General features: G+C 38.0%; 1 protein-coding gene and 2 long non-coding RNA genes across 4 annotated transcripts; all 3 read left to right on the top strand.

The window, feature by feature from the left end:
• Positions 1 to 4,879: 4,879 nt before the first annotated feature.
• Positions 4,880 to 8,750, top strand: LOC126627797 (uncharacterized). The gene is made up of 2 exons (XR_007625136.1): positions 4,880 to 5,810; positions 5,882 to 8,750. It is a non-coding gene; the product is annotated as an uncharacterized LOC126627797 (long non-coding RNA).
• Positions 8,751 to 23,044: 14,294 nt separating this feature from the next.
• Positions 23,045 to 26,743, top strand: LOC126630466 (uncharacterized). 2 transcript variants are annotated; one of them, XR_007626011.1, is made up of 7 exons: positions 23,045 to 23,500; positions 24,494 to 24,767; positions 25,070 to 25,308; positions 25,413 to 25,631; positions 25,764 to 25,862; positions 25,948 to 26,041; positions 26,141 to 26,743. It is a non-coding gene; the product is annotated as an uncharacterized LOC126630466 (long non-coding RNA). The 2 variants fall into 2 exon arrangements; XR_007626010.1 differs by lacking the exon at positions 23,045 to 23,500 and having other exon boundaries at positions 24,339 to 24,767.
• Positions 26,744 to 60,915: 34,172 nt separating this feature from the next.
• Positions 60,916 to 64,511, top strand: LOC126630465 (probable protein S-acyltransferase 15). Its single transcript, XM_050300589.1, has 7 exons — positions 60,916 to 61,322; positions 62,581 to 62,661; positions 62,766 to 62,867; positions 62,964 to 63,039; positions 63,692 to 63,789; positions 63,878 to 63,973; positions 64,090 to 64,511. The coding sequence occupies exons 1-7, from the start codon at positions 61,050 to 61,052 to the stop codon at positions 64,183 to 64,185; spliced, it is 822 nt and encodes a 273-aa protein (XP_050156546.1). The 5' UTR covers positions 60,916 to 61,049; the 3' UTR covers positions 64,186 to 64,511.
• Positions 64,512 to 70,585: the final 6,074 nt, after the last annotated feature.

Here is a 70,585-nt window from a genome sequence, read left to right on the forward strand (position 1 = left end):
TTAATTAAGTGAAAATCGCTGATAAACAATGTTGATGATGTCAGACATTGGTGGTGGTGACGGCATAGATAAGAATAGATGATCAGGAATCATGATTTTAATGGGTGGATTATCTATTTCCCAAATGTCAATCTTATCATTATCTTATATTTAAGTCATATCTAGTACAAAACTTTTACACAATAGAATCTCTCTACAGTCATAATCCTGAGACAAAATTAATTTTGTAACTATAGGAGATTATTACATAATAGAAGTGTAGTTAGAGAAGACAATATATTCTGACTTAGTTATTCTAAATGGAAGTTGCGTGCATACAAGTGATAAACTTTGTAGTTCTATGTAGGCCTACCATCAATATCATTGATATTTGTTTCTATTTAACCACTTATCATTAGGTTTGAGGTTTCATTATAAAAAGCTTCAGTGATATTAGAGGTGAAAACTCTCATATATTACTTGTATATTATTTAATCTTTTGACCTATGTGAGATCCTATTCTCCAGCACATTCCCTCACGAGTGGTCCCACATAGGGTTGGTTACAAGGGAAACTAATATGCACATCAAGAACTAGTCAAGTTACTATGTCGGAGCTAATACAACCGGTCATCATTCAGGGACTAGAACCTACACAACTTTTCGAAAGCCCAGTCATTGAATAGCCTTAAACTAGAGTTAGCACAACTTTTCAAAAACTCAACTTAAGGAGACAAAATTCGAGCACTGTAAATTGGGCCCAAAATGTGCCAAAAGAATAGCCTACTCTAATACCAAGATAAATATAGAATTTTATTTGTCGTGTATTCTTCTCTTAATCGGAGGCAATAGATGTGTAAAAGGCTACACATAACTTGTATTACAATAGACAATTAAGGAACCCTAATTAATACTAAAAACATTCAGTAGGTGTGGGCTCTGATACCATGTTAAACCTTGTAGGCTCATGCAGGTCCACCACCAACATCGCTGATGTTGTTTTCACTTAACTACCTATTACTTGGTGTGAGGTTTTACCATTAAAGGTCTCGGTGTTATATTAATTGTATATTATTTTGTTATATGACCCATGTAGGATCCTATTCTCCAACACAAGGAACCACATTGTAGTAGAGCATGTCAATTTTAAATTATAACATTAGAAAAAGAGACAAATATCTAATCTCTAAAAGTTATTGCATGTACATAACAATAAATCATCGTCTCATATAACTTTAAAGAAATATTTTATTTTCATTTTAATATTCTATTTGTAAATTGCATATTTTTGGACTTATTAACATATTATATGTGGGGGCAAGTTTCTTAAAAGAAACCTAGAAAAATATATTACAACATTGAGTTTATTTTTATATATAACTTGTCCAAGTTTGGACCGGAATTTTGTTTCACTTCATGGAAATTATCCTTTAGTATTATTACAAATAGTTTCTACTACACCTGTATTTTTTGATTCATATGCAAAGCGTACAAGAGAATTGCTTAAGCATTTCTCTGACCATAAAGCTTAGCGTGGCTACTTGGTAAAGCTTACTCTGAATTGCTGGAGACATTAGTTATGAAGATATTTTCAGCTGGTATTCACTTGAGGAATAATGCACATGACTGGACGAGGTTCGGGTCAACACTTCAACCAAACAAAATGAAATAACAAGGGAAAGAGGATCTTAATGCATTCAAATATCACTACATGTGCAAATGATGTGCTGCCCTTAATTTAGTGAGAAAATTAAAAACTAATTTGGAGGGAATAACTAATTAAAAGAAGCCATCCTTAGCTTAGTTGGTAGAGTGCGTGGCCTTTAATTAATCACGTGGTTCTAGGTTCACATATGATGGATTGTCCTAGTAATTAGGATATTTCTATTCAACATGCTAAGTTCAGACTCTCCCCTTCTCTTAATATAAATTCAAATAGCAATACGCTTGAATTTTAAAAAATGCGAGACGCGTAAAATATCCAGTCAAATCAGCAACAATTTTAATAACCATGCACCTTGAAAATGAAACTATCAATTGCTTTATTTTTTTCTTATGATCTGAAATTTAGAGAAAAGTTTCGAATAACCCACAGTAATTATAGAATTAAAACTTTTAGTCCTTGATTAGTGTGGTGAAATCAGCTGCATGATTATGATTATGTCCATGCACACTCTGTGAAAATGGTAACTGTCCTTCTATAGCTTTGATAACTCAAGTGTCACTGTAAAAATAAAAAAAACCACCATTTCCAGATGAAAGGATTTCGTCGTCAAAGGTTTTGGCCGACAGAACTTCGTTGAGCAAAATTAATCGGGCAAAGATCGTAGTTAAAACTTTGGTCCGACGAATTGTAGAACTCTGTCGGGCAAATACTGTTTTTTGGGTGTCTCAGAAGTTCAAAATTAACTCTGAGAATTTTTGGTTTCAGAAAAGAAAACGTTTTTTAATATTCTGTTGCTGCAGCAAACTAATTAGAAGGGAAATCCCCAGAACACGTCTTATATTTTTGGAGGTGGGTTTTCAACAAATCTATGCTCATTACGATTCGTGTGTACCCAACCAATTGAGTGAGGTGATAGTTGTTGCATATAAAGCTAGATTGGGATTCCACTACATTAGGATGGTGGGTTCCAAAATTTTAAGAGTATGAAAATCACTATCCATTCTTTGTCTTCTAGGTTCATAAAACGAAAAAGCTAACCCGTTCTCCCAAACGATTTCCAGCTTAATCTGCTCTGAGGCCAGTTGTCTTAATAGAAATATTCTCCTTAGTTTGATGAGATTCAATCTGACTTTGTAAACTCTCTTAAGAAAAGGAGTGATTTTGGATTGTTTGAAAAAAAGGGTCCAAAGAATAATTGAGTAAAAGAAGAATGCATATGCTACAAGCCCTCTGCTTTACTCATCCAAGAAGACTGTCACACGATTCACACATCGTTCACAAAACTTTATGGGTTTCAATTTTCTCGGATTATGCATCATACAACAATAGAGGGCTAATTATAATTTACAACTTTCAGGTTTGATGTGGTTTTCAAAAAATGTTATTGGTTTCAATTTTCTCATATTGTACTTTGAGGGTTTAAAACTTAATCAATTTATACATTTTATCTTTTTAAATGTCCAACTTTTTGAAATAATAACCACACGCTTTTTTTTTCTTCCAACACACCTTTGTTTATTTTGTCTGTTAAATATTATTCAATCTGATAACTAATAATAAACAGAGGTATGAGAGAAGCTAAAAAAAATGTGCGAAAATTGAAACTTTTTGTTTGTTTATAATTTATAGTTGAAATGAAGGGAGCAAGAAATTATGACTGCATTTTTCTCTGTCTGCAATATATAGTTGACACCGATGCAATGCGATATATTGAACATGATAACTAAGGTAGAATTCACTAGCAAATTAGACTCAATTAGAAATTCAGAAAACTTCAAAATTCAAATTTTTTCTTCTGAATAAACGATATTATCTATAACCATTTTCAACCCATAGGTCGAGCCGGGTGACCGCATGGGGGCCGCATTCTCGGGGGCACCAAAATTATCTTGTTGGTCAGTACATATGAGGTTATGTTTTTGCACGCATATTCATTTTCTTTAAATACCACGAAAGGTCAAATCTCCCTAGCAACAAATTAGGGCCCATTTTTCTTTTTGCTGGGAAGCCTTTTTCGTTTTTTACAATGGTGTTATGTTTAAAACTTTAAATATATTGTCTGGAACAAAAAATAGTAGTTTTTTTTTATATATAATTTCACAACTTCATGGTCTTAGAACAATATATATGTAGTATGTGTCCATTAAGATCCTTAAAAATTATTACTGTAATTTGGTATTCATTCATTGTTTATATATAAAAACAAAAAAACTCAAAACATTTTTCTAATGGGACCGATATTGCCAATTGGTAAAATGTTAGTAAAATAGAAATAAAAAACACCCAACAACTATAAGCTTAATACAAAAATAATTATGTGAAGTTATACTAAGACATCTTTTTTTAATAAGGAACTTTAACGAAAAGCTCACGGTACTGTTCACTTTAACGAAAAACCACATTTTACACTAAAAAGTCAATCATAGTACTATTCACTTTACTCTTTATTTTGTCCTTATTGTTAAAACTCAAAGTTTTCAAGCTATTTTCATTAATTTTCCTTGACCTCAAAATCTCAAGAATGACCTTACCACCAACCACCACCAGTGCTTGTTCGTGTTATTGTCCAAATTTTTTTGAACCTTTTACAGTAGGACTCCAAAAAGTTCGAGTTGTGAATCTGCCACTAAGAGAAAGTGAAGGAGTTGAGACAAGTAGCGTGAATTTTTTGGAGAAGGTAAATCTGCTCTTGAACGGGTTGTCTTTCTTTGGATTTCGTCAAGGTGAAGATTGTTGGTGTATTAATTTGAATTCGAACTCTATGATTGATTGAATAAAGGTTCAAATCTTCAACCAATAATACTCTAGATACAGTTTGAGACTCATGAACATTTACCTACTTAAAATTCTGAATATATGTCATGATCTCGAGTACTCAGATTTATTATGTGACATATATCTAAGTACTCGAGATCATGACATATATTTAGAATTTGAAGTAGGTAAATGTTCATGAGTCTCAAACTGTATCTAGAGTATTATTGGTTGAAGATATTATAACTTTAATGGGGTTCCCTATTTGTAGCCATTAGATAAAATTTCAAGGGTCCGGATTTGTGGGGCATGAGGCTTAGGTGGAAGGGATCCGGAGAGGATCCCTTTCCTATTACGTGGTGTATCACAACCGTAGGTACACAAGCTCCATGCATCTAGCAGTCACGGAAGTATTCCCCCAACGAAGTCGTGTATATATAAGCACCTCAAACAACAAACCCTTCCTCACCTACTCCTCTCTCTCTCTTTCTCTCTCTCTCTCTGACTCTGTCTTCTCTATGTCTTTCTTTCTTACAAAGAATAGATCTTAACCATTACTACACCCTTCTTCTTCTTCTTCTTCTTCTTCTTCTTCTTCTTCTTCTTCTTCTTCTTCTTCTTCTTCTTCTTCTTCTTCTTCTTCTTCTTCTTCTTCTTCTTCTTCTTCTTCTTCTTCTTCTATATTTTTATTGTTTAATTCTTCCAACTTAGCTTGGCTTTCCTTGCTTGATGCTGCTGCTGTTGTTCTTTCTTCTTCTTCTTCTTCTTAATGATTCACATCTAATCTCATCCACCGGATTTCTAAATAACTCACAGTGTATTCTGACCCACAAGTCCTTCACACCCATGGAATCTATGAATTACACAAGGAAAAGTAGTTGGCTCCGTGTTGTTACTTTGTGCTAATTCCTTTTTTTGTTTTTCATGAAATTATTTTAAAAAATTCAATTTTTTTAAGAATTTTTTTTAATTTCTCAGTCGTTGAGAACCGTATATTCTATTAGGGTTCCCCCAAGGCCTCAGGTCATTGGATCCACTTACCACATCAGCCAATGCTTGTGGCTGACATACACAATACACCAATTGTTCCTTTTTCTTTTTTTCCTTATATTTTCTTCATATATTTTTCTTCTTTTTTCCATTACTATTTCTTCCTATATATTATCTTTTTTCCTTTATGATCGTCCAAGTTCAATCCGTAACTTGAAAGATAAATTGATGATCCAGTCATTGTTTGCGGGTGCAGCATCATCAAGATTCACAAGTGAGTAGTGTGACATGATTTAATCGATTTAGTCATGTCGATTGAACTCGAGGAGTTGAGAATCTTGATGATGCTGCATCAGCAATAGCTGACTATACTCCCGCAGAGCTGCAAAAGGATCAAATTTTCAGCATCCAAAACCAGCAAGGTAATAAACTCTTTCCAATCATCAGCCCTTAATATTCCATCCATCGTTGCTTACTAAACATATAACCGCAGAGCTGCAAAAGGATCAAAATTTCAGCATCCAAAACCAACAAGGTAATAAACGCTTTCTAAACATCAGCCATTAATAGTCCATATCGTTGTTTATTAAACATATATAACTTGGTGGTTAATTTTTCTTGATCATGCTCTAACGTGTACCATCATTTAAGTTTAAAATATATATACTTTCCTTCATGTTCCCATTATATATAGGATTTTTGAATGTGTAGATCTAGTGGGTAGCTGTAGTTACTTTAGGGTTTTGTTGGCCATGGAAAGACGAATTTCTGGGTGATTCTGCTTTTGGAATTTAGTCATATATTCGGAATTTTTTTGGATCTAAAAATTTGGGAGTTCCTGTAATAAAACATTCAATTGAATCAAAATATATAGGTGGTAGCCGTCATGTGGTTCGGTAGTTCAGGTTACTCTTCAGTATGACATATCTCTATTCCCAATTGAAAACTTGATATCACCTTGAGGGCTCTGATTCAATCGTGAGTTCTCTTTCTCCCAAAGAATACAACCATCCTGTCATCATAGTAATCCCAAAAAAATTCTTGCAAATCATCCTGAGAAAATTCTGAGCTAAAGCATTTAGTATTGCGCCAGAAGTACTAAATATCCAAATAGTTTAAAAGAAAAAAGTAAAGACAAAAGACAGGTGTTGCCTCATCTTTCCAATATAGAGGAATATGTGTGTGTGTGTGTGTGTATTCTTTGCAGTAACATGGTGGATTTTCGGATTCATAAATATGTGCTAATACCTGAAGAGATGAGCTTCTAGGCCTAGTTCACAATTAGTTATCACCTTCGAGACTTATATCCGGATATTGCAGCATGCCACCAACAAATAACCTATTTGTATGTGAGTTATCAATTCTTCAATCACTGTTTTTTTTATTTACGTCACTTCTTTCTACATCACTTACTATAAGGTACTTATGCAGTGGAAAATCTCAAAACTGTACATGTCTAACTGATACCATATAATTAAGCAGCTAGCTATAGCTACAATTCATATTCTTTAATGCCTCATTCCTTCGCATTTTAGAGCTGGTCGATAGTACTCGAAATACCATGCATGCACATATACAGCCAGGCTATGCATGACAGAATACCCGACATGCAAAACAAGATAAGCGTAGAGGCGTAGAGGCTGGAACTTTTCTTTTGATAGAAAGCCTGTGCTGGAACTCAGAACTTAGAAGAGTAAAAGATAATTATGCTTCTATATATATATATATATATATATATATATATATATATATATATATATATATATATATCTGTTTCTTGTTTTCCATAGACAATTGTATGTCACAAAACCACACACACACACACACACACACACGTATAGTACATATTCAAAGAAGCATCTTCATGGAGGAATGAAAATTGATGATGTTTTAGAATTAATTATAATTACTATTGGATTGAATATTGTCCAGTATTAAGTAATGTAATAATTGGATGATGATTTGGCTTCAACGACGGAAGAATGGCATAGTTTGTAATTTCAGATTTATACTTTGTAATTTTACTAACACTGGCCAACTGCCTCTAATTTTTGGAGAGCATTTTTGTTAAGTATGATATTTAAGCAACCCATGGCTAATGTTGATTCGAAGACAGGCGCGCATACATGAAAAAGAAAAGAAAAGCATGCGTAAACATTTGGAAGACAGGTGCGCATACATGAAAAAGAAAAGAAAAGCATGCATAAACATTTGGAGCCATTGGATTGTCAAATACCATTGTTTTAATTTATTTATAATCTTAAGAATCTAATGATTGGCCTGGTCTATAGGAATTATAATGGATAAATCATTATTTCAAGGTATGCTGAATGAAGAAACGAAAATATTGTGTTCAACTTGAAAATAGAAGATGGATTACTTATAAAGAAATAAGAAGTCTATTGTCTAATCTAGTATTCGCCTCAACAGAAAAATCTATCTCCTCTACCATCAATATACCTTGAATTTAAGACCTCATTTGATACATATGGCTGGATTAGAATGAAGGACTCTTAAATATCAAGGTATATTGAAGGCAGAAATGATGGTTTTTCATTTAGAGAGGATTAGAAGAGTGGACTGCCTAGGGCGGTGCCGCTGGTTGGTCCTCTTTTTAAGAAAAAATAAAAATAAGAAGAGGATTAGTCTAGTCAATCTTCAATCCAATCTAGGTGTTTATTATTTTATAGTTTTTCTCTTAACATATCTTTAATATAGTAGTTTATCATTCTAATTCAATCATGTATAACAAACGAGTCTTAAAAGATTATCCATTATTACAATCCAATCATGAAAGACAAAACGAAGATTTTAGGGTATGCTTTCATTTTTTTTTAAGCTTATAACAGAACTTCTCATATAAAGAAATGTTACGAACATTAGACCCAAGTCTATACTAGCGTGGCTAATGTTGTTACTATAGAATTGAACCGGTGAATTTAGCATATACACAAGTGAAGTAGAAGAATCTTAAGCCATGTCATGTGGGACATTGATGACAAGAGCTGTTATATCAAGTGAAAAGAAGGGAGACGAATCGTTCATACATTTGAAGGTCCACAAGTTTGTAGAGTGACTGAAAAAGAGAAAAGAAAAACAACAGTAATGAGCTGAGGTCATAGGAGATCATCACCCCAACTGAAAACTGCTTTTATGCATATACAAATAATGCATGTAAGAATATAACGTCTCTAGTTTCTTGATTGATAACTATTCTTCAAACATGTATGTGGCGTGAACCTTTTTCTACAAGCATCTCACACGTTTTATGTTTTTATTTGAGTTTTATCAATCATTTTCCCTGTCAATCCAGCTACACAGTCTGACTGTTTAATATAAGTTTGGGATATTAAAATTTCAAATCAGTTACGTACGTATATAAGCTACATAGATATTTTTTTTGGGTAAATTACATAAAATTACTTCAACGGTCAAACCACAATCTTATATTTCATAGTTTAAACATTGTAATGTCATATCTCAACTTATGAATTCGTTACAATGTCAGACTTTCGTTAACTTTTTTATCAATTTGGCTATTAAATGATAACGTGGTAACAGCAGGGCCCACTCATTTGCTAATTGGAATAAAAAATTAATTAATTATTGATAATTAATTTTTTGTTAACAATTAAAATTAATTTTAAAAAAAATCTTTATTTAAAAGTTTGTATTTGGGGTTGATCTTGATTTTGATGAAATGACAAAAAATTAAAGTTTTTAATTGTTGGCAAGGGTGTTCTTAGAGTATCTTCAAAAGAGATGCCAAAATGTATACATCAGCTATAACAGTAAAAAAAGACCACACTAATATTCTCCAAACGAAATGTCAAATCGTATGAGGTGATGACATGGATTGGCAACAAAAGAGGTTGTTGTCAAATTTGACAGCAGCTTCAAATGTTTTTTTATTTATTATTAAATGTATTTTATTAATTTTTAATTAATTTAATCATTTATTATAATTAATATTGAGTTGAACGATGCAATTATCCTATTTTTGCCTTCTTTTAAATTAAAGAAGATGAATAAATTATACTGACTAAACTTTAAATGTGCTTTATTAAATTTTAATTAGTTTAATAATAAATAATAATTTAAATTGACATAAACAAACTTTAATAAACAAACTTTAAAAGATATTGAATTGTCACATAAGCTGTTAAAATTTAAATTTTATGTTCAAAATTTGATCTCTCCATCTTAAACGCCTTTGTTCGAATGCCCTGAAGGCTTCCAGACCCCATCCCGGCCGGCCGGCCGCCACCGTCTCGCGTTTGTCCCAAGTCCTCCAATTTGTCTTTAGAACCTCCTCGACTTCCCAAACGCTGTCGGCAAAAAAGTCTGTTCGTCGTCGTCCTCCTCCTCGCCCCCAACGGATCCGAATTCGAATTTTTTAATAAATAAATAAATAAAATCTAAACCCGATGGTGCGCCGAGGCTTTGAATTGTCGTCGATCTCCTAGTTGGGAACGACGATTCCGGTGGAGACGAAACTGACGTGCTTGGTGACGTCGACCTTTCGGTCATTCCTGCGTTTTTTGGAGCCGTCGTCGGAATCACCAGTGAACTCAGTCCATGACTCGGCCGAACCTGGTGGAAGAGCTGTCGTGAATTTCAAGGAGTCATTGACGATATGAATGGTGTTTGGGGGAGGTGATGATGGAGATTTGGAGCGGCGGAGGAGCTTTTTTTCTTCAAATTGGGGATTAGGGTTCTTGAGAGGGTGGTGGTGTTTTTGTATTTTTCCTTGAAATGAGGCTTAATTTTTTTTTTAATTTTTTTTTTTTGGATTTTAATTTTTATATATTTTTTTCAAATAATAAAGCCAGCGTGGAGTTTTAGTTGGGCAAAGAGTGGGTCTCATATCCACTATGTTAGCATTTAACAGAAATTTTAACATAAAAATAGATTGAGGTATGAAATTAAAACAAATTTGTAAGTTGATGTATGACATTATAATGTTTAAAAGATGAGGTACGAGTTGTTAGAAGACTTAAAGTTGAAGTGCTAAAATGTAATTTATCCTTTTTTTTTTAATAGTTCATTTTTTTTTCTTCTCTTTTGATAAATCAACAAATTAAAAATCACTAAATAAGAAAATGGCCCTCTACCACAGTGGTGGAAAGATGTTGTGTCATTGCATGATGATGGTGTGAGTTCGAACCCCGTCGGTGGCTAATCTAATATCTAACTTACTAATACAATTGCTTGACTCAAAAAAAATTTTGTAATGCAAAATTGCTCACCTTTGTGATTATTCACGATTCTTAGCTCCAAATTGAATTCAATTGCACTAATTTTACCAAAATTACATGTATTTGTCGCGCAAGAAAAAATAGGAAAAAAATTTTTGGCACCAAATGTTTGTGCGACGAATATTTCCACATATTTGTCGTGCAAAGTTTCGCTGAAAACGGTCAGCTGCCCATTAAACACTCTTATTTAGTGCGCATGTAAAACACACTATGCACGACCAAGGGTTCGTCGCACAGAGTGTTACAGGTTTTATATAAACACAGTTTCAGAACCCTAGTTTTCAAAGGTTTTGTTTCAAAGACAATGGCCTATTCGGTTCCTAATTCAACAAAAAGTTGCTAGGGTAAAGGCTCTCGTGGAGGGAAAGGTAAAAAAGAAATTTATTCTTGAATTAGTTGTCTTATATTTGATATGGTTGAAATTATTTTTTTAATAGTCTATTACTTTTAAAATTTTGTGGTAGAAAAAAAAATGAGGAAAGCTGTGTTGTGAATAGAGAGGTACCAGCGTAAGCGATTGCCTTCCATTGAAGACAAAAGTAGGGCTGATGCGTACGCCGAACTTATGTTTGATATTAGGGGATTGGTACAGAACCAATGTTCTACCGATTTTAAGTCTTGGAAAACGATGCCTGAAGAGTTGAAGAAGTCCATGGTGCAGGAGTTATCGGTAAGTTTGTATTAAAGAATGTGTAATTGTTTTTGTTAAAAAAATAGTATTTTTGTGATTATTAATTTATTTTTATTGGCATTACAGGTTTATTGGGAGGTTGATGAAACCGATGAGAAGCAACGAAAGTATTAGGACGACCTTTTCAAAATGCAATTCCAGCAATGGAAGTTCGATGTGCAACAGGCTGCAAAGGACACACGAGTTGCTGATATCCCTGTTGATGCCCCAGAGGAGGAGGAGTGAACTTTAATTTTTTTTTTTTTCGTTTATGAAATAAGATATATTTGAACGTTATGTTTGACTTTATTTTAAAAATTTATGTTATAGGGATGACTATTAATGTTTACATTAGTTATAATATATATTTGTGTTAATAAATTAGTTTTATTAATTATTTTGGTAATATATAATTTGGTTTGAGTTTTTTAATTGGATAAAAAAATTACATTAGTCATAAAGAAAACAAAAGAAAATTAAAAAAAATAATAATAATGCAACTTGCACGACGAATATAGTGTTCGTCATGCAAATAGTTTACATTAACCAATTATAAAGAAAACAAAAAGGAAAATTAAAAAGAAAATAAATTGAAACTTGTGCGACGAATATGATTTTCGTCGCGTGTCGCGCCAATTATTTAAAATTACAACTTGCGCGACGAACACTATATTCGTCGCGCAAAGTAATTTTTCCAAAAGTAATCTTTATAAGGTGACTTCCGCTGCAAAGGCAAAAACTACAAAAAAACTGCATAATCCGCCCTTGCACCTCCTCCCCCTTTGTTTTTTCTTCTATCTGGCATCCATCGTTCCCATTTTCTCTCAATTTATTCCTCTAATACTCCATCCATATAAATCTCTATCTTCTCTAGGTTGATCGAGCTATTTCGGTGTGTTTGGTAAGCGTTTTTTTTTTAAATTTTCATTTAAAAGTATCAATGTCAATTCCTATTAACGTTGTAAAATTCGTTGTGTATAGGGATATTGTGTGTGACTAGCGCTCGGTGGATAACGATTTGGAAGGTATTTTCTTCGTTTTATTTTTTTAAAATATAAATTATTTAAATTATATTGAAATTATGTTGTTAAATTTTGTATGTTATAATTATGTATAATGTTGAATTGTATATGTACTTTGTACGTGACATACAAATATGTGTTGTGATGTATGAAGTTAATTGTAATTAACTTCGTACGTGTTTTTTTTAGTAAAACTTAGTTTCCCATTCGAGGATTAGTTGGATTTTGTGCATGGATGCGAAAGCACGACTGCGGTCCACTTGATTCTTGACTTGTCCCATTATTTGGACAATTTGGGAATGCAAAGTTATGGCGCGTAGTTTACAGTTAAAGGATTAGGTTTTGGTCATGGGGATTTCGGGGTCATCTCTTTACGTTCTTCGAGTGGCATATAGGTATTTCATATCTATGTCGTGTGTTTATACCATACTTAGGGCCTCCGTATTTAGATCTCGTACAAATAATCGGAGGACTTCAATGTAATGATGTAATAAAGGAAGGGGCAAATATGTAATAAGTGAGGAGTTCTTATTCTATAAAAGGACTCCTCACCCTCACAATTAAGGGAGGCCAATTCCTAGGCCCTCTCACCCCCTCTCAAAGCCTCACTCTCATTACAGAGGTTCTCACATTCTCTCTTTCACCTCTCAAATAACTACATAATCAGTGTGGATGTAGCCCAAACCTTAGGGTGAACCATGATACATCTTATGTTATTTACATTTCTTGCAGATTCACGGTCGGATTTACGTTGTTCCAAGACTTCAGGTTTTGTGCATCAACATTTGGCGACGTCTATGGGAATCGACACGAAAAACTATATCGGTTCTCTTTCATTTTTTCACCTCCACCGTGAATCTGCAAAATCTGCAAAAACCCAGTAACCTAGAACCTCATTCCTTGGCTTTTCCAGAAAACCTTCGCGGACCCCAAAACTCTCTTTCTTTCTCTAAAAATCCAGTCTCTCTCAGTAATCCCACAACTTTTCTCTCTCATATCTCTCCCTTCCTCCCTAAAAATCGCCTGGTTCTTCAAGATCCCTGTACCCAAACACCAACTTTCCTTCTACATCCTCGAAATTCGCGTTGGGATTTTCTCGGGAAAGTAAAGGCTAAGGTTAAGGTTTGGGAGGGAAACAACAAGATGAGATTTTGGGATCTGGAAGCGGGTCAAGGCTTCAATTATTCCCGACGAGGAGACCTCGGCATTGGAAAGCAGGATCCCACTTAAGCTGTGGCCTCCGACATGTTCCAGATTAACACCGCCGTATCCACCTTCTAGAGGCTCATCATGGCGTCCTCCTCCATGCCTATCCATACAAATGAAACATCGTGAACAACCACCGCAGATCCGACTATGATCTAACTGGGTCACAGAGACAAAGAAAGCAAAATCAGATTCAGACGAAAATCAAAATTCCAGATTTCAACTTGTGTTGTTCGTCGGCCTGATTCGAAGTCAATCACTATATCTCTCTGAAAATCCCCAATCTCTCTCACGAAGGGTCGAAGATTATGGCTACGGATGGCGTGGCAGACCGATGGAGGCCACCGCCGCAAACGCTGAGCGCAGGTAACAATGGAAACTGTGTGATGAGGAGGAGACGCGCGAGGACCATGGCAATGGCAGAGCTGAAGCTAAAGCTCGACTGGGGTTTCGAGATGCTTTCGAAGTTGCTCGTGAGATTGAAGTTCAGTTTCAGAGAGCTTCAGAGTCGGGGAACGAAATTTCCAAGATGCTTAAGTGCCGAGCCATTGACTTCTACTGAAGTGGCTGCTCCTGCTCAATTGGGGTTCGATGAAGAATTGATGTTGAGATCCAAAAATCTCTCTTCCACCTTATAGAAGCTATATCTTTGGGATAAGAAACTTTACAATGAAGTAAAAGTCAAGGAAAAAATGCGGGTGGTCCATGACAGGAAGGTCAGTAAGCTAAAGCATTTAGATGAAAGGGGAACGCAGCTGATTTGGGTCAGATATACGAGTTGTCCAGTGAGTTGAGTCTCCACCTCCGAGTCAACTTGGTAGGGTATGATTATTCAGGTTACGGATAGTCTCTGGGAGCAATTAGCATCTGGCGCAACAGCTTTTGAATCAAGAGTGCAAGTGGATAACAAGTTGTGGACTCGTGGACCAAGAAGCCCTAAGAAAAGAAAAGAGAAAAGAGAAAAGAGAAAGAAATGGAAAAAACAAAAGCAAAGCAGAAAAGAAAAAACAAAAGCAAAGCAGATCATTTCGAGAAAAAGCAAAAAGCAAAAGGGAGGTTTTCCTCTGCGAGAGCACATGGCGACATTGCAAAAGCAAGGAATAAACACCCCACCAAAATGATCTGATTTACTTTCCTTATGTTTGAATGATGTAATTTATTTTTTGTATCTTTCGAAGACATCTGTATAAACCCCATTAGAGGGTAATAATAATAAATAAATAAAAAATGGCAAAGCCCAAATTAAAAGGGCTGGAATGTTGTGTAGATGGCGAAGGCCCATAAGCCCAAAATAGCTCCAACCAGGCGATCAAAAGTACACCCAGTACTCCACAATTATTCGGCAACCTGCCGCTATTATCACCAACCTGGTGATCAAAAGTATGCCCAGTACTCCAAAATTATTCGGCAACCTGCCGCTATTACGACCAACCAGGTGATCAAAAGTACCTCCAGTACTCCCAAATTATACATGAGCATTACTCATGTCAATCATACATAAACATTCATGAGCATTACTCATATCAATCATACATAAACATTCATGAGCATCACTCATGTCAACATCCATGAATATCACTCATGTCAACATCCATGAGCATCACTCATGTCAATCAGCTTCAAAAGCTTCATTTACAAAAACTCTAGCTTCAAAAGCTTCATTTACAGAGCTCTAGCTTCAAAAGCTTTATTTACAAAAGCTCTAGCTTCAAAAGCTTTATTTACAGAGCTCTAGATTCAAAAGCTTCATTTACAAAGCTCTAGCTTCAAAAGCTTTATTTACAGAGCTCCAGCTTCAAAGCTTCACTTGCAAAGCTTTACCTATAAAGCTTCAGTGCAGGGTATACAAATACCGCCTCCGAACAACAGCCACTTCGGCTCATACATGGTTTCAATTTGAAGTCTCCAGCCAACAGACGCTATTGACCGAAGACGTGGGGGACTACATTATGTACCGTATATTGGGCCTCAATTGGGCCTCATAAAAAATACTTGGGGGACTTAGCCCATCACTTATGTATTGAGGAACGAGCCCTTATTTTATAAAATGGACTCTCTCACTTTCCTTAGAGAGCACTCATGAAAAATACTTGAGGGACTCTAGCCCATTATTCATGTACTGAGGAGCGAGCCCTTATTTTATAAAAGGGACTCCCTCACTTTCATTAGAGAGCATCGCCGTCTGTTGAGCAACCGCCTCTCCGTGAGCATCAACTCTGACCCATCACTTATGTATTGAGGAGCGAGCCCTTATTCTATAAAAGGGACTCCCTCACCTTTATTAGAGAGCATCGTCGCCAGCTGAGTAACCGCCTCGTCGCGAGCATCAACTCTAGCCCATATTTATGTATTGAGGAGTGAGCCCTTATTCTACAAAAGGGACTCCCTCATCTTTAAACGCCATAAGCCGAGTCAACCAAGTCAACATAAGCCACAACCAGAGCAGCCTCGCAACATGTGCTACTTCTAGTTGAGCATCATTTCACTTTGAGCACCGCCGCATATCGAGTATCAGTTCTAGACGACATCTAGTTACTTCGGCCCACACATGACTGAATTTCAAGTTTCCAGCCAAAAGACTCTCTTGACTGAAGACTTGGGGGACTACTGTTTATACCATACTTAGGGCCTTTGTATTTAGATCTCGTACAAATACTCGGAGGACTTAAATGTAATTATGTAATAAAGGAAGGGGCAAATATGTAATAAATGAGGAGCCCTTATTCTATAAAAGGACTTCTCACCCTCATAATTGGGAGGGCCATTTCTTAAGCCTTCTCACCCCTCTCACATCCCTTCTCATATTCAGAGGTTTTCTCCCTCACCTCTCAGATAAATACAATATTAGTGTGGACGTAGCCCAAACCTTACGGTGAACCACGATACATCTTGTGTTATTTACATTTCTTGCAAATTCACGGTCTGATTTACGTTGTTCCAAGACCTCTGGTTTTATGCATAAACATCGTGCACTTGAAGAACTGTACAGAGATGTTGTCGAAATTTCTCCACATTGAAATCTAATTTGAAGTAGTCGTAAATTACATGACATAACTTTGCATTCCTAAATGGGATAGGGCATTTATCGGAGGCATAAGGTGATAAGATCATGTTGAAGTTGTTATGATTGTTGTGTTGTTATTGTGGTTGCAGGAATTATGGACAGAACCTGGATGTAGAATCCGAACAGATACGCAGATAAATACTTGGACATAATCAATGATTTTATTGACTTTGCATGTACACACAGCCCTGGTGCAACTAGAATCCAGTGTCCTTGTAGGAGGTTTAACAATACATTAAGGGACACTATTAAAAATGTTAGATTTCGTTTAGTAAGGAATGGAATGGTAAAGACCTATAATATTTGGAACCATCACGGGGAACAATTAGACAATGCTTCGTCTTCAAACGTGAAAAGTGTGGGCAATGTTGAACCTAATATGGATCATAATGAACAAGTCATGGAAATTTTAAATGACGCTTTTCCATTTGCGTTGACAAATACCAATTAAAAAGGGGAAGATGACGTGCCTACATCAATGATGTAGAATTTGAACAATATGAAAAATTATTAAAAAATGCTAACTAAGAGTTATACCTGGGGTGCAAGGGCTTTTTGGTTCTCACAGCTATTATGGATCTAATGCACAGCAAAATAAAGTATCGTATGTCGAACCAGTATGTTGATTACTTTTTGGGGGTTTTCAAGAGAATGTTGCCAAAAGACAATTGTTTGCCAAAAGACCATAGAAACGCTCCAATTGAATGGGAATATGAAGCGGTTTATGGATGAATAGGGACAATGATAAAGCCAGAAGGGATCTTGCGTTTTTTTCCATGAAACCGAATGACAAAAAAGAGTTTTTAAAGTTTTTATCGTCTGTAAAGTTTCTCGATGAGTATGCTTCTAATATTGCGCGTTGCGTGAATGTTGATGGGTGTAAATTAGCTAGGCTAAAGAGTCATAACTGCCATGTGGTTCTGTAACACCTACTTCCTGTTGGTATTCGACATCTCTTGCCAGACGACGTAGTGAAACCAATCATGTTGTTATCCAGATTTTTTTTCGCAATTGACATCAAGGTCATTACGAAAGACTGACGTTAATCAGTTGTGCCATGACATTGTCCAAGTTCTATGCAAGTTTGAGATTATATTTCCTCCAGTTTTCTTCACAAGTATGATTCACGTGATGATTCACTTATCGAATGAGGCATTGTTTGTTGGACTAGTTAACTTTATATAGATGTATCTAATAGAAAGGTATATAATCATCGTCATTTTTATAAAATCATTATCTGACGGCTAGTAAAATTTGTATCGTATCGTTTTATTTTGGCAGGCTTCTCGAGGAGTTGAAGAAAAGTGTACGAAACAAAGCGAAACCCGAATGATTAATTATACAGGCTTGGGTGGCATATGAGGCGCTTACATTTTGTGGAATGTATTAAAGGTTGCAATAATGACAGGGGTGTGAGAAAAGAGAAACTTTCAATTTTTGTCCAAATTGCTTGACCTTTCGGAGATCTAATACGAGGCGAGTCGTTTTTCAAAAAAGACATGGAGGTAGCACATTGGTTCGTACTCAACAGTTGTGACGAGACAATGTCATACCTAGACGAGCATGAAGATACGATGAAGCGGGCACATGCTTCACAATTGTATGCCAAGAAACACCATGGATTGTTTCCGCGATGGTTTCTCGAATATGTAAGTTTGAAGTGTTTTGTATTAGACATATATATTGTACCAATTAATTTGCTTGAACTAACAAATTTAAGTGTTTGTGTAATATTAGGTGAATCAACTGAAAGCATCAAATTTCCCAGCGTACAGTGAATAGCTATATAACTTGGCATGCGAACTGATCGCGCTGAATTGTTCTCGGGTTACCATGTTTATTTATACCATATTTAGGGCCTCGTATTTAGATCTTGTACAAATACTCAGGGGACTTAAATGTAATTATGTGATAAAGGAAGGGGAAAATATGTAATAAGTGAGGAGTCCTTATTCTATAAAAGGACCCATCACCCTCACAATTAGGAGAGGCCAACTCTTAGGCTTCAAACCCTCTCACATCCCCTCTCATATTACAGAGGTTCTCTCCCTCACCTCTCAGATAAATACATAATCAGTGTGGATGTAGCCCAAACCTTGGGGTGAACCACGATACATCTTATGTTATTTACTTTACTTGCAGATTCACGGTTGGATTTACGTTGTTCCAAGGCCTCCGGTTTTGTGCATCAACATTTGGCGCCGTCTGTGGGAATCGATACGAAAAGTTGTGTCGGTTCTTTTTCATTTTTTCACCTCTGCCGTGAATCTGCGAACCAAAGTCACTGCAAAACCCATATCTAAAAAATGCAGAAATGAAAACTCCGAAACTCAACCATAGTTTTCTTTCTTTCTTTCTCTCTTGTTTCTAAGGTTGTGTGCTTTTAGTCATTGAGATCTGCATCAAGATGGGTTGTCCTGTTTTCTCCCACCTCACAAAAAAAAAAAAAAAACAACCAGTCCAATAGTGAAAGCTCGATACGGACGACACAGACTTCTGCGACCACATACGAGATACTGAAGACAACCGAGGTGAGATCTGCACGCGCTGGATTGCAACCTCACAGCCCTCTGCGACCATATACAGGCGGAGGGCTTCAATGCCGGTGCCTTCTTTGATATGGTCGTCCATGCCATGGGCTCCACCTACGCCAAGGACTTCGGAGATTTCAAGTTCGTCACTGCCGTCGATCTCAAGAAATTGCTTTTGCTGCTGCTGCCTTTTCCTATTTTTTGGGGCGTTTTTCTGCTATCACCGCTGTCCAACACCTTCTCCTGTGCCGTTATCACCACTGTTGACCTCGAGAGACTCGAAGTCCTTGGCCATGGAAACGACGACATCATCTGCAAGGTCCGCCACAAGTGGACTTTAGCCAACTACATTTACAAACTCGTCCAAGGTCACCCCCACCATCAATATCTGTCATTTTGTGTTCTCTCTCTCAGCCTCTTACTTCGCAGCTGTAAATGCAGCTAGATTTTAGTTTTTACTGTATTATCTCATGGGGAAGAAAATAGGCACTTCCTGGTTGACTGCTGTCAAAAGAGCTTTCAGATCTCCCACTAAAGACTACGAAGATCAAAAGAAAAGAGAGAAGCGCAAGTGGATTTTCAGAAAACCCACAAATTTCAACCAACAAGAAACCGTGACCCAAGAAGCAGTTGCGGAGCAAAAGCATGTTTCAGCAGCTGTAGAGCAAAAACACGTGTTTGCTATGGCGGAGGCTACGGCGGAAGCGGCAATGGCTACTGCCCATGCAGCCGCTAAGGTAGCTTGGCTGACTAGGCCTTCTAATCATGCTAGAGAACACTACTACGCCATTGTTATCCAGACAGCTTTCAGAGGATACTTAGCAAGAAGGGCGCTTTGTGCGCTTAAAGGGCTTATGAAGTTGAAGGCCTTGGTGATATGCCACAATGTAAGGAAGCAAGCAAAGATGACGCTTAAGTGCATGCAGGCTATGGTTTGGGTGCAGGCTCGGGTGCTCGATCAGCTCACCAGGCTTTCTCACATAGGCAGCAGACAGTCTGCGTTTAGTGACACCACTAGTAGCGTTTGGGAATCACGTTATCTTCAAGACATTTCAGATAGGAAATCCATGTTATCGGATTTCGTGGCCCATCATCTCAAAAGCAAGAAAAGCAAGCACTGTCAGAAAAGGAATATAGAAAGCAAAAGCAATGAGTAGGGAGACCACCAGTAAAGCAACAAGAAAAGAAACAAAAGCAGAAAACAAAAGAGAAAACAAAAGCAGAAAAGAAAAGAGAAAGCAAAAGTGAGGAATAAACACCTCATGACATGATTTACTTTTCTTGTTTTTGAATGATGTAATTTATTTTTCAGATCTTTCAGAGACATCTGTATAAACCCCATCAGAGGGTAAAAAAGTAAAAAATAAAAAAATATAATAAAAAATAAAAAATAAAAAAAGGGCAAGCCCAAAATAATAGGCTGCAATGTCATATGGAGGATGAAGGCCCATAAGCCCAAAATAGCACCAACCAAGCGACCAAAAGTACGCCCAGTACTACCAAAATTATTCGGCAAACTATCGTTATTACCACCAACCAGGTGATCAAAAGTACGCCCAGTACTCCAAAATTATTCGGCAACCCGCTGTTATTACCACCAACCAGGTGATGAAATGTACAACCGATACTCTCCTTCATGCCACCAACCATTTGATACATAAACATTCATGACCATCATTCATGTTAACATTCATGAGCATCACTCAAGAAAACATCCATGAGCATCACTCATGTCAATCAACATAAACATTCATGAGCATCACTTATGTCAATCAACTTCAAAAGCTTCATTTACAGAGCTCTACCTTCAAAAGCTTCATTTATAAAAGCTCCAGCTTCGAAAGCTTCATTTACAGAGCTTTAGCTTCAAAGCTTCACTTGCAAAGCTTCACCTACAAAGTTTCAGTGCAGGGTATACAAATACCTCATTTGAACAACCGCCACTTCGGCTTATACATAGATTCAATTTGAAGTCTCCAGCCAACAAACTCTATTGACCGAAGACTTGGAGATTACATTATGTACCATATATTGGGCCTCAACTGGGCCTCATGAAAAATACTTGGGGGACTTAGCCTATTATTTATGTATTAAGGAGCGAGCCCTTATTCTATAAAAGGGATTCCCTCACTTTCATTAGAGAGCACCCATTATTCATGTACTGAGGAGCGAGCCCTTATTTTATAAAAGGGACTTCCTCACCTTCATTAGAAAGCAATGCCGCCAGCTGAGCAATCATCTCGCCGCGAGCATCACTCCTAACCCATCACTTATGTATTGAGGAGCAAGCCCTTATTCTATAAAAGGGACTCCCTCACCATCATTAGAGAGCATTGCCGCCTACTGAGCAACCGCCTGGCCGCAAGCATTAACTTTAGCCCATCATTTATGTATTGAGGAGCAAGCCCTTATTCTATAAAAGGGACCCCCTCACTTTCAAACGCCACAAGCCGAGCCAACCAATGCAACATAAGCCACGAGCCGAGCAGCCTCGCAACGTGTGCTACATCTAATTGATCATCATTTCAGATTGAGCACCACCTCATATCGAGCATCATTTCAAGACAACATCTAGTTACTTCGGCCCACACATGGCTTGAATTTCAAGTCTCCAGCTAAAAGACTATCTTGACTGAAAACTTGGGGGACTACTGTTTATACCATATTTAGGGCCTCGTATTTAGATCTCGTACAAATACTCAGGGGACTTAAATATAATTATGTGATAAAGGAAGGGCCAAATATGTAATAAGTGAGGAGTCCTTATTCTATAAAAGAAACCCTTACCCTCACAATTAGGAGAGGCCAACTCTTAGGCTTGAAACCCTCTCACATCCCCTCTCATATTACAGAGTCTCTCTCCCTTACCTCTCAGATAAATACATAATCAGTGTGGACGTAGCCCAAACTTTGGGGTGAACCACAATACATCTTGTGTTATTTACTTTACTTGCAGAGTCACGGTTGGATTTACGTTGTTCCAAGACCTTCGGTTTTGTGCATCAACAATGTTAATGGCGTCAAGTTCATAAGGGCTGCATGAGATGACAAGTTCTGTACAAAAAAACAACGGTGTTCATGTCCCAGATGGAGGTGAAAGTACAGACATTGAATTCTATGGCAAACTAATAAGTGTCGTGCAATTGCTTTACAAACATTGATGCTAAGTGATCCTGTTGAAGGGTCGATGGTTTGATACAAACCCAAATAGGCAGGGAAGTGTTAAAAGAGATCATGGATTACTATCGGTGAAGACTACCAAAACTTGGTACAATGATGACTCTTACATCTTAGTAAACATGGCAAAACAAATTTTGTATCTAGATAACCCTAAAGTCGGAAGGGGTTGGAAAGTTGTTCAGAAGATGGATCATAGGAACATGTATGCTATACTAGAACAAGACCCTACTAACGACAACATCAATAACATCGCTAACCAACGTCTAGAATCTTTTATGGAAATTGGTGCGGAAACACACCGAGATACTAATCTTATCCAAGAACCATTTCAGATATAAGGAGTATCTTCAATCGAAATACCGATTCAATCAATCACAATTGACCTTGGTAATCTTCTGCGATACGATGCTCCAGTGTGCACAAACAATAATGGTGACTTACCTATCGATGATGAGGAATGGGACATTGAAAATGATGATAGCGACGAAAGTGAAAGTTATTATAGTTTGGATGAAGATTAATACAATTTATTAGTAATTTTTTTTATAAAATAAATTAAGTGGTTAATGCATTTTGTATTTGAATTACTTTGTAAATAAATTTGTTTTATTAGTATTTTATCATAAATTTTAGTCAAAATTCTACCCAAAAAAGAAAAACCATTTTTAAACATAATTGTACGACGAACAAGCCTTTTTCGTCGCGCAAGTGTTTTAATTTTACATTGGTAATTTTAATTTTCAGGCACTTGTGCGATGAATACCTTGATGTTGTTGCTCAAAGAACATTTGCGCTACCAAATCACAACATTCGTTGTGCGAGTGTTTGAAAATTAAGGCGTCGTTTTTTTTTTCGTGATTTTTTTTTAAAAAAGCATGACGAATTTTTAAACCTTGCTCGACAATGCCTCCATTGCGAAAGATTCTATGTATTTATTCCCATGTGTCGTCTTCCTTCCCTCACTTCTTTCTTCTTCCTTTTTCTTCCCGATACCCTCTCTTTTTCCTCTTTCTCACAACACCATTGCAACCCCTCTCTCACCCTTACTTTGACTCCCCCGACACCCTCTCTCACCCTCTCATTGCCTCTCTCTGTCGCTCACCTCATTTCTCCGTCCCTCTCTATCGCTAACCTCATCTCTCCGTCCTTCTCTCTTGCCGTCGCATCTTCATCTCCAAGAGGTAATTTCCTCTTAATTTTTTTTTTCAATTTGCTTTATTTGCCATGTTAATTAAGGTTTATAGAGTAAGGATATTTAAAAAAAAAAAATTTAATTGGGGGTTAGAATTAGGGCAATGGGATTAGATTTAGGGTTCGTAAATTGGGGGTTACATTTAGGTTCTTAAATTAAGATTTTTACGGTTCTTAAATTGGGGTTAGATTTAGGTCTTAAATTAGGGGAATGATTTTGTGTAGCGAGGTTAGATTAGTGTTTTCTTAAATTGGGGGTTAGATTAGGTTCTTAAATTAAGGTTATTGATTTTAAATTAGGGGTTGGAATTAGGGTAGTGGGTTACATTAGAGTTCTTAAATTAGGGTTCTTAAATTAGGGGATTTTTTATTATTTTAAATTAAGGGTTACAATTAGGGCAGTGGGGTTAGATTTATGGTGCTTAATTTACGAGGTTAGATTTAGGGTTCTTAAGTTAGGGATTAGTTTATTTTAAATTAGGGGTTACAATTAGGGTTCTTAAATTAGGGGTTACAATTAGGGCAGTGGGTTACAATTAGGGTTCTTAAATTAGGGGTTAAAATTGGGGCAGTGTTGTTATATTTAGGGTGCTTAATTTATTGGGCTATATTTAGGGTTCTTAAGTTAGGGGTTAGTTGATTTTAAATTAGGGGTTACAATTAGGGTTCTTAAATTAGGGGTTAGAATTAGGGTAGTGGGTTACAATTAGGGTTCTTAAATTAGGGGTTAAAATTGGGGCAGTGGTGTTATATTTAGGGTGCTTAATTTATTAGGCTATATTTAGGGTTCTTAACTTAGGGGTTAGTTGATTTTAAATTAGGGGTTACAATTAGGGTTCTTAAATTTAGGGTTAGAATTAGGGCAGTGAATTTGATTTAGGGTTGTAATGGTTTATTTGTTTTAAATTTAAGTAGAAATTATTATGCATGTGTACGATAATTTTTATCTTTGTAATCTTACATATTTATTTCCAATTTTGTAGATGTCGCAGCTCATTAGAAGCCGGAAGGTGATGACGACTATACCTCGTCCAACGATTACACCTCCTACTGCTGTAGTCACTGCTTCGGCAGAGATGGACCATATGCCTGTGAATTCGGTTGACCTAGTTGGTCCCTGAGTCCCATAGACGCCGGCGTCTTCGACTTCTTCGATGGCACTACTTGTTAGTGCCCGACGTGATCAGTGGCGCTCCCGCACTCCGGAGCAGATGTCGCCATCGGGATCCACAACCAATGCCTCGGGTTCACAGCCAAGTATATTATCCTAATTAACTCCCTCATCCCCATGTTAACTTAGTTTTGTTATTTTAGGTTAATTTTGTTAAGTTATGTTATTCAAAGATTAAAAAGTTATATATATATATATATATATTGTTTATTGTTGTCATTGTTCCCAACCTATTATTAAACAGTTGTGATCATTGTGTTGGATACATATGTTGTTTATGTTATTTTCAGGGTTTGGAAAATGTTTTAATTATAAGGAGGTTCTGCTAAAATTTCGGTAGCATTTGCTATTAGTTTTGGTTTAACGTTAATTTTTAATTTGTTTGCAGCCCAGAAAAACACCCAGGGACCTTGTTAGTAGTTGAAGACGGCGAAGGTCACCCAGGTGACCAACAATCGTATCACAATCGGATACGATGAGCGACATCGGGCTGCACCAACGGCGGAGCAGCATAGCGCATTGGCCCACGACATTGGGCATGTCGTTCGGACGTTTTGTCCTATGCGGTGGAAGTCTTAGAAGGCTATGACGGACGAGGTGAAGAACACGGTGCACAATCATTTGTCAGTAAGTATCCTCACCTTTTTAATGGTTTTCATATAAAATTAGTATACTTATATTTATTAATGTATTTAATTACTAATACTTTTGTAATATTTGTTACATTGCAGACAAACTACAATTTTGATAACATCAACAAGGACATGTTGGCGTACCTCAATCAGCTTTTCTCCGAACAGTACAAGCAGTGGAAGAGCGACCTGCACTAGTATTTCGAGATGTTTGATGATCTGCAGGTCGCTCTCAAGGAGGGTTGTCCGAATGAGTTTGAGGAATGGGAAGATAGCTGGGTTTGGCACTACGGTCATTTTCAAGAGCTGGGCTATGTGGTCCGTTTTTAAATAAGATTTATTTCATTTTACTTTTTGAAATTTGTACTAATGTTTATTAATTTTTTTTTATATTTTTTTTTATATTTTCTTTAAATATTACAACTAATACATTTATTTTGTGTATAACAGAAGAAGGCGAAGGCAAACAAGATCAATCAGGAGAAAAAGACTCTTCTCCACCATTCGGGTTCGAGGCCCTTCTCATATAGGATGGGGGCGCGACGGAAGGTATATATTAAAGCTTTCACTTCCAATTTTAAAATGGCGCTAATAATTTTGTTTGTTTGTTTTCGTACTAACATTTTCCTTATAGTTTTCTATTCCAGGGGGGTTCAAAATTCCCGAAGATCGACGTCTTTGCTGACGTTTATGTTCGGCCCGGGGATGAGTTGGGCGAGTAACTTCATGTAAGTATTATTCAATTTTAATTAATGTCTTATGCATTAAAGTATTATAATAATTAATTCAAATTGCTTATTATTAATATTCCATGTTTTATTTCACAGGAGACTATGGTGGAGAAGAGCAAGTCGGTCATTCAGGAGTCTGCCTCCCAGCTTCCCTCAGCCATGTCGATCAAGTCTGTGGATCCCTTCGAGGATGCAAGGTTTCACATCCTTACAGAGACCTTGGACCAGACCTTTGGTCAGAGGCCAGGGATGTATTGCGGGGGGATAGGGAATGCCAGGCAACGGGAGAGTGGAGCCACTTTATCCTTGCAGTCGAAGGGCGAGGTTACAGCTTTGACGCAGGAAGTCGCTGGCCTAAGGAGTGAGCTTGCATCGTACAAGACTTAGATGTCATTGATTGTATAGGCCCTAAGTTCCTCTTGGATCTGTCCCCTCGATTTTTTTGCATTGCCGACGTTAGAGCCCCTCCACTCCAAACATACCCAGCAATTAAACCCGTTGACCTCCGACCCCGTCCCCAACCTCGATCCCCAACTCTGTCCCCTTCTAGTAGCAAGATTACCAAGCACCTCCGAATGACTTGCCCATAGATTACGCCACATTTTTTTCTTAGCTTTTTTTCCTACTTTCTGTTTAAACTTTGTAGTTGTATGTACATTTTTATTTATTTAAATTATAAATAAATTATTTTTCTATTCATTAATTTGTTTTTTTTTTTCCAATTGTATTAAATATTTTTTTATGAAATTCTATTTATTCTATTGTGCAATGAAAGCCTTCGTCCGTACACATTTCTTGCGATGAACAATAAAACGTCGCGCAATCGTTTTGCCGCACTTTGTTGCGCAAGGTCTTTCTTCGCGACCCTTGTGCGATAAATCTATGCGACGATTTCTGCATCGCCATAAGTTTTGTGCGACCTGGAAATGGTTTGCGCCAGAAATACTCCCTGATCGCACAAAGTGTTTATTGTAGTAGTGAACCTAGTTACATGTAAGATAAATTTAAGGAAGAACAATTTTTTAAGGTAACCTTATTAGCACGAAAGATAATTATAGAAGACAATACCAAACAGGTAAATCTAGCATTCTACTTATATTGTTATTAATTGATACATTTCTTAACCTTTTATCGCTGATCAGCTGATTGCAAGTCTTTAATGGCCATACCTGCATGTTTCTAGCTCGTTAATCAACTATATATTGTTATTAATTGATACATTTCTTACCCTTTTATCTCTGATCAGCTGATTGCAAGTCTTTAATGGCCATACCTGCATGTTTCTAGCTCGTTAATTAAGTATATAACATCTAAAGTTACTTTTTATCAGTTCACTTATATTACAGTTTAGTGGTATTCTTCCTCATCACGTATAAATAATCTTAAATTCGGTAATAACAAATTCAATACAAATTTCTCTCTATTTCTTAGCATAGATTTATCGTTATATATATAAAAAAAATAATAATATTTATCAAGAATGAAAATCATATTTTTTAAACCACGACCGCATAAATTTTTTATTAAGCATGGTACTCTCTTTCTGTCGATCAAGTTAAGAGTCCTGACAAAGTTTTAATGAAGGCACTTAATTAGATGCATATATACTATCCTGTACATATTCTTCTTCATCTTGATAAAAATCTTTTAAAATTTAAAAAACAACTTAAAACCATCACAGCGGGGTTGGCGGTTGGGACATAAAACCTTGACCAGACAAAACTATTTTCTAGAAGGGAATCCCTAATAAACTCAGGGTACCTAAGCAGAAAGAAAACCCTTTTAGTATAATTATAACTGGTGGCAATTTTGTCTCTTAAAAGAATAGTTTTGTTTTCCGCTTGATTAGTTTGAATGTATGACTTATACATGCATATATACCAATTCTACCCCCCAATGATCCTTCAAATAGTATATATAGCTATGGATGAGTCATGAGTGGTTGATAATTTGCCATAGCCAAACTACCATTGACGAAAAAGTTATAGCAAAGAAGTACTGCCTATATAATGGTTAGACAAAACTAAATGTATTTAGAGATTAATATCTGTAACAGAAAATAAACAGCGAACATTTTATACAAGGATTGCTATGTACGTATTCACTGGTATGCAGCAGTGCGTCCACAAAATAATGATGCGAAAGAGGAAAAGTACTGTGGACCTGTGGTGATATAATTGCTAGTCCTCCCTGCAGAAAATATTTCAATTGCTAAACTCACATAATATATATATATATATATATATATATATATATATATATATATATATATATGTATATATATATATAATTTCAACCAGTATTATACTCTGTAAAGAAAAGCAAGTCCATTGTTCCAGTTTATATATAGTTCCTCAGAGAAAACCATGAATATACTTTTTATGGGAAAATATAGTATTCATGATCTGCAGATTACTGCATGGTCAAGATATCCAAATTAAAAATGGTAAAAACCCAAAAGGAAAGTTTGACGTTAACGAAATTATATAACTGAGGTTTGGCAAGTTCATCACATCCATTCTATTTCTACTCTGCAATATTATCTGCGTTTTAAATTGTAAATGAGCAAGTTGTAATATATATATATATATAAACATGGGTACATTCATCAAAATTAACCAAAAAAATTATTGTATCAAAACATGGGTACATTCTTCAAAATCACAAAAAAAAAAAAAAAAAAAAAAAAAAAAAAAAATGGCTTAATAACATTAGTAAATTTCTTCGATTAAACTTGACATGGATACATTTTAAAATCAAAGAAAAAAGAATGTACCCATATAAGTTTAAAAATGGATTAGAAAAAAATTGAATATATTTTATATAAAAAAAATGGTACATTTTATATATAACAAATTGGTATATTTAAGATTGAGTACATTTTAAGATTAAAAAGTTTTACATGAATGGGTACATATAATTAGCATGGGTACATTTAGCAAAATAAAAAGTACAACTAAAAAAAATATATGGGTACAAATACAAATAAACTTTAAAACATATGGGCACAAAAAGAAATTAATATATGGGTACAAATTAAAATTGAAAAGAAAATTGGTACAAATTAAAAATGGGTACAAACTAAAACTAAAAATATATGATAAAAAAATTAGTCATAAATATAAATATACTAATGGTAACATTTTTAACATTAAATGAATATATTTAGAAATAAAAAAATATTTTATTATTAAAATAATTAACGATGTTATTAATACCCAAGGACCTTGATAAAAAATTAAAAAGGAATAGGATTTTAATCAATGAAGTAGCAAAAGAAATGATGAAAACCTAATTTCTCCATATATATATATATATGCACACACAGTTGTTCTTTTGTCAAACTTTTCATTCTTATATATACATATGCGCATGAATATAAAAATTATCTTACGAATGTGGCCGGTTGACAAACTAAAATACATATATTGTCAGACCATGAATTTGTGTAATAACTAAATATGTATGTCATGAATCTGCAATCTAATATATAATTTGGTACATATATAAGTAACGTAAGTATGATAGAGAACATTACCTTATATATACACATAAATACATAATGCTGGTCCCCAGAAATGGCTTTTGCCCCACCATAGTACTACATATTTTTACAACTTCGATGGTTCAAAGTTCTGACCACGCATTATATTCAATAATTCTAACCATAAGTAGTACTAAAGATGCTAGATAGCATAGCAAGATTTCACATATCTCTAATGGGTCACTAATGGTCCCCCTGCAGATGGTAGCTAGGCATTGCATAGTACAATATAGTGATGTGCGAGGCCGACACGGTGTTCCCACATCCAACAATTCCAACCTATAAAGTTTTCAAAAAGTACTTGGAATTGTTGTATGATATTCAAGTTTGAGAGAATTGCAGCTTGTGAGTAGTAGTGCTCATACAACCGTTGGCACTTGTACTGTTTTTTCTTAATTTGAGACCACAAGTCGAGCTTGCGAGTGATGACAGTTGACAGAGAGAAGTTGTACAAATGAACGTCTATATGGTTTCGTGTCGTTAAACTAGCCTGTTATATTGGCAATGCTTTTTCAGATTTGGCTGGGTTTACAATGAAGCTAAAGTTTATGATTGTGGTGGCCAAGTGGCTGTTTGGCTTTGGGATATGGGGGTGTCATGAAAGGTTTTGATATGCTAACTAGCTAGCTAGCTTCTAACTTGTAGTTAAGTACTTTTCCATGGAAACTTCTCTATGAACAGCTGCTTAATATAATCATGATGAGGTTATTCATATGTATGAGAGGGGATATATTAATTTATTCTAACATCTGAATCAGATTCTCCTAAACTCAGTTAGGGTTGAGGCCAGATACGTCGACCGGCAGCGCCAACTATCCTAGGTTAACCTTCCCGAGTTCCAATCTTATTCAACTAGTTAATTAGGGCCGACCCCTCCTTAAATCAGGAAAAGAAGTAGTTAGGAAATTAAGGGCATAAACATTATAGTTAATTGCGTGGTGCAATACAATTAGTACTTTAGTTGGATGCTTCAAGAGGTTGGAATATGTAATAATATATACACACACACACATAGAGCCGGCTCTAAGATTTCAAGGGCCATGTGCCAAAGTGAATTGGAGGCCCTAAAAAATACCAAGAAGTTAATTTTTTTTGTTATATTTTTTTGTTCAAAATAATAATTTTAGTTTTCAATTGAGCTTTTATAAATTCTAATAGCCCAAACAAATTTAACAAATCAACCAGTGGAAAGGTGGCATATTGTTTTTCCTTAATTATTTAGAGGGTTAGGATTCGAATTTGTATGTTATTATGTGGAATTTTTATATTATTTTGTGGAAGCTTATGCATTTAATAAAAATATAAACTGAAAAAATAATGGAGATGAGTTTCAAACCCATCCCCTAAGCCGATGTAAAGAAGCAATAATTCCACTAGCACTAAGACTCAAGTTTGCAATATTTTACACATACTACCATATATAAGTAAATGCATGCAAAATTGAAAAATCGGGGGCCCTTCCGATTTGGGGGCCTTGTGCGGTAGCACCACTTGCACCCCTCAACGCCAGCCCTGATAGAGAGGGCCAGCCATAAAGGGGCGTCGATCGTGACACCGCACAAGACCCTTGATTTTTTAGACCTCTCAAAAATATTTGGTCCCTATAAGTTTGCCTACTCTTACTCTATGGAATCTCCTGTGTAGTTGCTTTTACCGTTTTGCATGTTTTTAAGTAGAAAAGACAATGAATAGAAGAAAATGTCTCTCTGTTTTTTTTTCCTAGTGAATTATTAAAATTTGTACATCAATTCATGAAAAATTATTTGTTTATATTTTCATGGATTCTATAGGCCCCCAAAATCCTAAAGTTGACCTTGATAATAAGTTGAAGAATGCTAAGATAAATTGCACATGCACGTGCTTGTGGATGAATAACGACGTTGATATTTTGTATTTGTAAGCTCTACATGTATCAACAAGGCATTGCTATTATAAACAATAATGTGTATATATGACAAGTTTGATCTTTCAAACACTAAGAATTTTCTAGTTGTAGGGGCTAAAACGGATACACTTTTCTATGCACCCGAGTTTAAAAATAATCTATGTCTGATATACGTACATCAGACATGAATACATTAGCTATAATTAGTTTATCGTAGTAATATTGTGTGCTTTCTTAACGTTTGCAGTGGAGATTTTTATTTGTACAATCCCGACTTACCTTGAGCCGTTGAAGATACTGACCTAGCTAGACATCATGAAACTTATAGCATTTGCAAAGCAAAATTCAGAACACCAGAAACAGTGATCTTCCGTTTGACAAGCAAAATAAAATCTTTAAAAAACAAGCAAAATAAATTTAGTGGCAGATGGAGCTGGGGGACCCATCTACATTTCTCCAAAATCCTGTAGGTTCTCCTTAATTTGTAATAATTTACCCACAAAATAAAAACTTCCTATGTCAGCCTCTGCATAACACGATGAATATTTTAATAGGAAACAAATAAAACATGCATCTAATTATGGTTACGTTGCAAGAGCATGGGAAACTATGAGACTGAATAATTGAGATCTTAACTTCATTGGTTTTAAAACTTTTAAGGTATCTGCAAAAATACAAAGTCACATTAACTAGTATTATGTGAGAAATGAGAGAAATGCATGTCTTTTGATTAGATAACAGGGAAAATTATTCACAAGTCACAACTAGTCACTTCAATGCCTTTTAGTGTTGAATTTGGGTTCACAGAAGTTGCCAAACTCCACAGGCATGCATTTTTGTAGGCTTTGTGTATATATTCTGGTTTCATGAGGTCGGACCAGAACTAGGCCCAAGTTTATAATTCTGTTTTGTATGAGGCCTGCATTGGCAACCTTCCAAAACTTTTATTTATTTATTTATAATTTAATTTTATATAAAATTATAAATTCTTCCCTTCGATAAATTGATTTCTTATCTGTTAGTTGCTTAGAAGAATTTTGTAGTGTAACAAATAAACTTTAGTGCGTTTCTTGCCATTTGCACATAATAAGATCAGCCTATCAATTTTCTGGATTTTAAACCTCATTCGTAAAATGAAAATTTTGGGTATGTGACTTTATTTGAGAACATTGTTGAGAACAGAGAGAAACTATAAGAAATTAACAAATGGATAGTGAATAAATCTTTTGATGTTATTGCAGGCATGCAAATTTTGGTGAAAATGAATGTTCACAAGTGCATTAAATCTTGACATACCATAGCTTACGTGACGTATACCATGTGTCTCACAAATTGTACACATAACATGATTGATCAAAATTAACACACCTCGACCCAGAATGCCCACATGGACTTCGAATTGAGCTATGCTGGCCGACACCAGGAGGGTAACGAAGCCATAAAGTGTAATGATGTGGAAATTATGAATAAATTTAAACCTAAAAGTGCCTAAATACAAGAGTGCGCTTGTGAGCGGGAATGAACCCATTTCACACGTGATGTCAGAGCATAAGTAAAGTACAATAAAGGTAAGATAAGAATTATACTGTCGAAGATAATCACCTATATCAAAGATTGCCAAGAATCCTCGTTGACATGAAAGCTCAGCACTAAAACCTGGAGGGGCAAAAAACAAGGGTGAGTGGGCCTAAAAATAAAGTTTTGTAAAAACCTTTTCGAAAACATAATAACCTCTAACCGTAAAACAAGTATAGTTTTCAAAATATACATATTACGTATAGTAAGAAAATACTTAGCGTAGCCTGCAATATCTCAAGAAAATAATACGTCACAATATTTCATATATAAACACATGACGTTCGTAATCGCATAATCTCGTATAAGCAAACATATCATATCGAGTGCTCATTGACACATGTTGGCACACGAGTTCATGCAGAGATATTTTGACATGAACTGGGCTGGGTGTAACAATGATAAATGCTCTAGTACTACAATCACGTGAAGACTGGTGCTATGCACATCACATACGAGTCCTAATTGCCTATAGGAATCTAGGACAAAATTGACACCTACAATGGATCCAAAGTGAGTGTACGGTATGATGTGAACATACACGTGAAAGACTGGCCCTGGCCCAGGCAAGTACTAACACCGATGTAACAACGATGAGCAAATAACGTAAATAGAATCATACAGCGATAAATTGATAATTCACATCACCGTAATACTATTCATGACCCTAATATAATTAAGGCATCAATAATAATACGCATATCTGCGCATCCCATAGGACATAACATAACTTCATAATTTCTATCAATGCGCTAAATCTTATAAATGTCACTCTAATCTAGGCGTATTGTAGAAAACTTTTTATGAAATGTATAAATGGAAACTAACAATTATATATATATATATATATACTATATAAAAGAAAAGACCCACTCACAGATACTTGCGAGGTCGCAGCCGTTCGAACTAGGATAGTCGGAGTCTCCGATAGTAATAGCGCATAAGCATATTATTGAGACCCATTAGTAAAACTCAACTAAAATGATTAAATTTGGGAAAATGGAGTGCGGATTTGGAATCAGAGCATCGAGATACGCTAAGAGGGGTCCCAGGCAATTTTTGTAAAAAGTCAACGATCAACCTTAAAAGGTCAACCGAGACATTCCAGTGGTCACGTATGTTAACACTTCGGAATTTCACTACATGGATATAAAAAACGAACTCGGGGTGTCGAAATTAGCCTAAAGAAGTTCTCGAGAAAATTTTGAAAAAAGTCAACACAAGAAATATTCCAAGAATATTCCAAAGAATATTTCAAGCCCAATTTAGAGATGTATTGGGTTCGGATCCAGATTCGGGTCGCGGATCTAGGCTTTCTCTTTTTTTTTTCTTATTTTCTTCTTCTTCTTTTTCTCCTGCTGGTTGCCACTACAACCGCTGGGATAAATCCCAGCTCTGACCGCTAAAAAACTTCACTAAACCCAGCCTTCCAAAATATCAAATCGAAGCTCAAAGGACAACGAATCGAAATATACTTTTGGTTTCCTCAGCCGTGGCCGGAGTTGCCCGAAAAACGGCTTGAAAACTGTCGAATCTCAATCGAAAAATTGGGTTTGTTACTCTCGAGGTATTTCTGCGTCCAAACAACACTAAAACATCCCAAAAACATCCTAATTATACTCTTAAACACGATTTACGAAGATCTTAAGGGTTTTTGAACTTACTCTCATGGAAATTCTCGAGGTTTTTACCAGGAAACATGGAGGTCGCAGCCCGGCATCCTGGTTTGATGGTGGTGGTTCGTTTATAGAGGAGAAATGGTAAGATGTTTGGGGGAGTTTAGTTTGCCGGAGTTGGTGATGGGTGTGGAGGTGGTGCTCTGGTCTCGGCGCCGGTGGTTATAGAGGTGGGACGAGAAGGATGAAAGACAAGAGAGATAAGGGTGAGGGAATCCGAGAAAGTATGGGAGAAGAAGTGACGCGAGGATAAAGGGGATAGGAGACCCACGTGGGTGGGTCCCATCATACAGAAAATCCTACACGAAAAATATTAAAATAATAAAATAATGAATTTACGAAAATACCTTTGAACATTGTAAGTTCGTAAAATTTTAACTGTAACTTCAGTTTTGACTCCGCTTATGCCTATGCGTTCGTACCGTCGAGTACTTCAAGAACAGGATAAAATAATAACTTGCACATGTCATGAAAAAACGGTCAACGAAAGTCAGCAATCTTACTTCAAGAGGCATTTTTGTCAATTCATTCTTTTAAAATGAATAAAATCGTAAAATTATGGACGGTTTGTCACAAAAATTGGACGAGTTATCAAGAGAACATATGTCAACAATTGGCAATAAATGAATTATTTGATTTTAATTTAGAGTAAACAAATTAATTAATTTAAATTTAAATTTAAATCAAATAAAAATGCCAAATTAGGAAGATTGATTTATTTGATTTCATCTTATTAAATCAAATATTAATTGATGGAGTCAAATCACAAATCATGAACTAAGCATCCAAGACACAAATCAAGTATTGGTTCTTTCGTAGGCAAAACTTGGAGAGTCTATAAATACAAGGCTCCAACAAAGAAAAGGGTCAAAAAATCATTCTTAGACCCAGACACTGAAGCTCTCAAGCTCCCAAACTCCCTAATTCCCAAACACTTAAACATTCAAAAAGACTTAGAAAACTCTTTGTGTTATTCGTCAAACTCGTGAACAATCATCAAGCACCACTACATGTGTCGATTGTTCCATTGCCATAAGCCAAACCTTTACTACATCCATTCATTTGAGATCAAGTCATCGTGACCCTTGGATCAGTAACCCCCTACACACCCGGAGATCAAACCAGAGGATTCAAATTGTAAACTTAGATTGTACCCCTAAACTTGCATTAATACAACACATTTATTTTGTACATGTGTTCTTGTTTGATTTGTCAAATGAAATTTGTGTTTATAGTTATGTTATCCATCATTGATGGTCAGTCCTTTCATGTATGGAATAAAGCCTTACTTGTTCGTAACAAATTTTGAAAGTAAAGAACCATTGGTTTTCAAAAAAGTTAAACCTCATCATACAAAGGTTTAGGTCCCGTTTGTTTGGGCTCCTTAGCTAGGAGTAGCTAGGAACCATTTGGTTTTGAGAGTAAGGAACCAATGAGTAATGCTTTAGGCCTTGTTTGCTTGGGCTCATTCGCTAGGAATAGCTAGGATTGGATTAGTTATAATCCTAGTCCCTTGTTTGGCGCTATTCAAGGATTTTGAGATTAAGGATGACTCACTTTCACTGGAGGCCTCACTACTAATACTGCTCAAAAGGTCAGGATTAACAATCCTTAGTAATCTCTCCCGTGTTTCCCCAGCTATGGTGACCTAGCTAGCCCACCATCACTGCGACTTCTCCTTTCCCTTCTCTGCCTTTTTCCTATCCTACAAGACCCAGACACCTCTATCACTTTTGACCGTGGTGGGCACAGATCAGGGCTCCAGTAATTGTGGATTTGGAGAATCTTTTGTTAGCGCTCGATAAAGGCACCACCTGACCTTCTGGAACTACTCTAGCTAGAGATTAATCACTGGCTCCATCAACGGAACCTTCGCCGTCTTCAACTGCGACCTTTGCCCATTTTCATTCTCTAACACCTCAATATCCAAGGTCTCTAACTCTATCGTGGTTGAATTGATGGGCTCTTCCTTCGCACATGAGCAACTGCAATTGCTCCCTTTCTCCGTAGTCGGTGTCGCCCAGCACAGAGGAAATCGTGCAAAATTACTAGCTGGTCATGTTGGAGCTTCAATTCTAACCCATCATTATTGACCTTACCGTGAATTTTTCAATTATCTTCAAATTGCTAATGTAATGAAATATACAAAAGGCAAAACAAAAGTAGTATATAACTTACTCCTACATTATACCAAATGCTTCACTATTTTTATATTGCTTAATCCAAACCAAATCTATCTACCTTAGTCCTTAAAATTTGTCCAGTCCGGAATAGTTTGGTAAAACAAACACGTGGAACCAAAAATAATCAAGAAAAATATGGAGGCAACACGTGGATTTTTGGGCAAAAATGATAAGATTACCCTTGAGACACACCAGGATTTCTACGCGCAAGCAGCGGACAATCATTCCTCAATTAAGGTCAAAAGTGATCAAAATAGGTATTTATTCAAAACCTATTTCATCAACCCTTATCAAATCTGCCCCACAAGGTATCTCCCAAATTATTTCTTTCAAATTATATTAATTAGCTAATTAATTGATTTATTACTCAATTAATTCATTAATTAGCTAATTGATGGTGATTAACACCAAAAAATACCAAAGGTGATCATTCCCACCTCTCCAAAGGGAGCCGGCCATACCTTTATAAATACCACCTCATTTTCTCCAAAACCTAATTTCCAAGCTTTTTGTAAAATTCTCTAAATTCTCTAAACACCTTCATTCATCGTGGGCGCGTGAGGCTTTTAGCCTTGACCTAAGGTGTTAATTATTTTGCAGGTGCATTTTCGTCCAAGAACAAGAAGGAAGAAATTTGCATCCACAAATTGGTGCTTTCATTTAGAGTCTTGATCAAATGCTCGTAGAAGACTTTTGCATTCAAGGTTTTTCGTTTTCTTGTTCATTTGCAGATCTTTCGTACATTCTAATTCATGGAATTTTTATTTCTAGAAATTCTTTCATAAAACGTAAAAGAAAAGTACAATGGCAAGAGATTTGGAAACCTTGACGAACAAAAATTCCAACGTTCAAGGATTAGGACCACGACAATCTACAAGGCTTAACACAATAATGAGTGGAACGGCACCACCCCCACAAGGCACCACCGTGGCAACCACCACGGAAGCCACCCTCGACAAGGCCCACGACACCACAACCAAGACCCAAGTTATGCCATTCAAGCCTACACGGGGCCAAGCCTAAGGTGAGATAGCTCGAGCCACTTAAGCCCAATGTGTTGCCCAGCCGAGCCTTAGCTTCGGACCCACGTATGCCATATGCTGAGCAACCCACTCTTGTGGATCAGCTTGCTCCTGCGACCCAGCCTGCTCCCGTGGCCTTCCAGGCAGCTTAAATTGGTCCAAGATTGATTTAACTATCCCGGCTTCAAATTTTTGGGCCTACGATCTAACCGGGGGCATTTTCACCATATTTCTCTGCGGATTTGACATTTCCCAACTCAAATCTCACACCCGGAGTCTACCACACTTCCACTGCTCAAGGAGACGCATTCCTTCCAAGCTCTTACAATTTGAATGACGAACAACACTTGTCTTAACAAGTCATATAGTTGACAAGTGCCCTTGCACAACAGACGACCTTGGTGAATCAGCTCTTGCAGCGCACCGAGATCCAACATGCCCCAAACCAGGTGTCCCAAAGTAGGACAAGGACATACGAGGAACCTCTTCAACTACATCTCGACAAACAGCCACTCGACTAGCCACGAATCAAGCATTCGGGCAGTGTACACACTCGATTAGGCCATTGAGATTACGTAAATCTTAGCACGCGAAAGAACGTGTACTCTTGACTAGGCCCGTGGACGAGCATACACTCATGGTTGGGGCCACATTCCGATAATCAACATGAGTAGTCTTCCAAGCAAAAAGTTCATTCACGACTAGGCCCGTAAGGAGCATCCTTTACATCATATCGGAATAGGTAGGATGAAGGACGGAGATAAACAGTCACTCAATCCGGCTTAAGTTCAACCAGCAACCTACGAATAATTCCCTCGCCTACTAGGAACGGACCATATGCACCGCCGACGTGGCATAGATGAGTCGAGCATCTATAAGAGCAGCCTAGACAAGCAGGTCAAGACTAGGGGCAACCGAAAGCTCTGCTACCCTAACAAAGGCAAATTCAGGAAGAGGTAAAGAGGCTCTTAAACGAGCAATTGTGTGATTTCTAACGTAACGAAGTAGCCGATGAAGCACTACGATGGGACATGACCAACATGAACAGGTCACCCTTCACGGACGAGATCAAGCAGGCAAAGCCTCCACGTAAGTTTAACATGCCATATTTCACATCTTTCAAAGGTGATAGAGATTTGGAGAGGCACTTGAAGCATTACCGAAGCACAATTGTCATTTACCGGAACAACGATGCTCTTATGTGCAAGATATTCGCCACCACTTTACAATGCGAGGCACAAGATTAGTTCCACACCTGCTGCCATGATCCATCTGGAGTTTTGATGATCTTTCCTTTCTTTCACCAAAGAATACTCATCCTACCGCTTGATCAAGAAAAAGTCCGACCATTTGTTCAATGTGAAGAAAAATCCAAAGAAGTTGCTCCACGACTACGTGAAAAGGTTCAAAGCAGATAAAGCGAAGACAGTCGGATGCGACGACTCGATAACAAGTGTAGCATCCAAAAATGACTCCCAGCAGACCACCTACTATTCAGAGAATTGATCATGAAAGAAGATCTAACTCTAGTAGACTCTTTTGCTTTAGCAGAAAAGCATGCACTTTGGGACGAGGCTCGACGAGTAGACAAGGCGCCCGAGCAGCCTCGAAAAGAGTCGGCAGTGGCTCAAAAGAAAGAGGACGAGAAGCAGTCCGGTAAAAGTAGGCAGGAGGCCAAGCATAGGGACCGACCCATGACCAAGGAAAGCCCGATGACCAAGAACTACTATAAGTTCTTCATCTTGATCTACCAAGCACTTTGTGACATCAAGAATGAGTCATGGTTCAAACTACCAAAACAATCAAAGGAAGATACTTTCAAGTTGGATCACACTAAATACTGCGCATTCCACCGAGGTCCTGGTCATACAATCGACGATTGCTTCACTTGGAAAAACTACCTAGAGAAGCTCATGAAAGAAGGAACGTTGATGATGACGAAGAACCGCCAACCAAGACGATTCGGATCAATGGCATCTTCACCAAATCCGAACACTTAAGGGCCACCAACAATTTCAAAAAGAGGAAGATCCAACAGGCTTTACTAGTCTCACAGGTCCAAACAGTCGACACCCAACATTGACCCATCATTGGCTTCACCGAGTAGGATGCAGAAGGCGTTGACTTCACACACGACGACGCACTAGTAGTATCTGTCCAACTAGCCCATTCCATAGTCAATAAAATGATGGTTGACAATAGAAATGCGATCAACCAACTTCAGCTTTCAGTAATTCAGAAGATGGGCCTGGAAAGCACAATCATCCGCCGAGCAGAGGTACTCACCGGATTCAACGGGTACACCTCGACTGCCATCGGCCATATCACACTTAACGTGAAAAGACCGTCACACCGTCAGTTGTCTCAAAGCAGACATTCACGATCATAAGCTACCCATCTCCCTACAATGAGATTCTTGGAAGACTTTGTTTGATCAAGCTAGATGTCGTCACTTCTGTCAAGTATCAAAAAATTTGATTCCTCATTTTGGGAGGAGGAGTCGGAGAAATCCAGTCTGACCATGCCACATCTTGACGATGCACTGCGCAAGTATTGAAGGAATCAAAGAAGAAGACCTTTACCCCCGTAGAGGCTACTAAGGTTCGAAAGGACGAAGAAGCTACTAAATAGCCGAAAAAGAAAATGGTGCCCAAGTAGATGAGATAGGATGGAAACCCGAAGAGGACGCCAAAGACATCATTCTTGATCCCTAATAGCCGAAAAAGACGGCTAAAATTGGCTCACGTCTAAGCCCAGCCGAGAAGGAAGAATTCACTACTTTCTTTAGAGAAAATCATGATATCTTTGCATCGATCCTTAGGTAGCTTGCCACAAGCTGCACGTCGACCCCACTACCAAACCGATGATCCAAAAAAGAAAACATTTCGCACCTGAGTGAGTGGAGATCATCGAAGCAGAAATTGACAAGTTATTAGAAGCCGGATTCATAGAAGAAGTAGCATATTCAGCATGGCTTGCCAACGTCATGTTAGTCATGTAGAAAGAGATGTGCAAATATAGGGTTTGCGTAAACTACACCAACCTCAACAAAGCATGCCTAAAAGATCCTTATCCGCTTCCCCGAATTGATCTATTGGTAGATTCAACTTCTGGGAACCAGCTGCTCAGCTTCATAAACGCATACTCTGGCTACAACCAAATAGCCATGTACGAGTCCGACAAAGAGTACACCGCATTCATGATCAAACGAAGCACCTACTGCTACAAGGTCATGCCCTTTGGCCTTAAGAATGCAGAACCCACTTACCAAAGGTTAGTAAACATGATGTTTAAGATGCAAATTGGAGTAATCATTGAGGTCTATGTCGACGACATCATGGTGAAAGGCAAGCAATAGTTAGACCACATCGGCAACTTGGCGGAAACTTTCAACATCTTTAGAAAGTACAAGATAAGGTTTGAGTATCTTCAGGTAGATTTTTAGGGTACCTAGTAACCCAACAAGGAATTGAGGCACATCCCAAACAAATCCGAGCGATCCTAGAAATGAAATCTCCAACTACTTTGAAGGAGATATAAAGCTTAACCGGACGAGTAGCCGCCCTCAACCGCTTTCTTTCACGGTCCACCTATCGATGCAAGCCTTTTTTCAAGGCCATCAAGAGTGCACAACAAGACAAATGGGATGACAAGTGCGAAAAAGCTTTCCAGGACCTGAAAAATGTATCTTACATCACCTCATTTACTATTTAAGTCAGAAGCAGTGGAGAACTTATACATCTACTTGGCAGTCTTAGAAGTAGCAGTGAGCTTTGCCTTCATACGAAAAGAGCTGGGGGCCCAACTGCCAATATTATACATTTACTTGATGCGGAAACTAGATACCCGAAGATTGACAGTTAATTTTGGCGCTAGTTGTTGCTGCTCGGAAGATTAGACCATACTTTCAAGCTCATACAATCATCGTCATGACTCAATGTCCTCTACGATCAATCCTACATGGTTCGAACGCTTCTCAACGAATGATGAAATGGGCGTTGGAACTTGGCCAATACGGTTTAGTATTTCGACATTGCACAGTGATAAAGGCCCAAGCCTTAGCGGACTTCATAACAGAATTCATGCCTAACCTAGGCGACATAGTAGAGTAGCCCCACGATGCCCCATAAGCAGCTGAACACACCTTAGCCGCACCTGCTCCCCCCAATGGAGACTTCTGGCATTTGCATGTTGATGACTTTTCCAACTACAAAGGCTTAAGAGCAGGCGTGGTCCTTATCACCCCAGACAGTTCAATGCTTAAGCATGCGATCTCTTTGGGCTTCAAAGAATCTAACAACAAAGCAGAGTACAAGGCCTTACTAGTAGGTCTCCGAAAAAACTTTGCAGTGAAAAAGCTCGCAATTCATTCTGATTCTCGACTAATCAACAGCCAGACTACTGGGGAGTACACGGCAAAACATCTGTGGATGGCGCAATACCTAGAGAAGGTATGCAAGCAACTTGAAACATTTTAGACTTACACTTTCACTCAAGTTCCACGGGCAGACAACGTCCACGATGACGCGCTAGCTGGCCTAGGCTCCGCTCTCGACCACCAACTTAAATGCTCTATTCTGGTGGTGTATCTAGATAAGCCAAGCATAGAGGCGAAGCCGGTAGCCGAAGTGTCACAGGTTAGTATAACTCTCAACTGGAAAAGTTCTATTATAGACGACCTGGCTAATGGCACAATTCCCACGAAAAGATTGGAGTCTAGAAAGCTCCAAATAAAGGCAACACACAACTACATGTGGAACGGCATTCTCGTTCGAAAATCATACATCGGACCATATCTCTGTTGCCTAGCGCCTCCGGCTGACCTAAAAGTTCTAAGCTCAATCCACGACGGCGTTTGTGGAAATCACTTCGGAGGCTGATCCTTAGCACAAAAGGCTCTTAACACCGGCTACTATTGGCCTACCATGCACTAAATGTTAAGGAGTTAGTACAAAAGTATGACCGCTACAAATGTTACAAGCCAGTACCAGCATTGCCTGCTAGCGACTTACACCCGCAGTAGAGTCCTTGGCTATTCATGCAGTAAGCAATCGACCTGGTAGAGCTAATGTCGCCCACTACTAAGGGCAAAGGCATGATGATCGTGGCAACTGATTACTTCACCAAATGGGTAGAAGCAGAGCCCATGACAACCACAACTCAGATGGATATAGAACATTTCATATGAAGGAACATCATTTACCGATTTGGCATCCTTTAGTCCATCGTCATCGACAACGGCCTGTAATTTGTGGGCAAAGATTTAGCGAAGTTCTTCCAAAAGTAGGGCATCAAGTAACACATGTCCACGTCAAGATATCCTCAAGGTAATAGGCAAGATGAAGCATTGATAGGAGCATATTTATGCGCCTTAGTTTAGCTTGTTCTTGTGCATTTATAGTGTTTTTGCTTAGTAAAGTAGTCTTTTAAGCTAGTTTTATGTGTTTTCAGGTTCTAAGGGCAAAGTATGCAAAAGAATGCATTTTGGAGCCTTTTGGAGCAAAGTTGAGCTTGGAATGGATGTCATATGCTTGGAGCCAAGAGGATGGACGAAATTGAAGATTTGAAGATGATGTTTCCTACTTGAACAAGGTTCCCTGGTCGAAGTAGGAAAGTGCCTAAGTGAAGAGGGAATCCTAGTTGAATTAGGATTCCTAGTCAAAATGGGTTTCCTAGTTGAATTAGGATTCCTTGAAGATGAAGATTCCTACTCAAACAAGGTTTCCTACTTGAAGTAGGAAAGTTAAATCCAAATGGCATCAAGTTGCAGCTACAAAGAAGATTTCCAAGTCCAAGAAGGAGAAGGAATCCAGAATGAAGAAGGAATGACAAAGACAAGGTTTCCTAATCCTAATAGGCAAAGTTTCCAAATGCAATGAGGAGTCCTTATCCATTTAGGATACCTTATCCTTGTTCTAGAAACCTTATCCATCCTTGCCGTGAGTTTTCCTTGCATTAGAGGGTTTCTAGAAGCCCTAATCTGCCCTATCCTTTAAGTGCCGCACCTATCCCTTCTAGAAACCTGATTTCCTTGCCTTGCAAGGCCATCTAGAAGCCTTATCCACCTTATCCCTATCCAGCCGCACCTAGGACCCCTTTTCCCTTGCAAAATCTGATTGTTAGACCTATTTCCTTGTGGATTTGGGTTATCCAAGTCCATATCTGATTACCCTAGGGTTTTAAGTGCCTATATATACTCCTATTAACCCCTAAATCAGATGACCACTCACCACAATTCAGAATTCACTCCAGAAATTCGTCCAAACTCTCTTCACATCTTTGCCGCACCATTCCCTTGCCCTAAACACTACTACATACATCCATAACCTTGCATCCATACACCTAAGGTCCTAAACTAGTCCCTAGACCCTTTGCCGCACCAAGGAGGAGGAGAAGGAAGCTCGGAAGTTCATGCAATTCAAGTTCGCGTCGCTGGAATTTCTAGGTGTTTCTTTTCCTTTGATTTCAATGTTTAAATTCAATTCTCTTTTTTTTGTGCATATGAGGAACTAAACCCCCCTTGGCTAGGGGGGGATTCGACATACATGTTTATGCTTGCGTTATGATTTGATTACTTCTAATTGCGTTTCATAAGTTGTGAATTCAATTTACTTATCTATGTGGATTACATTGATTTGTGTGTGTTGGTTGAGAGTGCACGCTTAATTATCATGCATAAATTGAATGCTAGGATATAAGGAAATTTCACCTAATCGTTATGGAATTATATTCACAAGTAGTAAAGGTTGATGATCTCAATCGCGTTAAGTAAATTCTTGGCATAAGTTTCATGCAATCATAGTAACAAGTGCTTCGTCAATGCTTATGGTTTTCATAGAACTTAATGATTCTTGCTTGTATCTCTATTATGCAATCATGTAGGGGACTCGTGGGGAATGTTTTGGGTTGTCGTATGCAATCATCCAATTCAATAACGTTAGGAAAATCTGAGGGTTAATTTAAGCGGAACTAATTAACTTGGGGCATTGAGAATTCATGGTTTATTGAAAAGCAATTGGAAATCGTTTTGTATGCAAGTATAACATGTGTGGAGATGAACCCCTTAGCTAGCCTTCCATTCACCCATTTAAATCAAATTCGTTTTTACAATCTGTTCTAATTTACAAAGTTTGTTTTGTTTTTAAATTCGTCCAAAACCAATCCCCCTTTGTTTTAAAGTGTCAAATTAGTTAGTAAGTGTTTTACTTTGTGTTTTTAAGTGTTTTGATTCAAGTTAAAACCCAAATTCGTCCAATTTGGTGCTTAGTGTCCAAAACTGCCCAGATTGTGTTTTTAAGGTAGTTTTGAGTGTTTTGGTGCTGTTTTGAGTCTTTTGGTTTGTTTTGGTGTTTTAAAGTTTAGTTTTGCATTCTTTGAGTCTAGTTTAGTGTTTTAAACTTGTTTTTACATATTTGAGTCAGTTTTCAAGTGATTTTGCAATCCCTCCTAATCCCCGGTTTAGAACGATCCCTACTTACATACTTTGCTACAATTGATAAAAAGAGGGTTAATTTGAGTGTCAACATAATTTTCACATCAAATTTTGGCGCCGTTGCCGGGGATTAGCAACTTTGCTAATCCCTTGGATTGTTATTTTCGTTTTTCTTATTAGATCAGATTCTTATGTTATTTTGTTTCTTGTTTTAGGTACTTGTTTATGACTCGGAGTTCTAATCCGGTTCAAGAACATATTTTAGACTTTGACGACGATTTTGAGCGTGAGTTGAGACGAAAGAGGAAGAACCCGGAACCTAGTGAATCAAGTTCAAGTTCCGAGTCCGTTTCTGAAATTGAAGAGGAAGTGGAAGACATGGCAGCGGACAACCGAACGATCAAGGAGCTTTCCGCTTCGGGATTGGATAATGCCGCACCTCTATGTATCCAGTACCCTAGGGCGGCTCAAGACAAAACTGCCGAGTTCGAATTGAAGTCAAGCTTGTTACATCACATTCCGAAGTATCATGGGCTGTCCATGGAAGATCCAAACAAGCACTTGAAGGAGTTTGAAGTCGTTTGCTCAAGCATGACTCCGGTAAACGTGGACGGGAGTATATTGAAGATGAAGGCTTTCCCCTTTTCTCTTATGGAAAAGGCGAAGGATTGGTTATATGAATTAGCTCCTGGAACGGTCACATCGTAGGAGAGCATGAAACGGGCTTTCTTAGAAAAGTTTTTTCCAACCTCTCGAGTCATTCTCCTACGAAAAAGGATAAGTGGAATTCAACAAGAAGAAGGTGAGTCTTTTCCTACATACTATGAACGTTTTAAATCTCTTGTTGCTTCTTGTCCACAACATCAAATGAAAGAGGAGCTTCTTCTGCAATACTTCTACGAGGGACTTCTACCAATCGAACGACAAATGCTAGATGCCTCGGCAGGAGGAGCATTGGTAGACAAGACCCCCACGGCAGCAAAGACTTTGATTGCCAATCGAGCGTTGAACGCTTAACAATACGAAGGTGTTGGACAAAGAGGCACCACACGGCAACACCAAGTGAATGAGGTAAGTGCCATAACCGAACTTCAAAATCAAATGGCTAACCTTACTACTTTGCTTTCTCAGGTTGTGGAAGGGCCAAAAGTTCAAAATGTAATGCGTGTGGCGTATGTTCCATGCAAGGACACCCTACGGACAAGTGCCCACAACTGATTGAGAACGGAGGGTGGGAGACCATAAATGCCGTGGGTTTTGGGCAGCAATACCAACAAAGGAATGATCCCTTCTCTAACACATACAATCCCGGTTGGCGTGATCATCCAAATTTCAAATGGCGAGAATCCCAACAAGGCCAACAACAAAGCACATTTAGGCAACAACCCCCGGGTTTCTATCAAAAGCCATTTGCACCAACTCAACCCCAAGCACAACCCACCCAAAAATCAGGTTCGTCTATTGATAATGATCAAATTTTTAATTTACTAACTTCTCTGGCGCAGGGAATGCAAAATAGGGACAAAAAGGTGGACGAGTTGGAGAAACAAGTAGGGCAAATTGCCGAGTTCATGGGGCAGTTTCGAGAGCAAGGAAGATTGCCTAGCTCAACCATTGCAAATCCGAAAGGAGGCTTTGAATCTGCCAAGGCAATCATGTTAAGAAGTGGGAAACAAGTAGGAACAGCCCCACCACCATCCAAATCAGCCCCAAACAAGGTGGAGGAAGTGATAATTGAAGAGGAGGAACAAGGGTTGGCCACGGCAAGGAAAGATGTTCCTTTGCCGCAAGTCCCCATGGCTCCTAAGCCATCCAATCTGCCAAATAAAGGTACAATTGTGTCCAATTCCATTCCTACTAATGATTTTCCTTTGAATGTCCCCTTTCCTAGTAGGTTCAAGCAAACAAAGAAAGAAGAAGCTGAAAAGGACATTCTAGAGACGTTCCGGAAAGTGCAAGTCAATATACCTCTCCTTGACGCAATTAAGCAAGTACCTAGGTACGCCAAGTTTTTGAAGGAACTTTGTACAACAAGAAAGAGAATTTCAAACAAAGAGGTTGTCCAGGTAAGTGAGAATGTTTCCGCTGTTTTGCAAAGAAAATTACCTCCTAAATGCAAAGATCCGGGAAGTTTTACAATTCCATGTGTTATAGGCAATACTAAATTTGAACATGCTATGTTAGATCTAGGAGCTTCAATTAATGTCATGCCATACTCAATATATGCATCCATGAACTTAGGAGAGCTTAAAAACGATGGTGTTATAATTCAATTAGCCGATCGTTCTAATGCATATCCGAAAGGAGTTTTGGAAGATGTGTTGGTGCAGGTGGATAACTTGATATTTCCAGCGGATTTCTACGTTTTAGAGATGGAGGACTCACCAAATGTCACCCCATTGCCGATTCTACTTGGGAGGCCTTTCATGAAAACAGCACGCACCAAGATCGATGTGTTCAAAGGGACGTTGACAATGGAATTTGATGGGGAGATTATTAACTTTAACATTTCTGAAGCTATGAAATTTCCTAAAGATGATCATTCTTGTTTTTCTATTGATATATTGGATGAATTGGCGCAGGATTATCTTGATATGTTGGAAGACGATCCACTCGAAACGACAATTGCACAAGGATTTGGCACAAAACCCAACATGGCCGTACCAAATGATGAACATGCCGAGCTTGTGGCTGCCTTGGAATCATTGCCAAAACATCATGGTAAGCCGTCTAACCCAATTCCAATTCCCGTTTCCACTAATACGTTGTTACCTTCTGTGATTCAGGCCCCCGTTCTTGAGCTTAAACCGTTGCCGGATCATTTAAAGTATGCATTCTTGGGAGAGGGAGAGACGTTGCCCATCATTGTATCTTCATCACTCACGGCATTAGAGGAAGAAAAGTTGATTCGGGTGTTGAAAGAGCACAAAACAGCCATCGGATGGACATTGGCCGATATTAAGGGAATTAGCCCTACAACATGCATGCATCGCATATTTCTCGAGGAAGGGGCTAAACCAACTCGAGAGGCTCAACGCCGGCTCAACCCTCCGATGATGGAAGTCGTGAAAAATGAGATTATAAAGCTTCTCGACTGTGGAGTGATCTATCTAATCTCGGATAGTCGTTGGGTCTCACCGGTTCAAGTTGTCCCAAAGAAGTCCGGAGTCACTGTGGTGAAGAATGCCGAGGATGAGCTTGTGCCAACCCGTATTCAAACAGGTTGGAGAGTATGCATTGACTATAGGAAGCTCAACAACACCACAAGGAAGGACCACTTTCCACTACCATTCATCGATCAAATGCTAGAAAGGTTAGCCGGTCATTCTTTTTATTGTTTTCTTGACGGTTATTCGGGATATAATCAAATTGTCATAGCTCCGGAAGACCAAGAAAAGACGACCTTCACGTGCCCATTTGGTACTTTTGCGTACCGCCGCATGCCATTCGGTTTATGCAATGCACCGGCCACGTTCCAACGATGCATGGTAAGTATTTTTTCAGATTTTATTGAGAAGATTATTGAGGTATTCATGGATGATTTTAGTGTCTTTGGCGATTCGTTTGATGGTTGCTTGGAAAATCTCACATTAATCTTAAAACGATGCATGGAAACTAACATTGTTTTAAATTGGGAAAAGTGTCACTTTATGGTAAAACAAGGCATAGTTTTAGGGCATATTGTTTCTGCAAGGGGAATTGAGGTTGATAAATCGAAAATAGATCTTGTACGCTACTTACCCTCTCCGACTTCGGTTAGAGAGGTTCGTTCGTTTTTGGGACATGCAGGATTTTATAGGCGATTCATCAAGGACTTTTCAAAGATTTCCACACCCCTATGCCGACTTCTCCAAAAGGATGTGACCTTCGACTTCAACGAGGAATGTGAAAAGGCGTTCAAACACCTCAAAGAGATGCTAACTTCGGCCCCCATCATTTGGCCACCAGATTGGAGCATTCCCTTCGAGCTTATGTGCGATGTATCCGATTATGCTCTAGGCGCTGTTTTGGGACAAAGGAAGGACAAACAGCCACACGTCATATATTATGCCTCTCGGACCTTGAACGATGCTCAATTGAACTACTCCACAACGGAAAAAGAACTCCTTGCCGTTGTTTTTGCTTTAGATAAGTTTCGTTCTTATTTACTTGGTACTAAAGTAATAATTTACACTGATCATGCAGCGTTGAAGTACTTGCTCACGAAGAAGGAGGCTAAACCAAGGCTCATTCGATGGATGCTTTTTCTCCAAGAGTTCGATATCGAAATCCGAGACAAGAAAGGAAGTGAGAACGTTGTGGCTGATCACTTGAGCCGTCTGGTGCATGAAGAAGATGTCATACCTATTCCAGAGACATTCCTGGATGAGCAATTGATGTCCCTACAGGTTAGTGAGCCTTGGTATGCCGATTTAGTAAACTTTTTAGTGTCAAAACGTTTTCCAAGTGAGTTCACTAGGCACCAACGTGATAAACTTAGGCATGATGCACGGTTTTTTGTGTGGGATGATCCGTACTTATGGAAATTTTGCCCCGATCAGATTATACATCGTTGTGTGCATGATTCTGAATGTCATTCAATTTTGAGTTTTTGTCACACTTATGCATGTGGAGGGCACTTTGGCACACAACGCACAGCCCTCAAGGTGTTACAATGTGGATTCTATTGGCCAAGTATTTTTAAAGATGCTAAAACTTTTTGCTTAACATGTGATAAATGCCAACGAATGGGTGGTATAAGTGCTAGGGACCAAATGCCGCAGGTTTCTATCCTAAATGTTGAAATTTTTGATGTTTGGGGTATTGATTTTATGGGTCCCTTCCCTTCATCGTATGGTTTCATGTATATTTTGCTTGCGGTTGATTATGTGTCGAAATGGGTGGAAGCCAAGGCCACCCGGACTAATGATTCTAAAGTGGTTGCAGATTTTATTAGAACTAACATTTTTGCAAGGTTTGGAATGCCACGGGTGATCATTAGTGATGGAGGGTCACATTTTTGCAATCGGACCATTTAAGCGTTATTGAGGAAATACAGTGTCACCCATAAGGTTTCTACACCTTACCATCCTCAAACGAATGGCCAAGCCGAGGTTTCCAACCGAGAGATCAAGCAAATACTTGAGAAGACCGTTGGGCCAACACGGAAGGATTGGAGCTTACGGTTAGATGATGCACTTTGGGCGTATCGTACGGCGTACAAAACCCTCATTGGGATGTCCCCCTTTCGACTTGTCTATGGCAAGGCGTGCCATCTTCCCGTTGAATTGGAGCACAAAGCACTTTGGGCCATCAAGAAGTTTAACATGAACCTCGATGAAGCGGGAAGTCAAAGGAGATTGCAATTGAATGAGCTTGATGAGATACGGCACGAGGCATACGATAATGCAAGCATTTACAAGCAAAAGACCAAAGCTTTCCATGACAACATGATCCGTGGGAAATCATTCTCAATTGGGCAGAAAGTGCTATTGTTCAATTCCCGTTTACGTTTGTTTCCCGGTAAGTTACGTTCTAAGTGGATTGGACCGTTTGTTATTACTAATTTTTTTGTTCATGGTGCAGTCCAAATCCAAAGCATGAAAACGGGACACGAATTCAAGGTGAACGGGCATCGTTTGAAGCCCTATTATGACACCTTTGTGGAGCATGCCGTGGATGACATACCCTTGGATGCCGTGGGCCCTAGTAAGGAGTGAATGAGGTCTTCGTCCGGCTGTACGACGTTAAAGTAAGCGCTACTTGGGAGGCAACCCATGCATTCAACAAAGGAGGACATAGAGAGCACTCCAATTCCAGATTTGCGTTCCTAAACTCTTCTCTTTGTTGTTACATTCGTTTCTGCTATGTTAGGTTGTTTAGATGTTGTTTTGTTTGTTTGTTTGTTATTTGTGTGAGTCTATGCTTGAAACATTGAGGACAATGTTTGATTTAAGTGTGGGGGGGGGTAACCAAAGTGTTTTGATGCAAATTCGTAGGGTTTATCACTCATAATTTCAAATGTTGTTTCTTGCTGTTTTTAAGCCTTTTTAAGCTGTTTTGGTGTGTTTTAATGTGTTTTGAGTCAAAAATCCGAAAATCCCATAAAAATTTGAAAAATTTGTTTTAAAAAAACCCAAAAAGAGTCGTTTTTGTGTGTTTGTTTGTGTCTTATGGTATCTTCCAACACAATGATGAGGATTCGGTTTGTAATTGCATGACGGTTAAAGAGAGTTATAAACATGGATAAAAGTTTGATTTACTCTTTGGTTTATGCTTGGTTGTGGTTATAACTTATGAATTCACATGTAATCATAAAGTAAAAATCCGTTTTTGTAACATGCTTGAAGGAAGTAACTCAAACTAACGCTACAACCTTGTGAGACTTGAGCCTAAACGTTTATTTGGAGAGTTAAAATCTGTGCATTCTTTGTTTTCTAAAGTCGTTGCATGATCTCATTATTCTTTGCTTGGTTGCTACTTAGAAGGCGTTTCATCACTTAGAACCAAACACTAGAACTCATGCCCATTTCATTCAAAACATGTCATTGATTTGCATAACACATATTCAAGATTAAGTTGTGTAGTGTCCACCATAGCCCAAAAGCCGTATATCCCTATTCCATTATGTTTTGTAGGTGTTAACCCCGTTGAGCCTCGTTTAGCCTATTTTCCTTGTTAACCACATTAGCCTCACCTAGCCTAGATTAGGACCATCCACACCCTTGTTCTTAAAACGTAGTAAAGCGTAACGCAAGATGAATTCCTTTTGATCAATGTGTGCGGGAAACAAGTGTGGGGGAAGGATTAGTAATATAGGGATGTGCCAAAGTCTTGAATGAGGCACGGCAAAGAAGAGAAAAAAATGAGAAAAGAAAGAAAAAAAATTCGTGAAAAATAGAAAGAAAAAAAGAAAAGTTGTGAAAAACATGCAAAATAGTTGAAATGCATGTGAAAAAGAGTGCCAAAGTGTTGTTTGTTGAAGAAAGGGTCCAAAGAGTTGCATTCGGCCCTAATTGATTGGTTGAGTCTTCCCTTCTGTTTTGAATTTGATTTCGGCATGCTAAAGTGAATTCTAAGTTTCGATTTCCATACTTTGCTTTACTATTGTTTTAAAGAACGTTTGTTTTCCATATCCGTTTTTGTTAGCCAATACCTTAAGCCCCGTTACAACCCTTGACTTTAATCTTGAGTGTTGTGTGTTTCAATTTGTGGAGTTTAAAATTGGTATGAGCATATGGTGTCACTGGTTCTCGCATCTAAGTAGTAGCATTCCATTCATGAGATCATATTTATAAACATGTTATTAACTCCGGAAAAGTGCTTTCTTTGTTATACATATATGTGAGCGTTCGTTTTCATATTTACATCAATCTTCTCACATATAACTAGTATAGGGTGTGTAGTCAGAAAATCTGTGTGAAAATAGAGTGCATATCTAGTAAGGAATTGAGGGATTCTCTAAGGCATGTTACTACATTCAAAACATTATTTTAATTGGTTAAATGTGAACTAGTAAGTAGTGACTATGATTAAGTATGGGCTTGAGTGTAAAGATGGCTAAAATCTGTGGGAATGATAATTTTTAACATGTCATGTGCATTGGAAATCTCTGAGGCGATTGTTGGAAGATTTAGGTTGTTTTACTTGTTTTATTTCGTTTTGTTCTTTTGTTTCGTTTCGTTTTGCTCGAGGACTAGCAAAAGCTAAGTGTGGGGGAATTTGATAGGAGCATATTTATGCGCCTTAGTTTAGCTTGTTCTTGTGCATTTATAGTGTTTTTGCTTAGTAAAGTAGTCTTTTAAGCTAGTTTTATGTGTTTTCAGGTTCTAAGGGCAAAGTATGCAAAAGAATGCATTTTGGAGCCTTTTGGAGCAAAGTTGAGCTTGGAATGGATGTCATATGCTTGGAGCCAAGAGGATGGACGAAATTGAAGATTTGAAGATGATGTTTCCTACTTGAACAAGGTTCCCTGGTCGAAGTAGGAAAGTGCCTAAGTGAAGAGGGAATCCTAGTTGAATTAGGATTCCTAGTCAAAATGGGTTTCCTAGTTGAATTAGGATTCCTTGAAGATGAAGATTCCTACTCAAACAAGGTTTCCTACTTGAAGTAGGAAAGTTAAATCCAAATGGCATCAAGTTGCAGCTACAAAGAAGATTTCCAAGTCCAAGAAGGAGAAGGAATCCAGAATGAAGAAGGAATGACAAAGACAAGGTTTCCTAATCCTAATAGGCAAAGTTTCCAAATGCAATGAGGAGTCCTTATCCATTTAGGATACCTTATCCTTGTTCTAGAAACCTTATCCATCCTTGCCGTGAGTTTTCCTTGCATTAGAGGGTTTCTAGAAGCCCTAATCTGCCCTATCCTTTAAGTGCCGCACCTATCCCTTCTAGAAACCTGATTTCCTTGCCTTGCAAGGCCATCTAGAAGCCTTATCCACCTTATCCCTATCCAGCCGCACCTAGGACCCCTTTTCCCTTGCAAAATCTGATTGTTAGACCTATTTCCTTGTGGATTTGGGTTATCCAAGTCCATATCTGATTACCCTAGGGTTTTAAGTGCCTATATATACTCCTATTAACCCCTAAATCAGATGACCACTCACCACAATTCAGAATTCACTCCAGAAATTCGTCCAAACTCTCTCCACATCTTTGCCGCACCATTCCCTTCCCCTAAACACTACTACATACATCCATAACCATGCATCCATACACCTAAGGTCCTAAACTAGTCCCTAGACCCTTTGCCGCACCAAGGAGGAGGAGAAGGAAGCTCGGAAGTTCATGCAATTCAAGTTCGCGTCGCTGGAATTTCTAGGTGTTTCTTTTCCTTTGATTTCAATGTTTAAATTCAATTCTCTTTGTTTTGTGCATATGAGGAACTAAACCCCCCTTGGCTAGGGGGGGATTCGACATACATGTTTATGCTTGCGTTATGATTTGATTACTTCTAATTGCGTTTCATAAGTTGTGAATTCAATTTACTTATCTATGTGGATTACATTGATTTGTGTGCGTTGGTTGAGAGTGCACGCTTAATTATCATGCATAAATTGAATGCTAGGATATAAGGAAATTTCACCTAATCGTTATGGAATTATATTCACAAGTAGTAAAGGTTGATGATCTCAATCGCGTTAAGTAAATTCTTGGCATAAGTTTCATGCAATCATAGTAACAAGTGCTTCGTCAATGCTTATGGTTTTCATAGAACTTAATGATTCTTGCTTGTATCTCTATTATGCAATCATGTAGGGGACTCGTGGGGAATGTTTTGGGTTGTCGTATGCAATCATCCAATTCAATAACGTTAGGAAAATCTGAGGGTTAATTTAAGCGGAACTAATTAACTTGGGGCATTGAGAATTCATGGTTTATTGAAAAGCAATTGGAAATCGTTTTGTATGCAAGTATAACATGTGTGGAGATGAACCCCTTAGCTAGCCTTCCATTCACCCATTTAAATCAAATTCGTTTTTACAATCTGTTCTAATTTACAAAGTTTGTTTTGTTTTTAAATTCGTCCAAAACCAATCCCCCTTTGTTTTAAAGTGTCAAATTAGTTAGTAAGTGTTTTACTTTGTGTTTTTAAGTGTTTTGATTCAAGTTAAAACCCAAATTCGTCCAATTTGGTGCTTAGTGTCCAAAACTGCCCAGATTGTGTTTTTAAGGCAGTTTTGAGTGTTTTGGTGCTGTTTTGAGTCTTTTGGTTTGTTTTGGTGTTTTAAAGTTTAGTTTTGCATTCTTTGAGTCTAGTTTAGTGTTTTAAACTTGTTTTTACATATTTGAGTCAGTTTTCAAGTGATTTTGCAATCCCTCCTAATCCCCGGTTTAGAACGATCCCTACTTACATACTTTGCTACAATTGATAAAAAGAGGGTTAATTTGAGTGTCAACATAATTTTCACATCAAGCATCTAACAAGACGATCCTCAACTGCCTCAAGAAATACCTCTCCGATAAGAAGGGAAAATGGTCAAACGAAACCCTGGATGTCTATGGGCATATTGCACCACCAAAAGACAAGCAATCGAACAACAAGGAAATGGCCACAAGCTTAGATCTAACAGAGGACAAATGCGAGCATACCATTACCCGCATCACAACCTGTTAGCAGTAACTTATTTCTAGCTACAACAAAAGGACTAAGATTTGGCAGTTTAAACACGGAGATCTAGTTCTAAGGAAAGCCTTCATCACTGCTCGCAAAGAAAGCTCCAAAAAGATGGATCCCATATAAGAACTTCGTACAAGATCAACAGAGTAAGTGGCAAGGGTAATTACACTCTCGCTATCATCAACGACAAATAGATCGAAAAACAATGGAACGCTTACAATATGAGGAAGTACCATGTGTGACCTCTAGTTACATCAAAGCATAATGAACTCGAACAGCTCAACGAGCACCAACTTGCAAGCCGATGATTATCCAGTTGTTATGCAATGTCTACTTTACAACTAAGTTTTAGTTCGTTTCACTCGTTTTTTCAATGAGGAACTCATAAGTAATTTACAACTTGGCTCGACTACATGTTTACAACAACTGATGACCTCTGCACTTCAAAAGAAGACTGTGCCTTTCTTAGGGACTCCTTGCAGGAATTGCACCCCTCGAGGGACTAATCATGCTTTATAGTGCGAGAGGGTAAACCAATTCTTCGACACTTATATAGGTCTGCTCTCCAAAGCGGGAGGATAAACTCTACACTTCAAATATCCAGACGTTGATGAGCCAAGCTATCCTAGTATAACTAGATGCATGATGGCTTGCGTCGGGATTCCTAGAAGTAACCATAATGGCCTTTTTCAAGGTTTAGCTAACTGAAGGCTTTTGGGTCTCTTGGCTTAATCCGTGGAAAACCGGGCCTTAGAGATAGATGGGGCATATAACGCAGTACGTCTTATGGACGGTTACCCTGGAACCCTAAAGTTGCTACCTAGTGCACTAAGGTAGCCTAAGGTTTCCAGAAGACTGCATACGACTTACCCTTTAAGCAGTAAAGCCGTGCTAGACTTATACAACCGCACATTCTTGTGAAAGGTTAAACAAGCTAGTGTGCATATACGAAGCTTTATCCATTACCAACATGCTACGTAGTCGATAAGCTTCACCTTTGCCAAGCACAGAATGACCTGCACCAAGTCCTAAAGTGTTGTAATACTTGCTACGTAACTTATGGAATTGGAGAAAGCCAAAGTTAACAGTCTAGTGGTTACGCGGACTTGTCTGCTTTTGTAAGTAAGGCGTTTGGTGGCCAACCTTATGACTAACAACTTTACAAAGTTCTACACCAACACCTAAGACTGCATTAGCTACCCGGGCCTATCTACTTATAGAAAAGTAGCATGCCTGCCACTGGTCTATAAAGTATAAAGGTTAGGGCATGAGTAAAAAAAAAAAGATAGAGAAAAACCGAAGGAAACAAGTTTATTAAATTTTCTAGCAAAATTGATAAACAACTAGCAAAAGACCGAATGAGTTTAAGTAAAGCAAAAACAATAAGGAAAACAAAGAAAATCCTAAAGGCTACCTAGAAGACTACTCTTCAGCAGTTTGGACATCCCACGAATACTTGGTCGCCACACCTTTAGCAGCCACAATGCTTTCAGTAGTGGCACCATCCGGCGATTCACCCCCAGCTGCCCTAGCCTGGGCACCAACCTCTTAAAGTCTTTACTAGAAAACTCAAAGTCAGACGGTCGTCCAAAGAAATGGTCTACATTATCCAACTTGTAGAAATCAGCTTGACTTTAATTAAGCGAAGCCTTAAACCCAGCCTTCTTACCCTTCAACTGCTTATTCTCCTCAAGTAGACAAGCAAGGACCCGTTGCGGCTCCTCGATTTCTTTCTTCAGACTATCGTTGATTTTCAACACATTTTGAAATTCCAACACTTGAGGCTCAAGCCTATCAACAACCTTCTTGAAGTGGATCACTTGGTTGTAAGCAGCGATCAGTTCTTCATCCTTTGCGTAAGCATCGAAAAGGTCTTGAATATGAGGTATGTAACACCCGATCTTCTTCTCTGCACTTTCGTACTTTACTTGGATCGCGTCAAGCCTAGTCTTCAAATCCACGATCTCTTGGCAAGGAATCTCAAGCTGTAGAGAAGTAGGGGTAGATATATTAGACCCTTTCAAAGTAGCAAGCTCAGATTCCAACTTCTTGACTTTCTCGGCCAAGGAATAAGCTTCAGTTGCCACAGTTATTGCCACCTCCTTGGCAGCCTTGGTATCTTCTTAATCAAGGAACATAGACTCATCTGCTAGAATCGCCGTTTTCTGCATCATGGCCAGCAGAGCAGTTCTTCTATTCCTGGTTGAATGCTTCGCGAATGAACTTAGGCCAACAACCCCTTTGACGCCATTAAAAAATTTGGCACATACATCCATGTCCTCGAGTAGATTTGGTCTCAAAAGAGCACAAATCTCAGCAGCTTCCTCGAAAACAGACTTGGTGGATTTCTCACAGCTGCCCATATGAACAGTTTCCTTCTTCTCAGCAGATGAGTTAGTCTCAGCATAAGAGGGAATTGATTTTGGCACCACTTTAGCAGGCAGAGGCACCTTATCACTCTTCATAGTAGCAAGCCTCTCCAAAGGTAAACCGGACTTAGCCTCAAACGGACGTATTGGCACAAATTTCGGCACTAGAGGCATGAAGGAACTTCTACGTTGAGTAATCCTATCAGCAACCGAACTAGCCACCTTTGGAGCGATAGGCATCACTAGCACGAATCTAGCAGCCTCATCTTTCTCACCCTTAGGAGAAGTCAAGTTAATCACAAGCTTGGGGGCAGCCGACAAACCTTCGAGAGCAAGGAATAAGTCTTCAGCTTTTTCTCAGTTGGCATTTCTTGAGCAGGCGAGGAATGTCTTTTTTTCTCACCTTCACTTATTGCTGGCTCCACGACGGTGATCGGACGAGCTAATGTCTCTGCCTTGATCCACTTTATCTCATCTTTTAGGGGTAACCCACCTTTCTTCTTACGAAAATGACTAAGCAGCCAACGCCACTCATGGTACTCATAAGGGATACCCAGAGCGACATGTACTTTCTTCATGTCTGGATAAGTCTTAAGAGTTGAGCCAAACTCCGAATCTACAAAAACAGCTGGAGACAATCAGAAAATTAGAGAGCAGCTTAACACAAATATAAAGTAGCTGAGAAGTTAAGCAGCCTACTTACCAGATATGAAAATCGTTGGAACACACAGCTCGGGAAGAATTAGACTCTCACTCTCCACTTATCTCTAAAGTCTCATTAGCCTAGTCATGAACTCCCTTGCTCGAATGATCAAATAGCCTATGACAGGATCGCAGCTACCCAACTCCCTCGATGTGGCCTATGTCAAAGAAGTACCAAATTCGTTGACGGTTAGATCTAAGTCAAAGAATTGGCTTAGATTGAGGAATCACACCATCACACGAACCCCATTCGGAGAATATTAAGCGGGGGCACACTTTATAGAGCAAAGTACTTCTTGGAAGAAGCAAGGCATGAGAAAATTAAACCCCAATACAAAGTAGTAGGGGTGGAACTTGATGGCTCTCCGAGCCTTACCACATGGCTCACAGCTGCTACCATCCTTGACACGCTTCACATGCACTCCTAACAAAATAGCATGCCTGTAGGCCTCAATGAAGTCTCTAAACAAGTCATCGGAGCTAATTTTCAAGTGAGCAACCTTGAAGTAGCCAACCTTGCTCAAAGACCCACCTTGACGATACAATGGTGACACCCCATCATCATTCTTGTGGCTCGAGGAAAACATGCTAGAAGAAATTCTACAAAAATACGAAAAAAACTCGTTAGATGACTGCCTAAAAAAGAAAAAAAAAAGAGCTACTCTCGGCCCTGGGGCCCAATAAGGCTCTCAGCCTTTCTCCCTTCTCCCATAGGCACGGCCCTGAACCTAGCCATAAAAAAAAAATACATAAAGGTGAAGCAGTTCTTAGCCCAACTAGGTGGGCCAAGCCTGCCAGCCCAATGCTTACCCTTTCTTCTTTTATGCACGGGCCTAAGCCCAACATGAAAAAAAAAATGAAAGCCCAAGCCACAGGAGCCCAACAGCCATGCCAGGCCCCACAACCTAGCTTATCCTCTTTCACCCCCGTAAGCCTCAAGGCCCAATTTCATTGGAGGAAAGTCGGCTCTCCACTTATCCCCATGGGCCTAGACCCACTCATCTAGCCCAGCTTTTTGGCCCGCACCAGCCGTACTAACCTTCGACCCGAGCCGAGCTGAGTCGCCACCATGCTGCATCTCACCACCCACGACAACAATGTCGTAGCTTCTCCAAGCTTTTTTCACACATCCTCAACCCCCGTCGAGCTAAATTTCAAACCCTGAGGCTCCCAAAAAATTAAGAGGACAAGGAAAAATTAAATTTTTCTTACCTTGAAGCGGCGTGAAGACGAAACAAGCAATGAAGATGTAAAATATTGCTAGAGGGGGGGGGCGGAACAAATATCCTCTAAGCTTTCTCTCTCTTGTAGGGAAAATAAATCGCTCTCCAAAGTTGATTTAATAATTCAATTAAGGTGAACTTAAAAAAACTTTGGGAGAAATTTATTTCCTTTTCCTAGAAGGATCTAATTTTCAATTAAAGAGGGAATCAACATCAAATAGGAAACAATCTTATGTTTCCTAAAGCAAAAAAATCTTTACACCTGCTGTCATTTCCTACGAGCAACCCAACATGTGTGGGGGCATTTATGGAGCCAAAAATAATAAAGAAAAATATGGAGGCGGCATGTGGATTATTGGGAAAAAATGACAAGATTACTCTTGAGGCACACTGGGATTTCTATGCGTAAGCAGCGGACAATCATCCATCAATCAAGGTCAAAAGTGATCAAGATGGGTATTTATCCAAAAAAATACCAAAGGTGGCCGGTTCCCACCTCTCCAAAGGGGGCTGGACACATCCCTATAAATACCACCTCATTTTCTTCAAAACCCAATTTCCAAGCTTCTTACAAAATTCTCTAAACATTTTTCTCTCAAAATTCTAACTTTGACATCGGAGGTTCTTCAGCCAAAGCCCCCCCCCAAAAAAATAATCATAGGCGCATGAGGCTTTTGGCCTTGACCTAAGGTGTTAATTGTTTTTGCAAGTGCATTTTCGTCCAAGAACAATAAGAAAGAAATTTGCATCGACAAAACGCATTCTTAGTGTTTAGAAGCTCCCAAGTCTATCTTAAGATCGTCCTTTATGGGTAAATCAGAAATCAAAAAGATATAAACGTTTGTATTATTATTTTGGGTTAATCTCAGTTTACTATCTTCAAGTTTCTTGATTTTCAACATTTAGTACATTAAGTTTTCTTCATCCCATAATAGTACCTGAAATCAACATTTTGGGACAGTTCATATATCCGTTAATGTTGTTGTTAAGTTAGTTATTAACTGATGATGTGACGTCCACGTAGACACTAACTAGATGCCACGAGTCAATCTGGCTCCACTTTAACATTAACGAAATCTCAAAAAGATTAAGACAACTGAAACCACATGGACAAAATCAAACATTAACTAAACTACAGGACCAAAAGTGAATTGGTCTTAAATTCTTGGGTACATAGAAGGAAAAACAAAGGAAAAAGCTCTGACCTTCCTTGGATTCAGAATTCCCGGGAAATAGACTTCCCAGAAAAACAAGGGGAAAACTTTTCTATTGATTCCATCTCCCCCAAAACCCACGATGAAGTTCGAAAGATTCCTGTCAATCCCAATCTTTATGGTGATTTTGTTAATTGGTACTGTGTGTTACATCACGGTTTTCATCTTCATCGACGGTTGGGTTGGATTGAAGAGCTCCGCTGGTTCTTTGAACGCTCTGGTTTTCATTTCCTTGGCATCTCTCTGCCTCTTCTCCTTCTTTTGCTGTGTTCTCACCGACCCAGGTCACGTTCCTGCTTCCTACGTCCCTGATGTTGAACATAGTGTGGTCTCCGATCAAGAATCTAAGAAAAATGTAAGCATTTTGGGGCGCTTATTTGGTGTTGTATGTTTGGTTGGTGAGAAAATTGAGGGAAAGATGATGAATTAAAGTTTTGGTTTTAATGCTTTGGGTTTGGATGATGAGTAGAATGTAAGTTTTGAGTGGTATGTTAATGGGTTGTTGAGATTGTATATAATTAGTAATGTAATACGGATTTGATGAATGATTTTGATGCTCGTTTCGACTAGGGGTTAGTTAGATTAACTGTTGTTTGTGATATGTGGAAGGTTTAATTTAATCTGGTAAACTCATTCTACTGTGCTCATTTGAGTGGATTCATTGTTTGTAAAGCAAGTCAAATAATAAGTTTTAGAATCTTGGCAATATAGATAAGTTGTTATGCTCACCCCATTGGCTCTTATCGAGTTTAGGCTGAAAGAAAATATGAGACTTGGACTATTGAGTAGATTGCATTGCTTGTTGACGGAGATCGTTCAAACGTGAGTCAGTTCTTTTACCTGTTTCATCAAGGTGGATATTTGTTAGTATAGTAGAGGTAGAGATGTCGATAATTAGGTTACCTGTGAAATGAAACTGAAAGTAAAGCGTATACAATTGCAACCTTATTAGTATAGACACAGTACACAGCGACGCAAGATAAAAGCAAAGTTATTGACAACAGCTAAAGGGTTTTTTTTTTAATTTTTTTAAAATTTTTTTATTCTTAAGGGTTCATATGTATAGGATAGAAAGCTAAGTGAGTTTTGGGACTCTGCAGTGTATAAATTAATATTGATTTCAGGCTCCAAAAGAGTAAGGAGAAAAAAGATGGGATGGTGGGTGGGTGGAGGCTGAATGCTTTTTTGGTGCTTTGATTGGAATTGCTGATAACTGTTCAGGATTCTGTTTGATGTTTTACATGCTGTTAGTTGGAAGAGTGGATTGAGATTTATTAAGTCATAAAACCTTAGACCATGCACTTGGTGTTATGGTAGCATTACATACTCTTCAAAGACTGTAATTGCACGAAATTTTTTTTTTCTGAACTTATGAATTGAAATGTTGCACTAACAGCTGAATCGGTGACACTGGAATGATTTGTACTTCATTCTCTCTCTCTCTCTCTCTCTCTCTCTCTCTCTCTCTCTCTCTCCACTTTCAACAAATTTCTGAAGAGTTCATATTATCAAGTATATTATGCATACCTGTTGTGGGTCTAGCCGCACCTTAGTAAGGCTGATTCTTGTCTCTGTAGCTAATTTTGAAACTTTGGATCCTTGATCTCTGACAGGTTCGTTGTGACAAGTGTTCTACATACAAGCCTCCCAGAACTCATCATTGCCGGGTCTGCAGAAGGTGTGTTTTAAGAATGGTAGGTTGAATTACATTCTCATTTCCATGTTATATTATTGATGATTTTTTTGCACATGTATTAGATTTTTTCGTTTATATTTTTCATGCCAAAATTGGGTGCAGGATCATCACTGCATGTGGATCAATAACTGTGTTGATTACTGGAACTACAAGGCATTTTTTATGCTTGCTTTATATGCAACGCTAGCATGCTTGTACTCTACAGTTAGTTTTTCTGGTTCTTCCTTTTCCATGTTATGAATCTTTATCTTATAATAATAAGCAGCCTCAAATTCTGACAGAAGGTTTCAACATGTTTAGGTTATGATTATAAAGTGTGTATCTCAAAAGGACTTCGAATTCATTGGAAGTGATAGCCACAAGGTTTTTTATGTGAGTTAGTACACTCTCGGTTTTTACCTTTGGTGCTGAGGATTTTTATCTGTTTGTGTTTTCTTGATTTAGAGTAATTTCCTTAGTATGTAAGTTTGATCACGAATCTAGTTAAAGCCTCTTCTCTCTTCTATTTTTGTGCACACTTAATGAGTTAGATGCAGATATAGTGCTTTCTACTACAAAAGATGTTTTATGGCTCAAATTTCAACAGTGTGAAGCATTGGTACAGTGCACAGAAATTTGGAGAACTAGTTGCTTAGTGTAACAATCATGCAAACGAGTTCATTTTAGTAATTGATACCACGTATCGAAAAACAACTTGCATTAGGCTAATGATAAACTCGATCAGTTATGAAATGTTAAGCCAACGAACCATAACACTAAGTCAACTGAAATTTTGAATTGAATTTGGAACTTAGGATAGACTGCAACTATTGCTACTGAGAAGGTTAATCAGCCAGTTAATTATCGTGGGCGAGTGTCGTTTACAACAGATTTTTCATCTTTATAACAACTTGAGCTTAGTCAATTACTTAGAAAGAGATTTATTATTCTAAATTAGTTGAATTTTTAATGAAGTTCTATGCAATTTGAAGTCATTTGAACTTAAAAGCCTTTGTTGCCTCACCAATCATCTTTACTGGTTTTTTCAGGTTATGTCTGGTTAGTGATGGCTTCCTTGACGGTAATGCTTGGAGCTCTTTTAGGTTGGCATATCTACCTCATAACCAATAATATGACAACTATAGAGGTAACTATGACATTTCGTAATCGAAACTGGAGCAATTTTTTTCTTTCTGTGAATAATTGATACGGAGCTAACATGGATCTCTTAAAAGTATTATGAAGGAATACGAGCAGCATGGTTGGCTGGGAAATCTGGGCAAAGTTACAGACATCCATACAATCTTAGTGTACACAAAAACATCTCTTTGGTCTCTATCTATCCCTCTCTTTCTGTTCCCCCTCTGTGTATTTTGTATCTTCAATATATATGTTATTAAAATCTGTGACTAAGGCTAACATTGCAAGTCATTTTTCTTTTGATCAGGTTTTGGGTCCAAGTATGCTGAAATGGTTATGTCCGACATCAGTAGGCCATCTAAAAGATGGACTCATGTTCCCTACTCCGCGTGATAGTTCATGAGTTTTCTGCTGTTGCTCAAATTCAGGTTCGGTGGTCTGAATTCATGCATGTTCGTCATAAAGAACACAAAGATACGAAGCATGTCCGCCGTAGTCATCTCTTAATATGAAAAGATACTTGGAAAAGAGCAACCCGGTGGGAGAAGCGACTGGAGTCTTTTTGATAAACGTAGGGTTAGGTTATCAGCTTCATTAGATGCATAAGCAAGTACTACGACTTGCACCATAGGATAGATATCAACACTGTAGACTGAACATATGAAATGGAGACTGGATATTTATTTCAAATACAAACTGGGGAATACTACCAGAATGGAAACAAAGAAAGTTTGTTTGGTTTTTTGTTTTTTGTTTTTTGGAAAATCTCTGCAGTACGAGGTGAGTTTTATTGAATCAAAAGAGAAAGTTTCACCGGTGTGTGAGTGTCCTCTTCTCTCCTTCTGAGAGCTTTTCTCACCGGTGTGTGAGTGTCCTCCACTTTGTTCTTACTGCAGCCGCCGACCCTAGCCATAGCCAAGTTCTGTGGCAGTCCTCTTCTCCTTTCTCTTTTTTCCTTTTCTTTCCTTCTCCTTCATCTTCCGTTTTCCCCTAAAAATAAAAGTATAGGGTTTGGTTGCAATAAACTATGGCACCTAAAAATAAAAGTATAGGCTTTCTTCCAATATAAAATCTCCAGGCAAGGGTAATATAAGGCAAGCAAGTTATAGGTTGGAGATCACCCACATGAGGACCAGAAGACGCGTTCTAATGCTCTAAAGAACCTGAAAGACTGATTCCGGAGTTCGGGATCAAATCAGATTCGGAGGGGGCAGAGAAGATGAAAAAAAAATTACACCTAGTCAAGCGAAATTACGCTACAAACATCATCAATACTAGAAGGAATGAAAGAAGAATTGTACAAAGTCTTATAAAAATTTATCACGTGGTCAACAATATCAGCAGGCGAAGAAAGTCAATGTACAATTTCACCATCCAAAAGAGTAGTGATTCTTGATGCCTAAGATCTTCAACGGGCAGCCACTTCGTACTACGGTCAATTGATATTTCTCTTTACTTGTAAGTAAGAGGTCTTAGGTTCGATTCTCATCAAAGGCGAATTTGAACCACTTTATTGTTAATTAGCTCATTATGAGGCTTAACTTACTCCCTCACCCCTTTAGTACAGACAATATTGTTTGTTAAAATAAAAAATCTACCACGGGCATGAGCATGCAAAAAGCAATATCTTGATCACATTCAGTAAGCCATTTAACTCGTGCACAATCATGCCAAAAAGTTTGTTGCTTACATTCTAAAGATCATTTTTGTATATATTCTTCATGGAAAGTGATTTTTACACACCATTTTTAACTTCTCAAACGCAATTCTTTATTTGTAACCATCATATTGAGTAAATCAAATGAAAACAATGCACATGGTAAACAACGGTGCATAAGAGGTTAAAAAGAGCGCGCTTATCCTTTCCCACTCTTTATTAATAGCTTTGGTGGTGCCATTTTCGTTTAATTGACCAACAATATTTAATTGGTAATGCCATGTTCGACGTGCACTTAATTTTTTGGCGTAATTGAATTATTAGTCCCCGTGGTTATGAAGTAGTTGAAAGATAGCCTATGTGGTAAAAAAATTAGGATTTAAGCTCATGTGTTGAAGTCTGTTAGGATTTAAGCCCAAAATTAAAAATTATGTCAACTACCTCTTGATTATTAGCATATGAGCCACACAATAAGGCTAAAATGGAACTCTGTTAATTGTTAGCACGTGAGGCTAACTTGATCTTGTTAGTTTCACATCTGAGTCTCATATACTAACAATTAATGAAGAGTTGACGAAATTTTCAATTTGGGGCCTGAATTCTAACAACTTCACCACAGGGCTTAAATCCTAATTTTTTTATCCACAGGGGGTCTTTTCTTATTACACTATCACCATGGAGACTATTAATCCAATTAAGCCCAATTTTTATCTATTATTTAAAAATGAGATGCCATAATGTCGATTAATTGTGTCACGAGGGACATGAGATGGTTCCACGGGTTTTAATTTATAAATAACATGAAACATAGCCAGGTTTTCTTCTGGAGAAGTGATTAAGTACGTGAGTTGTTGGAGATCGAGAGAGAGGAGAGAATTAAAATGCCAACGATGCCAAGGTTTGTTGTGCTCAAGGGGAACTGCAACAACTGCTTGCGATGCAATACTATGGATGCAGATGTGAATCTGAAGCAAATCATGCATTTTGCATGGTACATTAATTTCGTAGGAAAGGAGGCTGCAGGAAGCGACTGCACAAAATTTGAAGTGCAGAATAATTTTTTATTATGCAAGAAATAGCAAGCAGGTGAGAGGGAATATCAACTTAGGACTACAAAAAAAAAAAAAGTAATATTAGGAAGATTAATAGACAAAATTTGCAAATTAAATAATGTGTCGTGAATAAGAAATAAGCACATTTATCAATGCTTGATTAATAATTTTATCATCAACTTCTATGTTATTTAATTTGTAAATTTAGTCTTCTTAACATTACCCAAAAAATAACTTAGGACTTCAAATGCTGAGATAGGCGCTCTAGCCACTTGCAAGCCTTATTTAATTTGTAAATTTAGTCTTCCTAACATTACCCAAAAAATAACTTAGGACTTCAAATGCTGAGATAGGCGCTCTAGCCACTTGCAAGCCTCTTACTCCTCTTCATGACATCATGGCATCTTATTTTCAGATTGATAGATACAAATTTTGCCCTTGCCGAACATGGCATTGCAAATTAGATATTGTTTGTCAAAGATAATTAAGAACTATATTATGTTGCATACTAAACAACTAGGGGCAAGTGGTGGGTAGTGCCTTCCCTTTTAACTCACCGCATCCCGGCTTTGAACTTCCCTCCCATAGTTTATAAGAATCCGATGTAGATTATCATGTCGTTTGTCAGGAAAAAAAAACCAACTAGGGCAACAACATAATATAGTATTTAATTATCTCTTAACCAACAATATTTAATAAGGAAAATGACTTAAAAACTTTGAATTTTAACCAAAAAACATGTAATAACTTTATGGGTAAAGTACAAAAACCTACCTCAACTATTGGTCTCACAACATTTTCATACCTCATCTTTTTAAAATGACAATGTCATACCTCATCTTATGAATTTGTACCAATGTCATATCTCTGTCAGTTTTTCTGTTAAATGTTGATGTGGCTTGGCTTAAATAGTAAGGTGAATTAAATAAATTAATAAAATATTAAAAAATTAATTAAATATTAAAAACTAAAAAAATTAAAATCATTTAATATTTTTTTTACATGGGGACCCACTCCATTTCCCCTTCTCTCATCTGCAACCCCACCCACCTTTCTCTCATCTGCAACTCACACTCACCCTCCCTTCTCTCTTCTTCATCGTCGACTCCATTCACCAACGACCATCACCTTCTTCCCCATTCTAACTGACGACATCGAAGTCGCCGATCTCCGGCACACCAACCTCACCCCTCTCCGGGTACCCACTCCCTCCATTGATCTCCTCTCTTTCCTTACCAAACTACCCATATGGGTTCGAATACTTCTGCAAATCCTTAACAGCCTTGTCGACCCACGATTACCAAGTAATCGACTTCGTTGTCGGGTTTGCAGAAGTTGAGGACCGCCTCTACCACCTCCTTCTGCTCCCATAGCCCAGCACCATCTTCAAGCCTAGCAAAATGCAACAGCAATCCCACGCCCACCACCGCTGCTGAGTCTCTTATGAATACAACTTGGGTTTTTTTTTTTGGGAAAAATTGAATGGTTTTGCTTTGTTTGGTTGCTCGGAAAATGTGGAAGAAAGGAAATGAATTATTTTTTATATTCTAAAGGTTCCATTTTCTTAGAAAAGTGAGGTAAACTGGAAGATGGATTTTTGAACTTTTGTTAATGGTGTGTTCTCAGGATTGGTGGGTGCTTTGTTTTTTATGCATGCTTGTAGGTTAGAAATAGACAGAGCGACAGAGGAAGGGAAGAGAGGCACCTGGTGGGAATGGAAGTGGCTGGTTTGGGGTGGGATCTGGGTTTGGGTTAGGGAAAGATGGCAACCTCGTCGGCCCCGACCTTGATAGCTCTCCTTCTCTCCCTTTCTCCTGACAGCTTCGGAGACGACAACAACGGAGGATCGGTGTGGGCAATGGAGTGGGAGAGAGAAGCAGGTCGAAGCCTGTAGGTAGATCCAATAAAAGAGGGTGGATGAAAAAATCCAGGTGGGTTTGGGGGGTTCTAGGCACTGCGAGAGAGAGAAGTGGGGAGGAAAGAGACTACGGTGGAGAGGAGAGGGAGATGCAAGAGAGAGAGGGTGGTGGAGGAAGGTTGGGGGGACGGGGGGGGTCGGGTGGGAAGGGGTTTTGGGGATGCAGAGAAGAGAGAGGCGAGATAGAGAGGAGAGAGATAGAGATTTAATATATATTTTTTTTAATTTTTTAATTTTTAATTATTAAAAATTATATTTAATTATATTTTAATCCAGTTGGATTAGTGAGTGACCCCGTATCTAGCCACGTCAGCACTTAACAGATAAACTAACAAAAAAACTGACGGATGTATGACATTGACACAAATTCATAAGATGAGGTATGACATTGTCATTTTAAAAATATGAGGTAAGAAAGTGTCATGAGACTAATAATTGAAGTAGTTTTTTGTACTTTACCCTAATTTTATTTAATGGTTAGGACAAAACCTGACATTAAACCAGTCCATTTAAAATGGCCCAATCATTAGTTTTCGGTTTTGCCCCTGATGGCAAGCTTTTTTCAGTTTAATTTCATTTACGAATCTCCCTGCTATTCTCTATCTACCCTGTTTCTTCCTGACATTCGAAACCTTCCGTTTTTTCTTTCTAATTTCGGATCTCAACTCCATCTCTATCATTATGCAAAATCAGAGATCCGATCTGACTCTAAACTTAATTATGGTCCATCTCTGTCAAAATCGCAGACGATCTCTTACATGCAAAACGATGTCACTCTCTCTCTCTCCCAATATTTCTGACTTTCTCTCCCTTCTGTAAAAATGACAAGGGAGCTGGACTTTCACCGACATTGGAAAAAAAGCCAAAGGTCAACAACCCTTCTCATTCTTTCTCTCTCCATCTCTGCGATCTTTCTACTGTTTTGTTGTTCTCTAAATTGCGCGTAATTTGCACCTAAAATGATGTGTTTTGGTTTCTATTGCAGATCTTCTGATCATGGACTACAGCTCTAATCAGAAATTCATTGTCGCCATCTACAGCGATGCTGGCATGGTATGCTTTTGAAGCTCTAATTTAATTAAAATGTGTATAGCTAATTGAGCAATCAAGAAATATAGTTTTAGATCGTGAATTAGGAGTTCGGATCAATGCTGTTTGCTAGTGTTGATTGTTTTAGCCAGATCATAGTGGTAATCTCATACTATTTTTTTGTGTCGGGTTCAAAATTGAGACTGAAGTATTTAGAATTGAGTCATTTTTGTAGTTTATAGCTTTTCTCTGTCCAATGAAATAGGTATATACATTTTATTTTATACATTTGATTATACACTTTGCGTTTTCTTATGCGATGTAATCATAAAACAAGGAAATCATTATGTTCATCAAGAAGTCGGTTTATAAGTTATTATAAACCGATTTTAAATTATTCTGATGCTTTTGCATTTTTAAGCTTTGATTTATGACTTCTTCTAGAATTTTAGTACATATTTTATTGTGACTTTTACATTCATCTTTTCACTATGCGAGTATATTGGTTGAAGAAAATCTGGATAAAGGAAAGTATCTTTTGTGCTCTTAACTAGTGAAATGGATAAATGATTGTGTGTGATTTCTGAGTTTGTTTCAAGTTTTTAATATTGTTTCCACTTTTAATGTACTTCCTTGGTTTCAAACTTAAGTGTAACTTTTCTATGAACATATTCCCAGTAATCTGTATTTCAGCAACACCCCATAATCTTTCAAGACAAATGATTAAGCCATTTCTTTATTGATCAATGCATGTCAAATTATGTTTTGTTATGGCTGTGCTTTTTCAAATGAATTGCAATTGAATTTACATACCTCTTCATTGTGAAGAACTGTAATCTGTGTAGAAGTTTCCTAAGTTAGTGTTTTGTGATCACAACATCTTTATCCATCATAAAATTTGGTTGAAGCTTATTCATTTCATTCCAATATGATCTCAATTCTTGTTCAATGGAATATATGTTTCAGAGATGGTATGGGTGACGTGCAATGATGCTGGAGACTATGGCAGTTGTCCCTAGCATGCTAGGAGGAATATTCCTGTACTTAAGGTCTCTGCTCAAGTTTTAGCAGAGCGGTGGTTGTAAAACCTGCGTGGTACGAGGGAATGCTGGTTTTGCTGTATACAACTTGAGAAACTACATGCTAC

This window comes from Malus sylvestris, chromosome 7 (genome assembly GCF_916048215.2).
Source record: "Malus sylvestris chromosome 7, drMalSylv7.2, whole genome shotgun sequence".
Classification (NCBI taxonomy): Eukaryota; Viridiplantae; Streptophyta; class Magnoliopsida; order Rosales; family Rosaceae; genus Malus; species Malus sylvestris.

What these genes read in the sequence shown, in the direction of transcription:
- LOC126630465 (XM_050300589.1), top strand. Translation starts at nt 61,050, where the DNA reads ATGAAGTTCGAAAGATTCCTGTCAATCCCAATCTTTATGGTGATTTTG. An exon ending in GAAGGTGTGTTTTAAGAATG is followed by an intron (nt 62,662 to 62,765) that starts GTAGGTTGAATT and finishes AATTGGGTGCAG; the next exon opens with GATCATCACTGCATGTGGAT. An exon ending in CCACAAGGTTTTTTATGTGA is followed by an intron (nt 63,040 to 63,691) that starts GTTAGTACACTC and finishes TGGTTTTTTCAG; the next exon opens with GTTATGTCTGGTTAGTGATG.